This window comes from Acomys minous (assembly GCF_964271855.1).
Source record: "Acomys minous genome assembly, chromosome: 13".
NCBI lineage: Eukaryota > Metazoa > Chordata > Mammalia > Rodentia > Muridae > Acomys > Acomys minous.
In genome coordinates this window covers 9344483-9415814 of record NC_140495.1, presented here as the reverse complement: position 1 = coordinate 9415814, position 71332 = coordinate 9344483, and the positions used below count along the sequence as shown (strand labels likewise).

Here is a 71332-nt window from a genome sequence, read left to right as displayed (position 1 = left end):
AACATAAAAGCCTGCCCCGGGCCAGTTACATCAGTTCCTGAAGACACTGGGTTCTTCTTTATGTAGGGTTATCATACGTCATATACCACTTCCTTCTCTCTTGAAGTTGCAGGTAGCAAATCAAAGAAAGTAAATGTGATAATGTGTGTATTACCGGAAGTGTTCTAGTAACTAAAAATGTGCTTTGGGGCTTGGGGAACATAATCACAGTATATCTTAAGAAACCACAGTTACCAGAGACATGTGTCAAAATCTTTGCAAAGTCAAAAATCTCAAAGAGGAGCTGGGTAGTCGCCTTGAATCCCAGCCATCGGGAGGCAGAGGCAGGTGGATCTCTGAGTTGGAGGCCAGCCTGGTCTACATAGCCAGTTCCAGGACAGCCAGGGCTACACAGGGAAACCCTGTCTCAAAAAACAAACAAACAAACAAACAAACAAACAAATTCTTTAAGAGGATTGGAGAGATGGCTCTGTAGGTAAGAGTGCTTGGTGTGCAAGCAGGAGGACCTGAGGTTCAGTAAAAGGAGTGTGGCTGTGTGCACTCTGTACCGCTGGGAGGTGTTGTGGAGACGGGCGCACTGTTGGGGCTTGCTGGCTGCCCACCCAGCTCCAGGCTCAGGGCGAGACCTTGTCTCCAGGGAATGCTGTGGAGATGGATGGAGCAGGACACCTGATGCCTCCTCTGGTCTTTGTGTGAGAGCATACATCACATGCTGCACAAACATACGGAATCTTTTTTTTTTTTTTTCCTTTTTGGTGTTTTTGAGACAGGGTTTCTCTGTGTTAGCCTTGGTTGTCCTGGACTCACTTTGTAGACCAAGCTGGCCTCAAACTCACATCGATCCACCTGCTTCTGCCTCCCGAGGGCTGGGATTAAAGGTTGAAGCCATTTCCTAATGGAGATTCTTTGATAGTCATTATCTTCTTTGAGGTAGGCTGGGGGTGCTGCCAGGAGCTGACATGTCTTGTTGTTAAAGAATCCTTAAAATAATAAAAACATCTGTAAATGCCATATTCTGTAGGTCTCTGAGGTTTGTGAAGGCCATCTACCTATCTATTTATATTTGCATAGTGTTTAGTCATATCTATCTATCTATCTATCTATCTATCTATCTATGTGTAGTAAATCTGAAAAGGCAAATGTTGCTTCTTTTAGGTATTTACTGTCTACTTAACCTAGGATGCATATTTCTGTAATAAACTAGACTGGTACCTGACAAGACCATGAATCTGACTAAAGATTAACTTGTATTTTTTAAAACTATCCTAAACAGTTTGTATTAGCATCTTTTAAAAGTATGAGAAGTAAACCTTGGGTTTATAAATGAGGTGCATGGGTACAACACCTCGTATGCGTTGAAACATATAGATACACATGTGTATCACAAGTAACTTTACATTTGTATCAATGCACCAAGTCTTATGCCAATGAAAACCTTACATCTGTATCAATATACCATAGTCCAGAACAATGGAAACAAGAAGAACCTTATTGGAGAATAGTAACTAAAATTCCAAGTTGAAAAGTAGATTCAAAGCTGGGTGTGGTGGTGCACACCTGCAATCCCAACACTGGGCGGGGTGGTGGTGGTGAGGCAGCCAGTCTACAGAGTGAGTTCAGAGAAACCCTGTCTGGAAAAACAGAGAGAGAGAGAGAGAGACACAGAGAGAGGGTGGGAGAGAGAGAGAGAGAGAGAGAGAGAGAGAGAGAGAGAGAGAGAGAGAGAGAGAGAGAAAAGAAGAAGAAGAAGAAGAAGAAGAAGAAGAAGAAGAAGAAGAAGAAGAAGAAGAAAATGTAGATTCAGTAATCTACTTTTTTGTCTTATTATTCCTGTAAGAAATCCCTATATACCCCCCCAACTTTTTTTGGTTTTTTAAGATAAGGTTTCTCTGTGTAGCCTTAGCTGCCCTGGACTTGCTTTGTAGACCAGGTGCTGGAATTAAAGGCATGCACCACCACTGCCTGGCTTTCCTCTTTCTTTCTTTTTAGCCCATTTCTCCTTACCTAAGAAAGAAAGATAGAGAAAAGGAAAGAGAGAAATCCCCGAGTATAAGTTTTTTATACCTTGTTTTCTCTTTGAATAAAGCAATTATAACTTATAACCAACCCCTAAATGACAACAAACGTTCATCACCTATGGAAATACCAAAACCACAGGGAAACCAAAACAACCAAAAGACAGAGAGAGAGAGAGAGAGAGAGAGAGAGAGAGAGAAAGAAGAAGAAGAAGAAGAAGAAGAAGAAGAAGAAGAAGAAGAAGAAGAAGAAGAAAGCTAGCTGTAGCATTTGCTGCCCAGTCTCATCTTAGCTAGCTATTTTGAAGTTGATCTGGGTGCAGATAGTTGAGATAATACCTATTGAGGCAGTCTGTGAGGCTGAATCATCTGGGCTAAGACTGGATCATCTGGGCTACTTGTCTTCTTTGGTGTCTGGTCCTTTTTCTTCAGATGTTTCACTTGCCCACTGGTCTCTGGGTTCCTTAGTTGGATTTTTCTTTTTAAAGATTTATTTATTTATTGTGTATACAGTGCTTTGCCTGCATGTGCACCTGCAGGCCAGAAGAGGGCATTAGGTCACATAATAGATGCTTGTGAACCACCATGTGGTTGCTGGGAATTTAACTCAGGACCTCTGGAAGAGCAATCAGTGCTCTTTTTTTTTTTTTTTAAGATTTATTTATTTATTATTATGAATACAGTGCTCTGTCTGCATGTACACCTGTAGGCCAGAAGAGGGCATCAGATCATATTGAGGATGGTTGTGAGCCTCCATGTGGTTGCTGGGAATTGAACTCAGGACCTCTGGAGGAGCAGTCAGTGCTTTTAACCTCTGAGCCATCTCTCCAGCTCCCTAGTTCTGTGTTTTTATTTTCCTGGAAAGATAAAAGTAAAACCCTGTCCCAACTCTAATTTTGGGGGGTCCTTTTTTTGGCAGGTTATATCTTTTCTAGGGGAAAATGGGTTTGGGGCAATAGAAAAAGTACTGTCTCTCAATTGAAATTTTAAAAGTTCTTTTGAAAATTTGAAACTAAATATATCTTTATGTGTATTTATTTTTAGATCATAAAGGACATTCACTTTGAATTTCAGCCTGCCTTTTACAAGTGGCTTTTAAATTTAAATCATTGTAATTCTTTTGTGTCTGCCTCTCACTTGTTAGGATCAAAGGTGTATGCCTCCCAAGTTCTGGGATTAAAGGAGTGAACCACCACACATGGACCTAAGTTTTTCTCTGCTTGGAAATTGCTATGTATCAGGCTGGCCTTGAACTCATAGATCTGCATGCTTCTGACTCCTGTGTGTTGGGATTAAATGCATATGTCTCCCATGTGCTAGGATTAAAGGTGTGAACTATCACCACCCTGTTCACTGCAACTCTAGAATTCAGAAAACAAATACTTCATAGAGATTGCCTGTCTCTGCTGAGATTAAAGGCACTCTCAATTTTTTTTTCAATCTTAGCTCCAAATTACTCTAACTCTTAGAGATTTAGTAAACAAGATTGAACTGTAGTAACCCTTTGAGGTTACCTAAGATGTTTTAGATCAGGGGCGGGAGAGGTGGCTCAATGGTTAAGAGCACTGTTTGCTCTCCCAGAGGCCCTGAGTTCGATTCCCAGCAACTACATGGCTCACAACTATTTATACTGGGATCTGATGCCCTCTTCTGGTATGCAGGTGTACATGCAGATAGAGCATTTACATACATACATACATACATACATACATCTAAAAAAAATCAAATCTGTAAACTGTGTTTTCAATACTTGTTGAAATTATCTTTATAAAATTGTCTTTGTTTCTTGTAGCTTAGTTCTTAACCCGGCTATCACATACGCAATTGAAACTCTTTTATAGTACAAGGCTTCACAACACAATCTGAACAGTTTAAGTCTGTTCTTAACTGTTTAGGCTGTTTTGTCTTACTCCCAACAAACATCCCAGCAAACATCCCTTGCACTTTGCAGCTTTCCTCAGCTCCAGCTCTTTACTCCTCATCTTCCTTGGACCTCTCCTAGTGGCCTCCTCCTCCCACTTCTCCCCCTGACTCCTCCTCCCCCGGCTGGCAGGAAGTCCCGCCCTATTCTCTCCCCTGCTCATTGATTGGCTGTAAGCTGCTTTATTGACATAACAGGAGGATAATTGGGGAGCAGAGTTTACACAACATTTAGACAGAAAAATCATAATTTAAACAGCACAATAACTCTATGCCTACAAATACTAAACAATAAAATTATTCTTTTTATTTAAGAAGAAAACTCAAAAGCGGATGTCCAAGATGGTGTGGGCCATAAGGCAACATACAGTCTATCATTCTAACATGGAATTAAGACATGTTGTTTGGGCAGGGCGTGGTGGCGCACGCCATTAATCCCAGCACTTGGGAGGCAGAGGCTGGCGGATCGCTGTGAGTTTGAGGCCAGCCTGGTCTACAGAGTGAGCCAAGGCTGTCCTAGTCTCGGAAAAAAAAAAAAAGACATGTGGTTTAAGAAAGACCATTTTTCATTTCATGTCAGTAAGGCAAGTGTTCCTTTGGTACTCCCTACCGAAGCTGTTCTGTCCTGAGTACATCCAGAGCAATGTTGTTTTTGACGACAGGCGTTGAATCTTTTATTTGCTCTGGATGACTTTCTCCTATGCAGACAGGGAACAATTGAATGGAATTTGATGTTGGTGGCAGGAGGCCCCCTTGGGCATTTCCCGATGGCAAAGGGTCACCTCACCCGTCCCTTGTTGATCTGCACTATTAGTCCAACGCCAGCCTTTCCCACACCTTCTGCACATGCCAGAAGGCTAAGGTCTTCTTTTTGGATTATCTCTAGAAAAACCATTGCCTGCAATCCCTTTAAATGGCCTAGCTTACCACAGTTAAAACATCTGCCATTCTTAATTTTCCAGAACTTCTAGAAATCACTTCTCCTATCAGATTAGTATTATAAACATGAGATCCAGTATCAGCCGTACCTCTAATCCACTCATCTATTGGTGCTGATCTTGCCTCTAAAGGTCTAATCCCTCTTATGCATTCTAAATGAGCATTTTCAAAAGCCAAAAATTCAATTAGTATCTTTCTGACATCTGACTCTGATACTATTTTTTTGTTTGTTTGTTTGCTTTGAGACAGGCTTTCTCTGTGTTAGCCTCGGCTGTCCTGGACTTTGTAGACCAGGCTGGCCTTGAACTCACATAGATCTGCCTGTCTCTGCCTCCCAAGTGCTGGGATTAAAGGTGTGCGCCACCACCACCCAGCATGGCGTCTCTTCACAGTGACAGAACACTGACTTTAAGACCCCAAGCAATATGGTACAAGCCTTTGTCAGTTAGCAAATTGACCTTCACCTAGCAGCTGATTCTGGGAAATATCAATACCTCTGGCCTCATTTTGTTGTTCCATGCCATTCACTTCCTCTTTCCACCAGGATTGCCATTGTAACTGAGGACCAGGTTCCAATACTGCCGTTGCCAAATCTTTCCAGGCTCGGGGGATAATCCTGTTTTGAGCTGCCCATGAATTTAGAGTCTGCTTCACATAGGGTGAATGCATGCCATAGGAGATGATTGATTCCTAAATCTCCTCAAATCTAATATGTTTATAGGATGCCACTTAATGTCATTATAACCTTGGGGGTGCCTGTCGTCTCCTGGCAGGTATTGTATAGTAACAGGATAAACTAAGGTTGGTTTTCTAACAGTCTTGGGCTGCCCCCTTTCGGTTTCATCATGCAGTGGTGTGGTAGGCTCTTGTCTAAGATCCTTTGTGTCTGAGATTTTTTTTTCTTTTCTCATTTATGCATTTTTTTAAGGCTTGTCTAAATTCCTTCATCTGCATCTGAGTATTTTTCTTATTCTTGTTTTTAAGTCTCTCTAATTTTTCTTCTGTAGCTTGTATCTTATCAATCCCCTTTTTCCTTTAATTGAGTGCAGAAAGCCACTGTGGCTATTAAGAATAAAGTATAAAATTCCAAATGATAATAATCATAATCAGATATTGAGTCCAATTCAGTTAAGTTATTTAGCTTTTTATTTTCTGCTTCTAGTTTCAAGCCGTCTCTAGATGGCTCTAGCAGCACTAAACCGGATCCTAAAGCCATCTATTATGGTACTTCCTATCCTTAGCTCTGTCCTTGAGGACTTTCCAGATGACTGACCAAATCTGCTGGGTTCTGTTTGTCCAAAGCTGGAGTGATGTCTCTGTCTGTGAGGTCTTGCCACTCTTTGGAATGCCAAAATGTTGCTATAAAAAAAGAAAATCCCAACCAAAAAAAAAAGAAAAAGAAAAAAGAAAAAAGAAAATCCCAAATTTTTTGATTTTACCAATATAAACCTGCTAACTTAGAGAAGCAGGGAAAGCACCCGGTGACCTATCTACTCAGCTCACATCCTAAAGGAAAAAGGCAAAAACTAAAAGCCCAAGACTAAAAGCTTACTAGCCCACCCAGCCCAGGAGTAAAAGCCCAAAACCCAAAGCTAAAGCTAAAAACCAAAAGCTCAGAGCTAAAAGTTCCAAAAGCCAAAAGGCCAAAACCCAAAAGCCCAAGGCCAAAAGCTTGCTAGCTCAACTGACAACGCTAGAGGAAAATGCCAAAAGCTAAAAGCCAAAAAGTTCTTTATTCTTCATGCTGTCTTAAACAACCTTCAATTCAAAGTCCCTCCTTTCTACTTAATCCCTGTCAGCTGGTTTCTTGCTCTGCCTCTTGACCTAGGGTTAACTTTAATAAATCCTGTGTATAGAAAGCTCTTGGATTAAAAGTGTGTGTTAGGGCTAAGCCACACCACAACCGCCTGTTTACAATAAATAAAAAACTCTTGGATTAAATGTGTGTGTAAAGGCTGAATTATACCAAACAAGAAACAGGTTTTTACAGTTCACAATCTCTGGGCTCATAATAGGATCAAATATTCTGCAGCATGAACTTTTAGTTTTTTCAAGACAGGGTCTCTCTTTGTAGCCTTGGCTGTCCTGGACTCACTTTGTAGACCAGGCTGGCCTCGAACTCATAGAGATCTGCCTGCCTCTGCCTCCCGAGTGCTGGGATTAAAGGTGTGCGCTACCACTACTGCATGGCAACATGGACTTCTTTTATTTACCGAAAATATTTGTAACCCTGAGTACCACACTGTTGCTAATGCATATTGATATGCTGGACACACCCTTGGGATACTATTTCTAATATTCCTTTTTCATCTCCCTCTGTTCTCCATCCTTAAAGGTAAAGTAGAATAAAAGAAACAGCCTGGGTGATGGCGATGTAGTTCAGTTGGTAATGTGCTTATCTTGTGTGCATAAGCCTGAGCCCTGGCATCACTAACCCAGGCATAGTGGCATCTGCTTATAATCCTAGCACCTGGGAGGTGGAAATAGAAAGATCAGGAATTAAAAGTCATCCTCAGTTTCATAATGAGTTTGAGCAACCTGGGCTACTTGAAACCCTGTTTCAGAAAGAAGAGAAGGATGAGGAAAAACAAAAACTGGGCCGCATGGGTTTATAATAACAAAAATACAGAGAGTGATGTCACCATGGCTGATGACTGGTGCTTTCTCATGCTGTGCCCAGTTGTCCTCCCACCAGCAGTGTTGGGCTCTGCCCCGGCGTAGCAACCACAGAATCTCAGAAACCATCTTCCCGGCATTTTGATAGGCTTATGCTCCTTTGACCAAATCAGTCAAGAGGCCAAGATGCTCATATAAGCCAAGTAGGATGAGAGCTGTCCCATCCAATGCGCAGGGCCAAAACAAAGGGAGAAGCTTGCGGCTTGAATGAGAACGGTCCCCTAGGCTCATCTATATGATTGCTTAGACACCAGGGAACAGAACCGTTTGAAAGGATTAGAAGGATTAGCGAGTGTAGCATTGTTGGAGTAGGTGTGGCCTCGTTGCAGGGTTTGAGGTCCCAGAAGCCCACGCCCAGGCCCAGTTTCTCTTTTTCTGCTTGTGGACCAGGACGTAGTTCTTTGCTATTTCTCCGGCGCCCTGCCTGCCACCATGCTCCCTGCCATGTTGATAATAGAGTAGGGCCTCGGAAACTGGAGACCAGCCCTCAGTCAAATGCTTTTTTTTTCTAAGAGTTGCTGGTCATGGTTCTCTTTGTAGGAATAAAGCAGTGACTATGACAGAGGGCAAATAGATGCTGAGCAGTATGTATGTATGTATGTATGTATGTATGTATGTATGTATTTGAGACAAGATTTGACTAAGTAGCCCTGGCTGACTGTAAGTCATTATGTAGACCAGGCTGGCCTGAAACTCATGGAGATCTGCCTGCTTCTGCCTCCCAGGTGCTGGGATTAGAAGTGTTTATCAATATGCCCAGACATACTTGGCTTTCTTTTAATTTTTTTTTTTGGGGGGGTTGGTTTTTTTTGAGGCAGGGTTTCTCTGTATAGCCTTGGCTGTGCTGGAACTCACCCTGTAGATCTGACTGGCCTTAAACTCACAGAGATCTGCCTGCTTCTGCCTCCTGAGTGCTGGGATTAAAGGAGTGTGCCACCGCCGCTGCCGCCGCCACCACCACCACCACCACCACCACCGCCACCACCACCACCGCCGCCGCCGCCGCCGCCGCCACCACCGCCACCACCACCACCACCGGGCATAGTTGGGTTTTCAAAGCGGTTGATGAGATAAAGGTAGATGTGGTGACCGCCACTGCAGAGTTTCTGAAGATGGGGACACCGTAGTCTTACGCATTTGGAAATGAGAGTCTAGAAGTATAACGTGCCAGTGCCTGAGGATGACAGAACCTGCCTTCTTCCTTATTAATGACTGTGACGGCTGTCCTTCGTTGTCAACTTGACTGCATCTGGAATTAACTAAAACCCAAGTGGCTGGGCAAGTGGCAGGGTACACCTGTGAGGGATTTCCTTTTCTTTCTTTCTTTCTTTCTTTTTTCAAGACATGCTATCTCTGTGTTAGTCTTGGCTGTCCTAGACTTGTAGAGCCTGCTTTGTAGACCAGGCTAGCCTTGAACTCACAGCGATCTGCCTGCCTCTGTCTCCCCAGTGCTGGAATTAAAGGCGTGTGCCATGGGATTTTTTTTTTCTTAATTAAATCTTTTGAGGTGGGCAGACACACCTCTAATCTGGGCCGCACCCTCTCCTGGCACCGTGTAGAAGGACATGGAGGAAGAAGTGCTTGCTCTTTGCCTGCTTGCCCTCCTCTTGCTAGCACATCCATTCCTTCACTGGCGTCACAGCCTGCTTCTTCGGGATTCTGGTGTGTACTGAATTCATCCAGGCTCAGGGGCTGAACAACTCCTGGATTCTCAGACCCTCCATTGGTAGACAGACAGCCATTGTTGGACCAGCTGGACCACAGTCTATCAGCCATTCTAATACGTCCCCTTTCTCTCTATAGATTCACTCCATCAGTCTTGTTCCCCTAGGGAGCCCTGACTAATACAATGACCGTCAGTGTGCGCTGATGGCAAGTAATGGAAATCTACTGGCGGGAAGCAGAGGGGCTTTTGCCCACTGTGCTGCCTGCCTTCCTTTCTTTCTCTCTCCCTTTTCTCCCTTTTCTCTCTGGTTTAATAAGGTTGCATGTAACCCTGGCTAGACTCACACGTGCTCCTTGGCAGAGGCTGACCTTGAAGTCCTAATCCTCCTGCCTCCATCTCCCAAGCGCTAGGATCAGAAGCATGTACCACCACACTCAGCTATACTTTTTCAAGATACTGTTACTTTAAGAAAGTGTTCTTTAGCCGGGCGTGGTGGTGCACGCCTTTAATCCCAGCACTCGGGAGGCAGAGGCAGGCGGATTGCTGTGAGTTCGAGGCCAGCCTGGTCTACAAAGCGAGTCCAGGACAGCCAAGGCTACACAGAGAAACCCTGTCTCAAAAAACCAAAAAAAGAAAAAAAAAAAAAAAAAAAGAAAGTGTTCTTCAGCCAGGCAGTGGTGGCGCACGCCTTTAATCTCAGCACTCTGGAGGCAGAGGCAGGTGGATTGCTGTGAGTTCCAGGACAGCCTGGTCTACAAAGAGAGTCCAGGTCCAGGTCAGCCAAGGCTACACAGAGAAACCCTGTCCCCCCTCCAAAAAGAAAGTGTTCTTCAGCTTTAAACACAAGTTCCATTCGTAAAAAACGCCCCCACCCAAAGCCAGGTGTCTGGTAATCAACGTACTGGAAAGCCAGAGTCAGATGGGTCCCTGGAGGTGGCTGGTCAGTGTGCCCAGCTGGCTTGAGGCACTCCAGCCCAGCAAGAAATGTTTCTCTAAAAACAAGTTGAGCAATACCCAGGGTTGACCTCCAGCTTCCACATACACAGGTGCACTTACACGAGCCTGCGCACACATAAATATACACATATGCACTTACACGCACCTGCGCACACATAAATATACACATACACACTTACGCACCTGCACACACATGAATATACACATATGAAATGCATAAACTAAATGAAATAAAGAAGAGTTTTGGGGGGCTACTGAGAGATGAATGGAGCGAGGCATCAGCGCTGCTGTCCACCCCAGGAAGGAGCCCAGGCACTCCAACAGACTGTCATGGAGGCGTGGCTCCAGAGGGGCTGCCCGTTCTTCCTAAGCTCTGCTGCTGCCCTGATACATGAGCTCCCTCCTGCTCCCCAAGGGAGGAAGCCCTTGGATTACTTTCTAGACCAACTGGACAATGCAGCTGGCCAGGAGAGGTGGAAGTGCTAGGGATTTGTTTCAAGAAACAGGCCCAACAGGTTTAGCGGTAAATAGGATCCGTTTCTTTATGGAGTCTGTGTCCTAGGAAGGCATTCAGTGGCCATCTTGATGACGCTCAGTGGCCACAACCAGCCCTGTGTGTTTCTCGGAACAGCTCCGTCCAACACTTCTTCCTAATGTCAAATGGCAGCATTAAGCTTAAGAAACACTTGAGACCACCGGGATAAATTTAAGGTTTGAAGGTCATGTGCTGGTTCAAGGTCTCCCATGATCTGGATCCAGATGAATACTGCAGCCATCATTGTCATTGTCACCGTAAGCTGCGAGGAATAGGGTTTAAAGTAATTAGCCTAACGAGATGGCTCAGAAGGCAAAGATGCTTGCTGCCAGGCCTGGCCACATGCGCTCCGTCCCCGAGGCTCGCTGGAGAAAGGCCTCTCTTTAGTTGTCCTCTGACTTTTACATGTGTGCCGCGCAAACACACACACACACACACACACACACACACACACACACACACACACACACACACACAAACCATGTCCAGCTGTCTTTTTTTTTTTAAGAACAATACAATCATAAATGTATTCAATAATGGCAATTGTTATTCACATAGTGTTCACTCTACACTAAATGTTTTACAAATATGATCTCTCACTACACAAAAGTATTGTTACCCTTGAGACTTCTTTAATTTCCCTCACGACCATGAGAACAGTGTGTGCTTTTCTTCTCTTCATCATCAGTATTGATGATAGTCAATGTTTAATGATTAATTCTTAAGGGATTATTTTTTTTTGGTTTTTCGAGACACAGTTTCTCTGTGTAGGCTTGGCTGTCCTAGACTCGCTTAGTAGACCAAGCTGGCCTCGAACTCACAGAGCCTGCCTCTGCCTCCTGAGTGCTGGGATTAAAGGCATGCATCACCATGCCCGGCTTCTGTTTTTTAATGTTTAATAATGTGATAGGTATGTAGTGATTCCTCAGTGTGTGTGTGTGTGTGTGTGTGTGTGTGTGTGTGAGTGTGTGTGTGTGTGTGTAAGTACAAATATATGTATGTACATGTTTGTGCAAGAGCTAGAGAGATAACCTAGGCTGGCATTCCTCAGACACTGTCCATTGTCTTTGTTATGACAAGTTCTCTCATTGTGGAACTCGCCGAGTAGGCTAGGCTGGCTGCTCAGTGAGACCCGAGCATCTGTGTGCTTCTCCCTCCTAAATTCTACAGTTGTCGATATGTACTACCACAGCTGCTATAAAAGTCTGCTTTTCAGCTGGGTGTGGTGGCACATGCCTCTAATCCCAGCACTTGGGAGGCAGAGGCAGGAGGACCTCTGTGCATTCAAGGCCAGTCTGATCTAGAAAGAGAGTCCAGGACAGCCAGGGCTCTATGTAACAGAGAAACCCTGTCTTGAAAAACCAAAAACCAAATCAAACAAAAAACCCAAACCCCACCCTTCCCCCAAAAAACAAACAAACAAACAAACAAACAAAAAAACCCCTCTGCTTTTCTGGCCAGGCATGGTGGCACATACCTTTAATCCCAGTATTTGGGAGGCAGAGGAATCTCTGTGAATTTGAGACCAGCCTGTTCTACATAGCAAATTTCAGGCCAGCCAGAGCTACATAGAGAGACCCTGTCTTAAAACAAAGAAACAAGCCAGGCGGTGGTGGCACAGGCCTTTAATCCCAGCACTTGGGAGGCAGAGGCTGGTGGATCGCTGTGAGTTAGAGGCCAGCCTGATCTACAAAGAGAGTCCAGGACAGCCAAGGCAACACAGAGAAACCTGACTGGAAAAACAAAACAAAACAAACAAAAATCTGCTTTTGTGTAGTATCACTTGCTATCAGTACCTTTGACTTTTTCCATTCTTCACCTTTAGTCAATGCCTTGCTGCAGTTATATTTATACACGCAAACACACGTGTATGCCCCTTACAGCAATGCATGCACACTCACCCAGATCCCCTGTTGTACGGAAGGCGGCTTGACCTACCACAAGCACTCCTGAAGAGCTCTCACCCTTCAGGAAGGGGAATTGAGTTCTTGGAATACACAACTTAATTTCAGTCATGTAAAAAAAAAAAAAAAAGTCTGTGAAAAAGAAGTGTGCTCAAGGTCAACAAAGACTCTTATAAATCATTTTGTTGTAAACTTTACAGCCCTGGGAGAGTGAGGAATTTCTATTTTTGTGTCCTTTGTTGAGAGAATGAGGTAAGGACAGGAAAGCAAATCCTACTGTAATCAGATAACCAGACAATGAGGCTGTCTACCACAGACACAAAGCTCCTCCTTGGAAGAGTCAGGAATCTCTTCTCTACAAGGGGCAACTTCTGTTCCAGGCAGCAACACACAGAACAGACCTCAGAAACACAGGGGAAGCCTGTGATTTAGAGGTAGGGCTGGCATCCAGTGAAGTAGGTCAGTAAGAATAGGTCTTGCTGGATATGGCTGTAGCTCAATTGGTGGAGTGCTTCCCCAAAATGTATGAAGCCCTGGCTTTGGTCCCCAGCTCTGAATAAACCAGACATCATGGCAACAGAATAGGACAGGACAGGACAGGACAGGACAGGACAGGATAGGACAGGATAGGACAGGACAGGATAGGACAGGACAGGATAGGACAGGATAGGACAGGACAGGACAGGACAGGACAGGACAGGACAGGATAGAACAGGATAGGATAGGACAGGACAGGACAGGACAGGACAGGACAGGACAGGATAGGACAGGACAGGATAGGACAGGACAGGATAGGACAGGATAGGATAGGACAGGATAGGATAGGACAGGACAGGACAGGACAGGACAGGACAGGATAGGACAGGACAGGACAGGACAGGACAGGATAGGATAGGACAGGACAGGACAGGACAGGACAGGACAGGATAGGACAGGACAGGACAGGACAGGACAGGACAGGACAGGACAGGACAGGATAGGACAGGACAGGATAGGACAGGACAGGATAGGATAGGACAGGACAGGACAGGATAGGACAGGATAGGACAGGATAGGACAGGATAGGATAGGACAGGACAGGATAGGATAGGACAGGACAGGACAGGATAGGACAGGATAGGACAGGACAGGACAGGACAGGACAGGACAGGACAGGACAGGACAGGATAGGACAGGATAGGATAGGACAGGACAGGACAGGACAGGACAGGACAGGATAGGACAGGATAGGATAGGATAGGACAGGACAGGACAGGACAGGACAGGACAGGATAGGACAGGACAGGACAGGACAGGACAGGATAGGACAGGACAGGACAGGATAGGACAGGACAGGACAGGACAGGACAGGACAGGACAGGACAGGACAGGACAGGATAGGACAGGATAGGATAGGACAGGACAGGATAGGACAGGACAGGACAGGACAGGATAGGACAGGACAGGACAGGACAGGACAGGACAGGACAGGACAGGACAGGATAGGACAGGACAGGACAGGACAGGACAGGACAGGATAGGATAGGACAGGACAGGGTAGGACAGGACAGGACAGGATAGGACAGGACAGGACAGGACAGGACAGGACAGGACAGGATAGGATAGGACAGGACAGGACAGGATAGGACAGGACAGGACAGGACAGGATAGGACAGGATAGGATAGGACAGGACAGGACAGGACAGGACAGGACAGGACAGGACAGGACAGGATAGGACAGGATAGGATAGGACAGGACAGGATAGGACAGGACAGGACAGGACAGGATAGGACAGGACAGGACAGGACAGGACAGGACAGGACAGGACAGGACAGGACAGGACAGGATAGGACAGGACAGGACAGGACAGGACAGGACAGGACAGGATAGGACAGGACAGGACAGGACAGGACAGGACAGGATAGGATAGGACAGGACAGGACAGGACAGGACAGGATAGGATAGGACAGGACAGGGTAGGACAGGACAGGACAGGATAGGACAGGACAGGACAGGACAGGACAGGATAGGACAGGATAGAACAGAATAGAATTTAATTGAACAGACTAGCCCTTGGTAGTGCTGTGGGGCGAAGGTGTGTAACTGTGTGCGAGTTACATACATCTGGACAAGAATCATGTATGTGTGTGTATTCTCATTGGCCCATACCTCCTGCCCAGTATGTTTGTAGCAGTTGTGTTGGCCAGGGAAAATTCGGAATCCAAATATTGTTTGTCATCATATTTGTTAGCAGCTTAACATTTATCTATCATTTCTTTCTTTTTTTCTATCTATCTATCTATCTATCCTGAGACAGGTTTCTCTGTGTAGCCTTGGCTGTCCTGGAACTCACTCTGTTTATCAGGCTGGCCTTGAACTCACAGAGATCCACCTGCCTCTGCCTCTGAGTGCTGGGATCAAAGGCGTCTCCATCACTGGCCAAACATTTATCTTGTTGCTTGAACAAAAAGCCCTTTATGCCTCCCAGAAGGTTTATGGGCCGCACACAGGGCTGTCAAGGAGGTAGACTTGGTTCATCAGCTTGGAGAGCAGGTGGTCAGGAAATACTGAGAGTCTTTCTACTGTGCATCAGCTGGTTGCTGACAAGTTCACAGAGCTTGGGGACGTGGTGCTGATCCTGGCTGGATGCTACTCTTGATGCAAAGTCCTCTTGAAAAACATAGGTGATGGTGATGGCTGCCCTTGAAACAGTCCACTGGTGGCTGGGATTGATGGCTATCCTATGAAGTGACTGTTGCCTTTGCCAAGAGAAAAAATCACCAAGAGGTCAAAGGTCAACTCTTTTGTGAACCTTGTACCTATTATCACCTCATGGACCTTGGGCAAAACTTTCCAAGACTCAGCTCTGACGTGCAAGGGCAGATGTGAGACTGTCTTAGTTACTGTTCCATTGCGGGGGAGACACCATGACCAAGGTGACTTTCATGTTTAAAAATGATTTAAAACTGGGGGCTTGCTTACAGCTTCAGAGATTAAGACCACAATCGTCATGGTGGCATACATGGAACAGTAGCTGAGATCTGCTGGCTTACAAAGGGAGAGGTGACATTGTGCTGGCTTGGGCTTGAAACTCCACAGCCCACCTCCAGGCCCAGTGTGGTGGTTCACACCTTTAATCCCAGCACTTTGGAGGCAGAGGCAGGAGGATTGATTGTGAGTTTGGGGCCAGCCTGGTCTACAAAGTGAGTCCAGGACAGCCAAGGCTACACAAGAAACCCTGTCTCAAAAAAAAGCCTCCCCCTCCCAAAAGAAACCAAAGCCCACCTCCAGTGACAGTCCTCCTCCAACAAGGCCACACCTCCTAATCCCTCTCAAGTAGTGCCACTCCCTAATGACCAAGCATTCAAATATATGAGCCTATGGGGGCCATTCTTAGTTAAACCACCCCAGAGGCCAAGGTCAAGTTTGAGGTGCAACTCCAGACAGAAAAGAACAAGTGACTCTTTTAGCTGGCTTGTTTATTTCTATCATTAAAAAGAAGGAAAAACGAGACGTGATGAGGAGGGAGGAAAATGCTGAGAGATATTAAACATGTGTCTGGTGGCCCAGAACTCCCCATTACATATGTGCCTCAGAGAAACATTCCTAGACCCGTGAGCACATATGAGGAAGAACATTGACTATAGCATCCTACGTTAAAGAGAGCTTGGGAACAACCTAGGTGCCGATGCCTGATGCTAGGGGACTAGAAAAGTACATTGTTAAACACAGACCATGGAGTCCTGCAGCCGCCAGAAGCAGTGGATTAAAGGTATATAGTAATCTGGACAGATCATGTTATTTATTGGGTCACATGACCAGAGCCCATAGCAACTTCAAGAAACCAAAGTGCTTCCCCTGCAGCTAGTGTCGGGTGCCAGTTGCATGCATCTTGTCTACATTCATACATTAAACAGTTCTCTAGCTTTTGTAAGGTGAGTTTATATTCAAGGAACCCTTGTATTACAGTGAGCACTGATGGGGAGAGGCATGGAATGGGGAGAGAAAAAGAGGAGGTTGACCCAATAGAACAGAATAATAATCTAGCTGGGTGGTGGTGATGCACACCTGCAATCCCAGCACTCAGGAGTTTGAGCCAGCCTGGGGTTGTAGAGAGAACATGTCTCAAAAGAAAACCAAGAGGGACTAGGGAAATGATTCAGTACCCACATAAAAAGTGGGGTGAGGCTGTACATACCCAAACCCCAGTATTGGAGGGGAAGGGAAGACCCAAGCATCCCTGGGGCTTGCTGTCTGGGATGCTAGCCCCAGTTCAGAGAATGTTCAGTGAGACGGGATTCTGTCTCAGGAGGATAAGGTGGAGAGCCACAGAGCAGGATACGGCATGTCTCCCGCTAGCCTCTATACCTCCACCTCTAGGCATGGGTGCTGTTTTATTCCATTCATTGGAACTGTCCAGAATATGCAAATCCATAGTCGCAAAGTCTCTGATTGACTGGAAGCAGTGTGTGTGTGTGTGTGTGTGTGTGTGTGTGTGTGTGTATGCCCACACACATTTCTGCAGAGTAACTAGTACCCTGGGTTTGCCTAGACCAGTGAATTAGCCGTGGGGACTGTGGAACTTTGAGGCCAAACAGGTGAGTGGGTTGACTCGTCCACATCTGTGGATGAATGTGGCATGTCAGATTCTTGCCAGGGTCTCTTCTGACTGACAGATTCATTGAGGGCTGTGGAAAAGACAAACAACGGTGCACACTCAAAACCAAGAACAAGAAAAGCCTGTTTTCTTTTCCTGCCTGGTAACTGATACTCCCTGGGCAAGCAGGCTGCCCACACCTGCTGGCCATTCCCAGGGTGTCACAGCCAGCAAGCAGCGGGTGACCCTGTCTGGGAGAGGGAAGATGGGTACAAGTTGTTTAAAGCAAAAGTCCTGCTCACTCCCAAACCCTAAGCCACTGGCTTTGGAGAGCTCCTGTGTGAGCACTTCCAAAACAAACAGAAACCTGCTCGGTGACCCAGATGTGTGGGCAGGTGTGAGAGCTGCGGCTGCCCCTCTCCCCTGGCCTTCCAGTGTGTGCCAGCCCCTCCGCCTGAGAAAAAGGAGCCACTCCAGGGGAAGCTTCAGATCTGCTGGGTAGGTCATGGTGGGTTCCAGGCTGAGGGAAGAAAAGGATGGAGAAGGACTGAACAGACAGAACCAAGCTGATTTGCAGGCCGCCATTCTGCCCTGTTTACACCCTGGCTTCCTAATTCTAGGCTCAGGGTTTTTGTTTTGTTTTGTTCTTAAGACATGGTCTCCTGTAGCCCAGGCTGTGTTCAAACTTGCTCTGACCTTAAACTCCTGCTCTTCCTGTTTCCACATCCTGAGAGCTGGAGTTGTTGTTATTATTATTGAAATAGGATCTTTTGGGCTGGAGAGATAGCCCAGCAATTAAGAGCACTGACTGCTCTTCCAGAGGTCATGAGTTCAATTCCCAGCAACCACATGGTAGCCATCTATAAGGAGATCTGCTGTTTGCAGGTGTACACGTAGGCAGAGTGCTGTGTACATAATAATAAATACATCTTAAAAATAATAAATAAATCTTTAAAAAAAAGAAATAGGATCTTTCTATATATCTATCCCTACCTGTCCTAGAACTTGCTATTAAGACCAGGCTGGCCTTGAACTCACAGAGATCCACCTGCCTCTGACTCTTAAGTGCTGGGATTAAAGGGGTGTGTGTGTGTGTGTGTGTGTGTGTATGAAAAAGGGGGGCCAGAGAGATGTCCCAGCAATCAATAGCCTGGCTGTTCTTCCAGAAGACCCAGGTTCAAATCCTAGCACCTATGTAGCAACTCACTACAGTCTGTAATTTCAGTCCTACAGAATCCAGTGCCCTCTTTTGGCCTCCATGGGCATTGCATTCATATGATGCAAAGATACATTCATATACATAAGACAAACTAAACCGATTAGTAAAATCTCAATTAATAAAATAAAGAGAAGAAACTGGGCATGGTCTTTAATCCTTGCATTCAGGAGGATGAGGCAGGTGGGTCTCTGTGAGTTCGAGGTCAGCCTTATCTATATGGGACTTCTAGGACTGAGGGGACTGTGTAGAGACCCTGTCTCAGATAGATAGATAGATAGATGATAGATAGATAGATAGATAGATAGATAGATAGATAGATGATAGATAGATGATAGATAGATAGATAGATACATAGATAGATACATAGATAGATGATAGATAGATGATAGATAGATGATAGATAGATGATAGATAGATGATAGCTAGCTAGATAAGTGAAGAAGCCTGGCGTGGTAGCATATACTTTCAGTCCCAGCACTTAGGAGGTGGGGGCAGGCAGATTCCTGAGTTCATGGTTAGTCTGGTCTATAGAGCATGTTCCAGGACAGCCAGGGCTATACAGAGAAATCCTTTATCAAAACAAAACAAAACATTAAACAAACGAACAAATAGAAGAAAAGAAAGTGACTGTAGCATACAGAGTCCACTGATGAGTAGGACCTGCTGGTAACTTTTACCCGCCAGGGGCCTGTGTAACATCTTCTGGCACTGTGAAAGCTCACCAGTGGGCAGGGAGCCATCTCTAAGGCAGATGTGCCTTGATTTCTCTATGCCTTGCAGGCAAAGCATATGGTATCGTCTTACAACTTGCTTCTGGTAGGCGACCAAGAACAATGGCAGTAGCCTGTGTTATTTAGGGGAGTCCTCTGGAACCTCACTGACCAACAACTCATAGGGAGGTATCACACACTTGGCACTGAGATTTTTGTCTAATAACCCATGGCTCCTGGGAACAGTACTATACTACTATCCACCCATGTGGAGTTCCTCTCTTTAACACCTCTAAAAGAGTGTATGTAGTTTGTTTGTTTCCTTGAGTCAGGGTCTCTCTGTGTAGTCCTGGCTAGCCTCGAACACACAGGGATCTGTCCCCTCTGGTGTTTTCATTTTTGTTTGAGGAAAAGTAGACATTTTCCACAGTGCTGTGTGGCATTTATGTTCTACCAGCAATGTACAGCTGTTTGTTTTGTTTTGTCTGTTTATTTTTCGAAACAGGGTTTCTCTGTGTAGTCTTGGCTGGCCTCAAACTCACAGGGATCTGCCTGCCTCTGCCTCTTAGAGTGCTGGGATTACAGGTGTGCACCACCATGCCCTCTTTGTACAACAGTTAAAAAAAAAATAATTTATTTTATTTTCATTAGTATTTTGCCTGCATGTATATCTGTGACAGAGTGTCAAATCCTCTGGAACTGGAATTACAGACAGCCAGGAGGAGCAGCCAGTGCTTTTAACTGCTGAGCCATCTCTCCAGGCCCTGTACAGAAGTTTGTTTGTTTGCTTGGTTTGGTTTTTCGAGACAGAGTTTCTCTGTGTAACAGCTCTAGCTGTCCTGGAATTCTCTCTCTGTGGACCAGGCTGGCTTCCAACTCACAGCGATCCGCCTGCCTCTGCTTCCCAAGTGCTGGGATTACAGGTGTGCGCCACCACCTCCTGGCTAGAAGTTTTAACTTCTTCATATCACCAACATTTGTTATTATCGTTTAAATATTTGTTTTCATTAATTTTATTTTGAGCTGTATGCGTATGTGTGTGTAGGTGCATGCATGCCCTAGCACACATGTGAAGGGCCAAAGGACAATTTGTGGGAGTCCGATTTCTCCTTCTATTCTGTAGTTTCTGGGGATTGAAGTCAGATTATTAAACTTGGCAGCAAGTACCTTTGCTCACTGAGCCATTTCATTGGCTCCATCTTGAATGTTTGAAACAGGTTCTCACACTGCCACTCTGGTCTGGGACTCACTATGTAGCCCAGGATGGCCTCAAACTTATGCCTTGCCTTGTGCCTCGGCCTCACTAGTGCTATGATTACAAACATGAGCCAGCTTGCCCATTCATACGGGTTTTAGAGAAAAAAGACAAACCAGTTCTGATGGGTGTGATGTGGTATGTTATTGTAGGTTTTTGTTTGTTTGTTTGTTTCTGCTTTTCCTTTTGTGGTTGTGGGAGTTTTGTTTTGTTTTGTTTTTTTGAGACAGGGTTTCTCTGTGTAGCTTTGGCTATCTTGTAACTCACTCTGTAGACCAGGCTGGCCTCGAACTCAGAGATCTGTCTTCCTCTGCCTCTGCCTCTGGAGCGCGGAACTAAAGGCATGTGCCACCATCACCTGGCCCTTATTATAGTTTTGGTTCATGTTTCTCTAATGATTCCTTGTGTGTGCATGTTCTCATGTGTTTACTGGTCGTTCATACAACTTTAGAGAATCATGGTTCAAGTCTGCGGTCATTTATAACTTGGGCTGTTTTGGTTTTGGTTGTTATCAGATTGTAGGAGCTCTTTATACATACTGGGTATAATCTTATAACTGTTACATGTTTTGAAAATATTTTTTACTAGTGTGGTATCATATATTTAATTCCAGGACTAAAAAGCCTGAGGCAGGAGAATTGCTATGAGTTTGAGGCCAGCCTGGGGTACATAGGTTCTAGGCCAGCCTGATCAATTGAGTGAGATCTTGTCTTTAAAACTGAAAAACAGGCTGAGTGTGGTGGCGTACACCTTTAATCTCAGCACTCTGGGAGGCAGAGGCAGGCAGATCTGTGTGAATTTGAGGCCAGCCTGGTCTACAAAGCAAGTCTAGGACAGCCAAGGCTACACAGAGAAATCCTGTCTCGAAAACCCAAAAAACAAACAAATAAGCAAACTGAAAAACAGAGTGATGGAAACAGAGGGGCTGGAGAGATGGCTCAGAGGGTAAGAGCATTAGCTGCTCTTCCAGAGGTCCTGAGTTCAATTCCCAGCAACCATGTGGTGGCTCATAACCATCTGTAACTCCAGTCTCAGGGGATCCAGTGCCCTCTTCTGGCCTACACATGGTACACAGACATACATGAGACAAAACACCCATGCACATAAAAAAGTAAATGAATTAAAAATACCTATGAAGCCAAGCAGAACAAAAGACAACACATACAAAAGAAATCAGCCAGGCGTGGTGGCGCACACCTTTAATCCCAGCGCTTGAGAGGCAGAGGCAGGCGGATCGCTGTGAGTTCGAGGCCAGCCTGGTCTACAGAGAAAGTCCAGGACAGCCAAGGCTACAGAGAAACCCTGTCTCAAAACAAAACAAAACAAATAGCAAACAAACAAAAAAAGAAATCAACATTATGTCTACATAGCAGTCTTAAGCTATACCATCTTCTGCCTCTTCTGAGTTCTACACACGAGGAAAACATGACACTCTGGGCCTCTTTTCTAGCAGAGGCAGGCAATCTCTGAGTCCAAGGCCAGCCTGGTCTACAAAGAGAGTTCGAGGACAGCCAGGGCTGTTACACAGAGAAACCCTTCAAGCTGGGCGGTGGTGGTGCATGCCTTTAATCCCAGCACTTGGGAGGCAGAAGCAGGAGGATCTCTGAGTCTACAAAGTGAATCCAGGATAGCAAAGGCTACACAGAGATACCCTGTCTCCAAAAAAACCAAAAACAAACTTTACCCTTTATGGGGCTGGAGAGATGGCTCAGGAGATAAGAGCAGTTGTTGCTCTTGCTGAGCACCGGGGTTCAGTTCCCAGCACCCCCATGGTGTTTTGCAATTCTTTATAACTTCGGTGCCAGGGAATCAACACCTCTCCTGACCCCCTTCAGCGTTAGGCACACGCACAGTGCACACATGTGCTTGCAGGCAAAATGCTTATAAGCATAAAGTAAAACAAATGGATCTAAGAACAAAGTTGAAAAATATACTTTGCCAGTGTGGTGGCCCACATCCTTGACTGCAGCACTCATGAGGCAGCGGGAGGTGGCTCACTGGGAGTTTGAGGCCAGCCTGGTCTATAGGGTAAGTTTCAGGAGAATGCCATTATAAACATCTCTCTCTCTCTCTCTCTCTCTCTCTCTCTCTCTCTCTCTCTTACACACACACACACACACACACACACACACACACACACACACACACTCTTTAAGCTGGATGTGGTATTTCATCCTGTAATTCCAGCATCCTTGCATATATAGAGGTTTCAAGGCCAGCCTGCACTACAGGGAACTCTGGTTTTGTTGTTGTTTTTAAAAGAAGGAGCAAGAAGAATAAGAAAGGGGTGTTGAGTTGAGATGGTATAGCAGATGGGAGAGAGGGGAGAGAGACAGATAGACAGGCTGATACAGAAACCTAGCTAGGACGGTCAAATGAGCTAAAGGCGAAGGAGGCCGCCCGCCCGCCCGCACATACGCAAAGTCTGTTGTCTAAGAAAGTGCTATGGTAGGAACTGTCGCAGGAGTCTCATTCTCTTTGGCAGGTGTGTTTGCTGTGCTTGAAGAACACCACGTCTACATCCAGTCAGCCGAGTCCACTCAGGAACACACAGAGTTTGTAGAAAACATCAGATTCTCCCAGAAGCTGAGTTCAGTTGTTCTAAAAGAAAACAAACTTACTGTAGAAGGAAGGCTTCTTCTTCTTCTTCTTCTTCTTTTTAATTTTAAAAATTTATTCATTTATTATGTATACAGTGTTCGGCTTCTGTGGAAACATAGCAGACTGCGGTGTGTGGATTCCTACCTCCGGGAGGCAGTGACATCAGGCCAGGGAACTGAATTATTCATTAGAGGTTTACTTTGGAAGAATGGACTGGTTTAAAACCATTAAAAGGGAGGACAGAGGAGCAGGCAAGGACCCGTGACAGAGGCTGACAGGCTGTTATTTGTACGAGGCATGAGCAAGCACACATGGGTCAGACCTGCAATGTGACCAGAAAGCAGAGGACCAACAAATTAAGCAAAAACATTTATTAGGTTGGCTTTGAGACAGGATCTCCTGTGGCTCCTCCCTCTCAATGGCTGAGATGTTTATGTTGTCTTGGGGGTGGAAGCCAGGGGTTGGTGCATACTAGGTACACCCCAGCCTCAGCCCCAGCAGGAGTCTTAGACAGAAATTAAAGCAGGGGCTGTGTCGATGGTTGGTGGGGTAAAGTGCTTTCTGGGCAAGCCCTTCCCTGAGCCCAGAGCCCCACCAACCTCTAGAAAGCTGGGTGTGGTAGTTGCGCCTTCATCCCTAGCACTGAGAGGCAGGTGCCCATTGGTCAGCCAGTCTAGCTGATTACTTCAATGAGAAGTCCGGGTCTCAAAAAAAAAATAAAGCCAGGGAGATGGCTTAACAGGTACAAGCAGTTGCCACACAAACCTGACAGTTTGAGTTTAAACCCTAGAGCGCACCACAGAGGAGAGGACCAGCTCCTAAACGGTGTCCTCTGATCACATGCAAACACATCATATATAGTGCAACAATAATAACAATAATAAGTGAAATGAGAAATAGGTACAGAGAAGTACCTTTGCCCTCTCACGCACACGGACAGGCATACATATGCAGGGACACAGGTATATGGCTGAGCCGTGATGTCTACCAATGAGAAAGGCTGGCTGGCTGCCACAGGTCAGAGCTTGTCACCCTGGGGAGAGCTGTGAGCTTCCAGACAACCAGGGGTCTTTGCTCTCACAAGGAGTCACCTAGCTTGGATTGCACGGGTTTGAGAACCCGTGTTAGGTAACGGGGCCAGGCCCCAGATTCAGGACTTAGCAGGTGCCAGAACATGAGGGAATTAATACTGTTGTCTGGAAAATAAAGCTGCTCCTTAGCCCCATAAGAGATCAGTAAAAAAACAAAAAACAAAAAACAAAACAAAACAAAAAGAGATCAGTCAAGTGAGCGGGCCAGTCAGCAGGCACTGCTGGCAGCAACCTGAGAGGTTATCGGACACCTCCGAGCACCCTCTCTCCTGTGGATTTCAGTGACCTCTGGGCCTTTGATTCTTGGCTGTCACTGGTTCCTGAAGTCAGAGAGACAGAGCTCCAGTGGTGCCTTAGGATACCAAAGCCAGAGAGTGTGGCCTTAGCCAGTCACGGTGGCATGCAGAAAAACAAATATGCTCCCCTCCAATTTATTTTATTAATTTATTTCTTGTTTTTTTTAATTTTTAAATGATTTTACGTGTATGACTGTTTTGTCTGAATGTGTGTCTGTGTACTACTCGCATGTAGTGTGCACAGAAGCCAGGAGAAGGCCTTGAAGTCCCTGGAATTGGAGTTAGGACAGTTGTGAACCATCGTGTGGGTTCTGGAACGAAGCTCAGGTCCTCTGGAAGAGCAGCCAGGGCTTTAACCAGTGAGCCATCTCTCCCTGCATGTGCGTATTTTATAATTCAACTCAATATTTTTGAGGCAAGGTCTCATTAAGTAGCCTTGGCTGGCTCAGATCACACTATATAGGCCAGGCTAGCCACAACTCCCAGGAATCCACTTGCTTCTGCCTCCTGAGTGCTGGGATGAAAGGTGTATGGCCATCATGGTGTATTTTTAAATGTATTAAATCACTTTTATTTTATTTTATATGCACGTGCACTTGTGAGTGAGTATATCAAAGTTGGTATACTCCTATTCAGAGATCAGTACAAAGCTAGGTTTCTCTGTGTGCCTGTTTTTTGTTTTTGTTTTTGTTTTTGTCTTTTGAGGGTTGTTTTTATTTATTTATTTATTTATCTTGGTTTTTTGAGCCAGGGTTTCTCTGTGTAGCCTTCGATGTCCTGGACTTGTTATGTAGACCAGGTTGGCCTAGAACTAATAGACATCCACCTGCCTCTGCCTTCCCCCAGTGCTGGGATTAAAGGCGTTCGCCACCACGCCTGGCTTTGTTTTTAGATTTTAAGCTTTCTCTTATGTATCTGCTGTCTGCTGAGCACATCCCCACTCTCGTTTCCCTGCTCTTCCTTGCCTTACCTTTCTTCCCTCATTAGTTCCACACTGTCCTCTTAGGCCAAGGGTTCTCAACCTATGGGCCGCAACCCCCTTCACAGGGGTCCCCTAAACTCATCAGGAAACATAGATATATACATTATGATTCATAACAGTAGCAAAATCGCAGCTATAATGTAGTAACAAAAATGACTTTATGGTTGGGGTCACCACAATATGAGCAAGGGATAGCCACTAAAGGTCAAAGGACACACATACACACACACACACACACACACACACACACACACACACACACGTAGACAGTTCATAGGGGTGGGGAGAATCTTCAGACGGGGTGCAGAGATGGCCCAGTGGTTCAGAGCACTGGCTGCTCTCCTAGAGGGTCCAGGTTCAATTCCCAGCAGCTCACAGCCATCTGTAACTTCAGTTACAGGGATCTGAAGCCCTTTTCTTGACTCCAAGGGTACCAGGCATGTATGTAGCTCACAGACATATATACAGACAAAACATCCATACATGTAAATGATAAAATAAGTTGGGGGCGGTGTTTAGAGAGTTGGTGTTACATAATGCTATCGTCCAAGCTGAACCAACTGACATCTTGAGTTCAGCTATGCCTGCTTGAAAAACATCATCATAGCCGGGCGGTGGTGGCGCATGCCTTTAATCCCAGCACTCGGGAGGCAGAGGCAGGAGGATCTCTGTAAGTTCGCAGTCTACAAAGTGAGTCCAGGATACACAGAGAAACCCTGTCTCAAAAAAACCAAAAACCAACAAAACAAAACAAAACATCATCACAGCTGGGTTTCCCTCATGTAAAGAAGCAACATGGGATGGCACTTGAGTATTCAGACGTCCTCCCAACCCTGCTGCCCATGGCCTCGGGATCTCAGGGAGGGCTAAAGTAGCTAGGCTGCGGAGAGTTAGGGGAAGGGGGAAGGGGCTCCGCCTGCACAGCTGAGGGGCAGCCATCACCCACTCTGGGCGCAGACCTAGTTAGGCTGCTCGTCCTCATCCTGGCATCCAGCCATCACCCACTGTTCTGAAAGTAAGCCAAGAAAAGGAAGGCTTTGCTCTGTGTCACACACATACCCCAGCCCTAGAGGAAATTCTGGCAACACATGGGGAGGGAGGGGAATAGGTTGGCAGCAGAGCCTGTGGCTGCAGTCCTTTCCTTAGTGGAGGTAAGAGCAATCTGGGGTTTATTTAAAGAAACAAGCTGGGGTGTCTACCTAAGATGTTTGCACTTCTTGTGTGTGATCTAGTGGCAGGAGCAAGGAAGGTACCCTGGGTAAACACTGCTGAATGTAGTAGCCATGACCCATAAAACACATTTGTGAGCTGGAAGTACTGGAAATGAACAAAAAAATGGCCACCTTTGTCAACAGAACTCCCAGCCCCCATTTGCCTACAGAGGTCAGGGTGGGGAGGTAAAAAGTGACCATCATGCCCTGGTTCCTTATTAAAGGACATGTGGGCTCTTCTCCAAGAGCCATTTCATCAGGTGCTCATTTTACTCTGTGTCTGAGATAGACTCACAGCACCGTCTGGCCCTGAACCTGTTGTATACCTGTGGGTAAACTTTTACACATATGTTCTCTTCATGTTTATGGAGGTCAGAGCACAACTCTGAGGACTAGGTGGGTTCTGGGAATTCACTCAGGCCAACGCGTGCCCTTACCCACTGAACAACCTTTCACCTTGACCTTGACTTTCTGTCCCTCTAGATGGGATTCCAGGTGAACCACCTTGCCTGGTTTATGCGGTTCTGGTGATTAAACCCATGGCGCTATGCTTGCCAAGAACACACTCTATCAAATGAGCTACATCCTTAGCTCTTGCTTTAGTTTTTGAGACAGTATCTGGCTCTATAGCCTAGGTTGCCCTCAAATCTGCATTGCTCCTCCTGCCTCAGTTTCCCAAATGCTAAGATTACAGGATCACACCACACCCTGCCTGGATAGTTAGTTTTGACAAACAAATTCCAGGCCTAGTGACTAACACACCAACATAAACATTCTTTTTGTTTTTATTTTTTGAGACGGGTTTCCTCTCAGGTAGCCTTGGCTGTCCTGCAACTCCCTTTGTAGACCAGGCTGCCATCAAACTCACAGAGATCTGCCTGCCTTTGCCTCCCTGAGTGCTGGGACTAAAGGCATGTGCCACCGCTGTCCAGCATGACACTTAGTTATAATTGTCAACTTAGCACAATCTAGAATCACTGAAGAAGGGAGTCTCAGTGAGGAGTTGTTCAGGTTGGCCTGTGGGCATGTCTGTAGATTATTTTAGTTGTGTTAGTTGAAGCGGGAAGACTTGCCCATTCCCTAGGGAGGAGATCTTGACCTGTGCTAAGAGAAGAGAAGAAGAGCTGAGCGCATGCATTGACTCACTGCTCTCTGCTCTTTTTCTGTTTTTCTTTTTGATTTTTTGAGGCAGGGTTTCTCTGGGTAACAGCCATGGCTGTCCTGGAACTTGTGCCACAGACCAGGCTGGCCTCGAACTCAGAGATCCACCTGCCTCTGCCTCCCAAGTGCTGGGATTAAAGGTGTGTCTTTGTAGACCAGGCTAGCTTCAAACTCAGCAATTTGCCTGCCTCTGCCTCCCAAACTCTGGGATTAAAGGAGGGGTGCCACCATGCCCAGCGAGGTTCTGTAAAGTCCTATGTAAAGGCATAGACTATGGAAAGACAAGGGACTGGGGCCATGACAGACACCTGCTGTTTCACCATCACCCTGCCTCTTTCTGGGCTGGAGTGGCGTGCCTTTGGATGTCATCTCTGGGTAGATACAAAGGACACTGCGAGGGGAAAGCAGAGCCTCTGCTCAGAGAGATCCACTCCATCTGGGAGGTCAGGGACAAGTGCGAACAAAATAAAGAGAACAGCAGTAGAAGAGACTCCCCCCACCAGCTGGAGGAGAGGGTCAGATGTGGTGGGTGGTTCTAGGAAGGAGGTGGCTTGTGGAGGTAGAGTGTGACCTTGTCAGGAAAGTCAACAGAAACTAGGAGTGGGATTTTAGTCCTCATCTCCCCTCACTCACGCATTCCTTGCCTTCCAGACTCTGCTCTTCCTAGCCTTGCCACACTTCGTTCCCTTTCCTTGCAGCATTTCTTTCTCCCCTGCTCAGCTGTCTCTCCGAATTAGCTACTTTTCTTGTTGACACCACAAAAAGCAACTTTCAGGAGAAAGATTTTATTTCAGCTTACAGTCTAAGGGGATGCTAGAAATCCCTTGCAGATATGTTCAAAATTGTTGTTGTTGTTGTTGTTATTATTATTATTATTATATTTTCTTGAGACAGGGTTTCTCTGTGTAGCCTTGGCTGTCCTAGACTCACTTTGTAGACCAGGCTGGCCTCGAACTCACAGTGATCTGCCGGCCTCTGCCTCCCGAGTGCTGGGATTAAAGATGTGCGCCACCATGCCCAGCCCTCAAAATTGTTTTTTAAATGTTTATTTAATCACACACATGTGTGTGTATATATATATATGGAGTCGGGGAGACTGTGCACATGGGTGCAGGTGCTCTTAGAGTCCAGTAGAGGGCGCTGGATCCATTTGAGTTGTAGTTACACATAGTTGAGAACTGCCTGACTGGTGCTAGAAACTAAGCTCTAAGGGTAGCAGGTGTTCAACTGCTGCTCTCTTCAAAGGTTTGTCTTCACATGAGTCTAGATCATACAGAGTTGGTTACTATAAATCATCATATTTTTATGCTGCTGTGCAGTTCAGGGGGTCACTTCTTCATCTTTGAATCTGGTGAAGTAATGGTCCCCCCCCCCTCTCTAATTTTTAGAAATGCAACACAATGCAGATTTTTGTTTTGTTTTGTTTTTGTTTTTTGAGACAAGGTTTCTTTGTATAGCCTTGGCTGTCCTGGACTCACTTTGTAGACCAGGCTGGCCTCAAACTCACAGTGATCCCCCTGCTTCTACCTCCGAGTACTGGGACTAACGGGGTGCACACCACGCCCGGCTCCCAATTCAGATTTTTAAGAGAAGGCTGACCTATGGAAAACTATTAACTAAATGGAATATATAAAAGGGAGAGGAAGAAGTAGGGATGAAGGAAGGAAAATAGGGGGTTATGGAGGTGCTCAGTGGATCAAAGTGTTTGCTATACAAGCCCCGACAACCAGAGTTCAATCCCCAGCTCATGAGCGAAGGAGAGTTCCTTCTATAAGTTGGCCTTTGAGTTCCACATTCATTGTGTCACATGTGTGCCCATACCACACACACACATCATATAAACCACACACACACACACACACACACACACACACACACACACACACACTCACACTGAAAAGGAGGAAGAAGAAAATAGACACTCTCATGTACACACACATACATGAAGGCAAAACACCTATACACATAAAATACAATAATAAAATAACTTATAAACACAAAAAAGGAAAAGAAAAATAGGCTGCAGGGTATGGGTTTGAGAGGTTGTGTTTATTAAACCAAGCCTTTAAATTACACATCCACCTTCAGTCTGTAAACAAATACAGTACACACGGAAGCAAGAGGCAGAGAAACCCTTCTCACCACAGCACCCTCCTGAGGCCAGCTGTTAAAACACCAGCAGGCAGGCTCAGGTCCAGCCCTTCTCACCACAGCGCCCTCCTGAGGCCAGCTGTTAAAACACCAGCAGGCAGGCTCAGGTCCAGCCCTTCTCACCACAGCGCCCTCCTGAGGCCAGCTGCTGTTAAACACCAGCAGGCAGGCTCAGGTCCAGCCCTTCTCACCACAGCGCCCTCCTGAGGCCAGCTGTTAAAACACCAGCAGGCAGGCTCAGGTCCAGCCCACCGGTGGATTCCAGACACAGATGCATCCCAAACTGTGGTGGGGAAGGGAGTAGCAAGGCAAGAGTTTAGTTTTACATTCACAGATGGAGTGTCTAATCTAGGTGCCTCTGATCCTATTGCCACAGCTCGTAGGAAACATCAACCAGCAGGTGGTTACAAAAAATAGATAACTCACAGAGGAAAGCCTCTGGCTCTCAGAGCGCCTTTCCATCATGTGTGGATTACGATGAGCACGTCAGCTCAGGGAAGGAATGAGGGACCCAGAAGTGCAAGTCCAGAGAGGGTGGGCGTCAATGAGGATGCAAAACACAGGTGTTAGCTCCTCACCGTCCTACTTTGTAGACGCCACAGTAGCTTACAGCCCTTTGGATACCTTAAAAAGTAACTCTTCGTTACATATGTACAAATTTTTAAAAAGATTTATCAGAAGACAAGGAGAAAAAAAAAACCTGACATCATTACGAAACTGAAGTTTTTAGCTGGCTGTGCGTTTCCATAGGCTTTTAGGCTTTACAGCGCTCCCAAAGTCTTTTGGGGTAGTTTTTAAAAATTCCCATAAAAATTTATTTTACAATCATTTTCAGTTGTATAAGGGGTGTAGAGAGGGGCGGTGTATACCAAACCGAGCATGAGGGAGAGGAAGTGGAAAATCTCACAAGCTAAAAGCACATGACTGTATGACATTCATGCACTCTTCCCACTCTCGTGGGATGCTCGACTGTTAAATAAAGGTATCATTCCCATTGTAACCCTAGAATCCGAAGCATTCACTCCATATAGTGTGCGCATCAGTGAGGTTGACATCTGCTTGTCTGTACGTGACACCTGACGCTTCCTCAAAGATTCAGAAAGTTCGGAAACTGCAATCCCAGTTGGGTATGGCAGTCCCAGCTACTCAGGAGACAGGCAAGAAGTAGGCGACAAGTTCAAGGCCAACCCAGGCTGCATAGAACAGACTCTCACAGGTAGTTAGGGACGCTGATTTCTTGTGGAGAATGAGGGTGATTTCATTCTACAGCAGGATTCTCTAGAAATTTTGTCTAATAGTCTGTTTTTTTTTTTTGTTTGTTTGTTTTTAAAGTCTCTCATAGTCTAATGTATTTGGGACTTGTCAGCTTAGGAGTTCCAGTGAAGTTCTGAGCATCCAGGATACCCCTTTAAGGGAAGTGTGCGGAGGCACCTTTCCCAAACTCACCTGGCCATGTGAGGGTCCACCTGGCATAGGCAGAAGACCACAGGCCTCTTGTCCCCTATACAACATTGTTCAACAAAGGCTATGCTAAAGCAAGTGCTCTCATGCCACTGTAGTGAGCATCAGAAACTCATAGAAGGCATGTTGAAACACAGGGGACATTCTCAAGGCTTAGGAACCCTGCTGGATTGGGGACATCACTTGGAGTGGTGACTTTCCTGGAGACTCTTTGACACACAAATCCCCAAGGCAGGAAGCCCTCCTGTGGCCCCAGGAAAGGCTGCACATATCACTCCTACAAACAGTGAGCTGGAGGTCAGAGAGGCCTGGTGACATCCTAGCCGGACTCATGCTGGAGGGATGGAGGGATGTGAGCTAGGCTCCTGTCCACATCCCTGGGTGACCAGTACAGCTACGGCTTCTTACATGGGGAGTGACAGTGGCCCCTTTAAGAGACACTGGGCAAAAAAGTCCCATCTAGCAAAGGGCAAGTCGAAGTGTCTGTCCCCTGAAGGAAGCCACTGCAGGGATGTCTCCTTCCTCTGCCATTGCTGAGTCTCTATAAAAACCCATCCTAGCAGCTACTGAAGAGGAAAGAGGCAGGAAATGTGGGGTCTTTATCAAGAAGAAAACGTGTAAGTGGATTATCTAGTTAAAACACCGATTGATTGGTAAGCGATCAGCCCAAGGAGAAGCTCGTCCCACTGGCTCGGGAGATGCTGTTTAAAAGCAAAGTGTGGTGGTCAATTGTGCTGGACAATTGTTTCATAGGGGGAAAAAACCTTTTTTCCCTTCACTTGCATATAGAGGAGTCACATCCATAAAGTTCAGCTGAGTTAGTTCTAATCTCATAAGCTGCCCTGCAGGGGAATTTAATATGTGATCATTAAAATAGACACCTGATTTGGGTTCAGAGAAACAGCCACAGAACGATAAAGGTACACACCTGTATATATACACACACACAGACACACACTCACTCACACTCACTCATGTGTATGTGCGTAGCTGTTATCCAACACATCTTATCCAGGGAAGCGCCTCTCCCGGCACAGAAACCAAGCCGTAACAATCTGTATGTGTTGGGGATCGGAGCGCAGTTCAGCAAGGATCATTTTCACCGCCAAGCCCTGGTTTTCTGGCTGATCCCCGATGGCTGCCGGATTCCCTTCAGATGTGCTCTGGGTGGCTTTGCAGGCAGGACAGCATCTGTGTGACAGGCTTGCCTTCATAGCAGATCTGATACACCGCTGTGAAGAGAGGAAACCTAGAGGCGTGGGAAGGGGAAGAACACGTTAGGCTGCGCACTTTACCTCTGGGAGTGTGTGTGTGTGTGTGTGTGTGTGTGTGTGTGTGTGTGTGTGTGTGGTAACAGGTCCCCAGACCACAGGACAACTATGCCAGGATGGAAGTGCCATTCAGGCCTTCTAACCAGGATACAGGCAGCATCACCGGCCAACCAGAACAAAGGCCTAATCCTTCAAAGTCCATAGTTCTGGGAAAGTCCTCAAGTGCACTAACCTTGCCTTTTTGCTTCTGTAGTTGCATTTCTGGCTAATTGTTCTTGCTAACTGAGGTGTGTCAACCCAGGATGTAGTTTTTGTGGTTAAAGGCTCACCCTGAGAAAGGCTCAGGGCGGCACTAGGATCCTGACACCCAGTGCAGTTGATGGCTGGCTCATAAGGACTTCCTACTTGCTCACACGCATGTCTGAGCAGTGCCACATGTACCTGCGGGTACTGTGTACATGTGCGTGCAGAGGCCAGAAGGCAGCCTCAGGTGTTGGAACCTTCCCACCCTTCAGTCTGCTTAGCTATTTCAGACAGGGTCTCATTATTGTAGCCATGGCTGTCCTGAAGCTCACTACTTACAGAGACTCCTGCTCCTGACTTCCGCAATATTGGCATTAAAGGTGTGAGCCACCATGCCTGGTCTGCTTTTTGTGTGAAAAAGGGTCTCATGGCCCCTGCATGCGGCTTCCTGAGTGGAGGGGCCAGCACCTGTACTAGAGTAATCATGGCTGGGAAAGCCACTGTAGCCATCTGCCTCTCTCCAGTCTCTGGCAGCTAGGTCCCCCCCTCTCTTTATGGTGTATTTTTAAAAGATTTCTTTCTTTATTATTATGTATACAGTGCTCTGTCTGCATATGTACACCTGCAGGCCAGAAGAGGGCATCAGATCACTTTACAGATGGTTGTGAGCCACCATGTGGTTGCTGGGAATTGAACTTAGGACCTCTGGAAGAGGTCCAGCCCTAGGTTCCCCCTCTAGAATTAGGGGGTGGCTAAGGGTACATGCCACTGTGCTCTGGGCTTAAGTGTACCCCACCATGTTCTAAGGGATTGATCCTTGCTTTTTAGCACTACTGGAAGGTGCTGGAACCTTGAGGACATAGGACCTGGGGAGAAGAAGTGAGGCCTTTGGGAGTCTGGTCCATTGAATGAGATGCTGGGAGCCTTCTTGGCTCTCTGATTCCTGAGCACCATAAACAGACCTCCTCTGCTATGCGCTGTGGTGAAGCACAGCATCTGCAGTGATGTACTGCAGCATCCCAAGCCCAAAGCAACGGCGCCAAAAACTGTGGGCCGAAGAGACCTTTCTCTCCTCTTAGGCTAGCTTCAGATGCTGACAGTGGATTCCTGGTCCTCCTGCCTTGGCCTGTCTCAGTGCTAAGGTTATAGGCATGCACCACCACGCCTATCTCACTCCCCCCACCCTTTTAAAACACATGGTCTGTAGCTAAGGCTGACTGGGAACTCTCTTTGTAGCCTAAGCTAGCCTCAATTTCCCCAATGCTGGGAATTTCAGGCATGAGCCACCACACTCAGCTCATGATAATATCGCTTCATAAAACCTAAAGGTAGCTGGGTGTGGTGGCACAGAGTTTAAGTCCCAGCAGTTGGGAGGGAAAAGCAGGCAGATTTCTGTAAGCTCAAGGACAGCCTTGAGTGTCAGGCCAACCAGGGCTGTGTTGCGAGACCCTGTTTCAAAACCAAACCAACCCCAAAGGTCACTCCTGTAGAACAAACTACAACCTAGTAGGTGTGTCTACAGCCCCTTAGCATGGCTATGAATGTAGCCCTACACAAGAAATTATAAACTGGGGGCTGGAGAGATGGCTCAGTGGTTAAGAGCACTTGCTACTCTTCCAGAGGTCCTGAGTTCAATTCCGGGCACCCACACAGTATCTCACAACTGTCTGTAACTACAACTCCAGTTCCAGAGGATGCAACACCCTCTCACAGACACATGCAGGCAAAACACCAATGCAAATAAATAAATAATTTTTAAAAATTATAAACCGACTTAAAATATTAAGACTTTTTGTAGGTTTTTTTTTTTTTTGCTACTTAACTACATGGTTCTCAAGTGTGAACCTTGTAGATGACAATGTCATGTCTCAATGTGAAAAGGCCGCGCATACTTGACTACATTTCACACTCCATACCATACTTTATCTATAGAATTAAGCCCTTCTCAATGAAATTGAAATTGGTTTTGTGTACATAGAGATTTCCCACCCGATATATTCACATCACATAAAGATCTAAGCAGATCTGGTCACATCCTAGGTAAACTGGCTGGCCGCCCTCATCCGCCCACGCTCTCTGAGGACGGGCATCCCGCACACACGGCAGTCCGCCCACGCTCTCCGTGGACGGGCATCCCGCACGCACGGCAGTCCGCCCACGCTCTCCGAGGACGGGCATCCCGCACGCACGGCAGTCCGCCCACGCTCTCCGAGGACGGGCATCCCGCACGCACGGCAGTCCGCCCACGCTCTCCGAGGACGGGCATCCCGCACGCACGGCAGTCCGCCCACGCTCTCCGAGGACGGGCATCCCGCACGCACGGCAGTCCGCCCACGCTCTCTGAGGACGGGCATCCCGCACGCACGGCAGTCTGCCCACGCTCTCTGAGGATGGGCATCCCACACGGGAGGGGACTCACTTGTCCAGCAGCCCCTTCTGGTTGAGGATGCGGTACACCTCAGCAGAGGTCTGAGGTCCCTGAAGCTTCTGCCCATTGAGCAGCTCCTTCTCCAGCTCTTCGATGGTCTGAGAAGCAAAGGGTAGAGAAAGCATCCGCTTAGAATTGTTCCTCTCAAGAGAGGCAGAGCAGAGAGCTGAGCTGCCATGTCTCTAGTCAGGGGAAGACAAGGACATTTCATAAGGAAAGATGAAACCAGGAAATTCGCAGACAAATGGGAACAGAAAGTGTTACATTAAAATGAGGTCACCCGGGCTCAGAAAGACAAACAGTGCATAAGTTGTCCTAAGTGTGTGTGTGTGTGTGTGTGTGTGTGTGTGTGCGTGTGTGCATAGGCCATAAGTTGATGTTGTGTGTCTTCTCAGCTACTTCCCACCTTCCTCTCTGAACCTGGAGCTCATCAACTTAGCCGGGCTTGCCGAGCAGGAAGCCCCAGGGCACCTCCAGCACTGACTTTACAGGTTCACATGGCTGCACCCAGCTTTTTGTTTTGTTTTTGAGACAGGGTTTCTTTGTGTAACAGCCCTGGTTGTCCTAGACACGCTTTGTAGACTAGGCTGGCCTCGAACCTGCAGAGATCCGTCTGTCTCTGCCTCCCAAGAGCTGGAATTAAAGGCGTGCGCCACCACTGACTGACTGGCAATATGCAGCCGGCTTTTTATGTGGGTGCTGGTGATCCAGTCTGAGGTCTTCATGTTTGTGTGGCTGAGCCTCCTACTGTCTAGTTTTTATATCTGTGTATCTGTGTTGAAGTGGGGCGGGCAGAGGCTAGAGACTAGAAAGGGGAAAAGGGGGAGAGCACAGATAGGAGGGGGGATTCCAGCGGTAGAAGGGCACAGTGGGGGGGGGAGTGGGGGGGGTGGGAGAGGGGAGTTGAGAGGCAGAGGGATCGAGGGAGGAGCAACCTAAATGAAACATTATAGAAATGCTGTCACAAGCCTGTTACTTTGTATGCCCATAGGAAGGAAGAAAGGAAGGAAGGAAGAAAGAAGGAAGGAAGGAAGGAAGGAAGGAAGGAAGGAAGAAGGAAGGAAGGAAGGAAGGAAAGAAAGAAAGAAAGAAAGAAAGAAAGAAAGAAAGAAAAGATAATGGCATTTAAGGGCCAGAGCAGTCAGGTGAGCCCAGTCAGGGCATACAGAACAGGTGCCAATGTTACAGGAAATCTCTGCGGGAACAGGCCTCTTTTCCTGTGGCTGGGGGCGGGGGTGGGGTGGGGGTGGGGGGTCTCAGGACTAGGTGGAGCAGGTTGGGTTTCAGGGTACCTTCCCCGTCCTGGCGAAGGCCTCTGCCACCTTGCGGTTCCGCCCTCCATAGCAGGTGGTGATGAGGTCAGCTACCCCGCAGCTCTCCAGGAAGGTGGCCGTGGACACCTGACCCTTACAAAAGATCTTGGCGAAGGCGATCATTTCCATGAGGCCGAGGCGGATGACAGCTGCCTTGGTGTTGTCCCCACAGCGGAGGCCATCGCAGAAGCCGGCTCCCACGGCAACAATGTTCTGCAGAGAACACAAAGCAGGGGCCACTATGGTCAAAGGACCAGATGTGGATCAGTGTGGGACGTGGGGGTGAGTGTGTGGAGCACCAGCTGACAGCAGTCCTCAGGTGTATTCGCTCTGGACAAACTAGTTTGTCTTTTAAGGTTTATGTTTTATTTTGTTTTTTAAACCAAAGCTGAGTGCTAGGCTGGGCTTGGTGCCCCACCACTTTAGTCACAGAATTCAGGAGGCAGAGGCAGGTGGATTGCTGCAATTCTGAGGCCAGCCCACTTTACACAGTGAGTTCCAGTCCAGTCAGAGCTACATACCCTGCCTCAAACAAGCACTCCACCAGCACAGTGCTTGCTTTACAAACAAACACAGGGATATGAGTTTGATCTAAAAGAATCCATGCTTTTGAGAAAGCCCCAAGCCAGGTGTGGTGGTGCACACCTATAGTACCAGCACTCAAGGAGGCAGAAGCAGGTGGATCTCTGTGAGTTCGAGGCCAGCCTGGTCTACAAAGTGAGTCCAGGACAGCCAAGGCTACACAGAGAAACCCTGTCTCGAATTCCCCCTGCTCCCCAAAAAAGCCTTCAAACTGAAACCCACCGCAATGCAAACTGACAGGAAAAAGGGTAAACGGGAATATAGATAGCAGCTAATGTGTCACTGTGAGCACCTGGTTCCTGTCCGTTGGTGACCACATGTGGCCAGTTCTCTTGGGTATGCTCTAGGAGCTCGCTTGCTGGGCCACATGCAACTACAGTTCCAGCCATTTAGTTTATTTAAATATCTCCAAATGAATATTCATGGGATAGCCACTCTTTGTATTGTATTGCATCTGCTCACTGTGCACAGGCAAATTAGATATGGGGCTCCCCTTCCACAGGGGCTAATCTGGCATAGAGGATACCAACCCAGGGCCTGTTTGTCAGCATGCTCTAAGGGAGCCTGTCCACACCACCACCTGATGGCAGACGGAAGGATGAGACAATCTCCGTGGACTAGAGACCTAAAGCACTTTCTATCTAGTCCTTGCAGAAAATGCTTGCCAGTCAAAACTGGGACAATAAAATGTGTGTGCAAATGACAGCCCCCTTCTTTCTGGAGGTCCAGCAGCCCACCTGATTCTTCTGGAGGCTATGTCTTGATGGACTTGACCTCCCAGGATGCTGCCTGAACTGTGGGCTCACCAAGACAAGGTGCCACATTCTGCATGCAGCTTGGCCTGTGTCAGGGAACTTGACTAAAGAGTCTAGGAAGGCCAAGGTTAGACCCACGCTCAGGGCACTAAGCTGAGCCGCCTTGGTGTGTGCCGTATCTGTTCCATCCAGTGCAGTGGCCCCTCGTGGCTACTAAGCTACTGCAAGGTCCAGCTTGGATGAGCAGGCTAACAGCTCTCTGAGACTTAGTGGGGACTGTTTGAACCTCTCGGCTGTTTCCTGGACTGTGTCTGTGTCAGTCATTCTAAATGGTGACATGATAAACCAATCCTAGGAAGTATGTGTGACGGAATTGTACAAGGAACTTTTATTCTCTGGCTCAGCTGTTGTCTGGGAGGTTTAGTGCCTCCATCTGCTAACCTAGGCCTAGTCCTGGAAGCTTCTAGCCTCCATGAAATCTAACCTAGGCCTAGAATGTTTTCAGCCTCTGAGACTTACTGCTTATTGAGCTCACCCTTACTTGTTCTTTCTGAGCTCTGGGCTGGCTGGTTCAGCTCAGCTGTTCTGGCTCAAACTCTTCTCCCAGCTGACTTACTTAATCTGTCTTCTCTCTGTGCCTGGAGTTGCTCTACTTGGTCCCAAACTAACTCAACAATCTGCTCTAATCTTCTGGCTTCTCATTGTCTGGCTCGTTCCATCTTTACCTGAGTTCTCTCTCTGCAGCCCGTCTCTCTATCACTGTCCTGCTATAACCACCTCCTCTCTCTGCAAATTGCCCCTAAAGTAGCTTCCCTTTCCTCTCACTTCTCATGAGTTGGGCGTATCCTGTTCTGTCAAATCTATAATTCGTCACCTTCTCTGCCACTCAATTAGACATCACTTTCAAACATGGGTGCTTCCTTCTACAAACTAACTTCACCTTCGTTTGGGATTAAAGGCATGTATCACGATGCCTGGAGCTAAGCTTCTCTTTACCTGATACTTGCTCTATACCAGGCTGGCCTTGAACTCAGATCTGTTTGCCTCTGACTCCTGGATTAAAGGCCTGTTGGTATTCCAACTGGATCACATAGACCTAGAAAGTCTTTGGATGTGACCTCTTGCCTGAACAGCCATGTTCTGAATTAACATTCCTCTACACTGAGTGGGGGTGGAGGCAGGCTCTTTCCTGCTGCAGAGGTTCCTGCAGATGAAGGTGGGGCCACACCAGGTCCTCTGCAGTCACAAATCTGTGCCTTGGTCTTATATTCCTATGCCCTGGCTGAGAGGAGACTCACCCCTGAGGGCCCACCCTCAGACATGATGTATGCCCCATGGGTCACTTATTCCAAAGCCTAGGACACTTGTCCTCTTTCCTTTTAGGTTGGAGAGGCTTCCTCACTCCCCTGCAATTCCGTGTCATAGGAACATGCCTCCATGGCTTCTCAGAGAGTCAAAGGGCAGGTGGGGGCGGGGCAACACCAATAGCAACAGCTCACCTTAGCTACAGTGCAAGTACAAGGCCCTGTTGCAAAAACTAAGAATAAAATACATTTGCTCCTCACAAGATTCTCACACGGTGGCACCTTTATTATGCTCAGTGAAGGGTGAGGAAGCCAGGCACACAGCAAGCCGCTTGCCAGGAGACACACCATGCCTGCAGGCCCAGCGAGCCAAAGACACAGAGAGGCCCCCTCAGAGTCCAAGCAAGAGCTTTCTCACTGGAAGAGCTGGCACGCTCAACTGCAAAGACTTGGCAGGAGTTCTCTGTCAACTGGCTAAGCAGGGCAGCCTGAGCAGACCTCACGCTCTGGCCCAGCTCTTCCCCGGCGGCGGCAGCGGGGCCTTGGGGTCTGGACTGCCTCAAAGCTTCCAGGAGTCACTGACTTCCCCACCAGGGGCGCTTGTGCAGGCCACTTCTAACAGGACCCTGGACCCCACCCAGCTGGCACTTGTTTGACCGTACTTCAACAGACTGCTCAACTACCAAAGTTTTCATTATCCCCTCTGCTCACGCAAATCTGCTCTATGCTAAACATACCATGGTTTTCAGAAGACAGGTGTGTTAAAACCTTCCCCAGGTCCCAGGTTGGAGCAGGGCCCAGGAGCAGCCCTCCACCCGAGTGGCAGTTTCTTCAGTGGTGCCTTAGGCCAGGTGGACAGGGCTCATTTCTGCTCTTACTCTCCCACAGATGACAGAGCTGGAGCTGGGGCGTAGACCTGCTCATAGGATACTTGCCTAGCATGTGTAAAGCCCTGTGGTTCAACCCCATCATGACCCAGGCATGGTCTGCATACCTCCAATCCCAGTGGAGTCAGGAGGTCAAAGTTCAAGGTGAGGGAGGGAGGCTCAGTGGTTAGGAGCATTCATTGGCTGTCCTTCCAGAAGGCCTGGGTTCAGTTTCCAGCACCCATATGGTGGCTCACAACTGTCTATAACTCCACTGCACATGTGGTGTACAGACAAGGCTATGGGTAAGCAACCAAACACCTAAAAATGAAAAGAGGGTAGTGCTGGGTGTGGTGGCAGCTGCCTTTAATCCCTACACTGGGAAGGTCCATATGGAGTTCCAGCCAGTCAAGGTTACACAGCCAGTCAAGACAGTGTCTTAAAAGTGACTAAATAGGCCGGGTGTGGTGGCGCACACCTTTAATCCCAGCACTTGGAAGGCAGAGGCAGGTGTATCTCCGTGAGTTCGAGGCCAGCCTGGTCTACAAAGCAGAGTCCAGGGAAACCAGGGCTACATAGAGACACCCTGTCTCAAAAACAAAACAAAACAAAGTGAATAAATAAAGATGCTTGGAAGTGGCCTGTGGACACTTTTGGTGGTGCAGTCTCAGCATAGTCATCTTCACCTGTGCTTATGGCTACATTTGGCAGTATAAACTAATCCTATTTGGTTTTTTTTGTTTTTTGTTTTTTTCCAAGACAGGGTTTCTCTGCATAGCCTTGGTTGTCCTAGACTCACTTTGTAGACCAGGCTGGCCTCAAACTCACAGAGATCCGCCTGCCTCTGCCTCCCGAGTGCTAGGCTTACAGTGCTCCTATTTGTATTTTTAGGTGGTGTGTGTGTGGTTTGTGTGTGTGTGTGTGTGTGTGTGTGTGTGTAACATGTTAAAAAGAAGTACGAGAGTCCTGGGGCGATGGCTCAGTGGCTAAAGTGCCTGCAGCGCGAACACAAACAACACTCAGGAAAAAGCAGATATTTGGGGATGGGATAAGTGGACCGACCCCTGGAGCTCCTAGGCCAGCCAGGCTAGGCAGACTGAGGCTCCGTGAGGGACGCTTCCCAGAAGGCTTGGAGAAGACACCTGATAGCGACCTTAGGACTCCATGTGTCCATATGTGCTCAGGCGCGCACGCCTGTAAACACATCGCAAACGTGTTCGTTCACAGGAGATACACAAATTAGATTCCAACTGAAATCTTCAAACACTAACGTAAGTTCTTGAGTGTTAATGGAATAAAAAGAAAGCCAACACCTCTGCCGAAGGCCTCTGTTGTTTTTCTTACTCTGTTCTGTGTCTAGAGCCCCAGCTGTCCTGTAATGAGGTCACAGCCAAGCCACATGGGCTGGTGTCACCAGTGGCAAGCTGGCCCAGCAGCGTCAGAGTATCACTAGTTTTCTAGTATGAGAGTCTGGGCCTTGGCCCTTCTGTCAAAGGGGAAGAGCACCCACGCAGGACTGTGAGGCAGAGGTGGGGACAGAGAAAGGACACTCAGATCATTTACTTTGGACTCTTATCTCCTTATGTGTGGGACGGGATGCTATAGCCTGACTCAACTAACAGTGAAAAGTCCCTGTTTCTCAGTTTCTGACATCTCCAGTCTAGGGCACAGTATGGACAGCCCCAGGGAAGGATAGCAAGGGACCCGGGTCCCCTTCCACCTCCACTCACCTCTCTCACTTCCTGTCCTGAAACACACACAAATGCAACCACAGGTGCCCTGCCAGGAGCACACTCTCTCATTAACAGATGCTTTCTAGAACCATCCATCTAGAATCCTCTCACCCAGCACCTTTTGTTCTGAGTGAGATTTCACATCATCTCCCCACTGGTTACCCAAAATATCCAGTCACTTAAAAACAGCGTTGTGTAGCATATGGCTAACGCTGAGCAACTAGGCGGTCCTGGTGTCCCCAGCTGTTGAGTGGTCATTAGTTTAATAGACGACTATACAGCCATAAACATCTCACCAAACTCAAGCCAGGAAAGGCAGTGCCTCCATGAGCGTGGAAAAGAGGCCTGCCGGCACATAACTGGAAAAGCGCTCCCCCCAAACACGCACACAAGCGGATGCACATTGCCTGGCCGACCAAGTCTTTAGCTGGTTCCAAGTCTCTAAACGTGCATTGTATTGTGTGACTGCGCAGTGTTCATTTTTTAAAAAAGTAGTTTTAAATCCTGACTAGAAAAAAGGATGTAGACTTCCTGAGAGGGGGGTAGACGTTCTTCTTCCAGCTTCCACGCTCACCTTGGCAAGTCTCCCTGGAAACCGGCAGCTGGATGCCAGCCGCCTGGTGCGCTTCCAGCTGTTCCAACTGCACAAGCGGTTTTGGTTTAAACAGGTATTTACGTAGAGAGGTCAAGGGGGAAGGGAGGCTGGCTTCCAACTCCCTACTAGCCAAGGATGCCCTTGAACTTACGATCCTCCTGTGCCACCTGCCCAGGCCTGACTTACAGGTGGCCTCCATCTTGTCTGGTATATGTGGTGCTGGGATCGAATCCAGGACTTCCTGCGTGCTGAGCAAGCCTTTCAATAACCTGATTCAGTTTTTTCTCCATTGCTCTGTTTCCTTGTTTTTCACTGCACAGAATCCTCAGACCTGCTCTGCTGACAGGACAGAGTTCTCCTTGGCAGATGCAAGTTGCCTCCTGCACACTTGGGGTTAGAGGCCGATTGACCAAGTAATTAAATTTGTTGTGATTTTTTTTGTCTCCTGACAATCCCTGGTCACCGGCCAGTCGAAACTGCTTCTTTTCACTCTAGGGAACAAAGATAAACTATTCTTTGAAAAAAAAAAACCCTCTTGTCAGCAGGAGACAACTCTTCCAAGTGAAAAACAATAAGAAACCAGTAGAAGGGAGTGAGAGGAAACAAATTCTCACTCAAGATAACATCTGGGTGAGGAGGGAAAATGGTCAGACACAGAGAAGCCAAACACAAGGGCTGCCAGGCCTGCACCTCCGAGAACAAGGGGTTGGGGCTGGAGACACAGGCAGGGTTCAGAGCACTGGCTGCTTCTGCAGAGGACCTGGGGTCCAGTCCCAGCCCACAGGAAGCAGCTCACAGCCTTCTGTACTCCAATTCCAAGGCAACCAATGTCCTCTTCTGGCCACGAGGGCACTATATGTGTGTGGTACACAGACAAACACACACACACACACACACACACACACACACACACACACACACAGGTAAAATGGGGACTGGAGAGGTTGCTCAGTGGTTAAGAGCACTTGCTGTTCTTCCAAAGGACCGGAGTTCGATTCCCAGCACCCATGTCAGGTGGCTCACAACCACCTGGAACTCTAGCTCTGAGGGATCCAGTGCCTTCATCTGGCTTCTGTGAGCATCTGCACACATGAGCCCTGTACTCATACTGACACACACACAAGTGAGAATGAAACCTTATAAATAAATAGCAAATTTTCAGGGGAAAAAAAAACGCCTACACTTTGGGGCTAAAGAGATGATGGCTCAGCGCTTTAGAGCAGCGGTTACTCTATCTAGCACAGGGCCTGGCTTCAGTTCCCAGCGCCCACATGACAACTCACAAGCACCTAACTCCAGGTCCAGGAGGGCCGACACCCTCCTCTGACCTCTCTAGGCAAGCAAAACATGCACGTGCACACACACAAATAATCTAAAGCAGTTTAAAAAAATTACAACTCACTGATACTTATAAAAATAAAAGTACGAGCTGGGCGTGGTGGCGCACGCCTTTAATCCCAGCACTCGGGAGGCAGAGGCGGGCGGATCGCTGTGAGTTCGAGGCCAGCCTGGTCTACAAAGTGAGTCCAGGACAGCCAAGGCTACAGAGAGACCCTGTCTCGAAAAACCAAAAAAAAAAAATAAATAAATAAATAAATAAAAATAAAAGTACTAAGACTAGGCTCCCCCCTCCCCCCATGTACGAATGAGGAAAACGAGGAAGCTTAGGACAAGGCTTGCTCTTTTTCACAGGAACCTGTGGCTAGAGCACGGAGCATGGCTGGGGAGATAGACGGCTCAGGGGAGAGGCATTTGTCAGGCAAACCTGACCACCTGAATTTAAACCTCAGAACCCAGGTAAAACCAGACACAGCTGTAAACTGGCAGGGTGAAGAATGCAGAACCCCTGGAAGGCTGTGGGCCAGCTAGCTTGGTACCCACAGGCGAACACCAATCAAAACACAGAGCCCGCCCTTCACCTTAGACGGCTAACACTGACTGGCCCAGCCCGAGCACCTCTGCCCCTGCGTGGGATCCCAAGGCTGACTTTACCTTAAGAGCACCGCAGAGCTCCACAGTGTCGGCATCGTCTACCACGGTGATTCGGAAGTTGGGCGTCTGCAGCAGTTCTTTGAAGAGAAGGCCGTTCTGCATTACTTTGCTGCCTGTAGGAGGGTTAGGAGAGCGGGTTTAGTGACGTCCCCTGTGTGAGGAGGGTTAGGAGAGCGGGTTTAGTGACGTCCCCTGTGTGAGGAGGGTTAGGAGAGCGGGTTTAGTGACGTCCCCTGTGTGAGGAGGGTTAGGAGAGCGGGTTTAGTGACGTCCCCTGTGTGAGGAGGGTTAGGAGAGCGGGTTTAGTGACGTCCCCTGTGTGAGGAGGGTTAGGAGAGCGGGTTTAGTGACCTCTCCTTGTGTGAGGAGGGTTAGGAGAGCGGGTTTAGTGACCTCTCCTTGTGTGAGGAGGGTTAGAAGGGTGGATATTAGTGACGTCCCCAGTGTCTGCTTTTATTACAATAGTAACATGGACTCTGCACACACACACACACACACACACACACACACACACACACACACACACCTACACACACAGGGTTGGGGGTTGAGGGGCACCTAGCAGCCCTGGACACAAAACCACAGCTCTCACTGTGAAGTGAATGAGTTTCAGATGAGAGGAACACAGATCCGGCTACCCCAGATACCGTGCCCCACCACGCTGTAGTCTCCTGAGCCTTTTATAGTTCCAGAAGGTCAGGACTCAAAGCAGAGAACAGATGCACTGGTTGCTCACAACAGTGGGAAAAGCTGTTACAGGTCTTGAGTGCCCTGTGGTGACATCCTTAGCTTCTGGGCTGGTAGATGCCAGTGGTCTGTGAAGTTGATGCATCTCAAAAGACTTTACTTGGTAGTCACAGGGTGTTAGGGCAGACACACAGGTGGTTAACACATGACTATAAAGGGGCTAAAGATAGACCAAGAGAATTTGGGTTTGTAAAACCCCTACCCTCCACACTAAGTCTAATCGGATAAATTCATCTTGCAGAACCTGACACAGGTGTGGCTTTTAGGGTAAACCTCAGTTCGGATAGCAGAAAGAGGAAGTAAAGATGGACCTTGCCTAGCACTTGGGAGGTTCAGGCAGAGAGTTCCAGGAGCTCAAGGCCTGGCTACAGCACATGACACCCTGTCTCAGAAATCAGAAACAACCAAGGGCTGGCGAGGTGGTGAGGTGGGTAGAGGCGACTGTTGTAAAAGTCAGGGGACTTAAGCCAGGCGGCGGTGGTGCACATCTTTAATCCCAGAGGCAGGCGGATGTCTGTGAGTTTGAGGCCAGCCTGGTCTACAGAGTGAGTTTCAGGACAGCCAGGGCTAGAACAGAGAAACTGTATCTTGGAAAACAAAAACAAAAAGCCAGGTGACTTGAGTTCCATCTGCAGAACCCACGTAAAGGTGGAAGGAGAGCTGGGTGTGGTGGCGCACGCCTTTAATCCCAGCACTCAGGAGGCAGAGGCGGGCAGATCGCTGTGAGTTCAAGGTCAGCCTGGTCTACAAAGCGAGTCCAGGACAGCCAAGGCTACACAGAGAGACCCTGTCTTGAAACCTGCCTCCCCCCCCAAAAAAAAATTGGAAGGAGAGAACCAGCTACAGAGCTGACCTCTGACCTCCCTGTGTATGCTTGATGCAAGTACCCACCCTACACAATAATAATTAATTTTGAAAAAAAAGAAAATTCAATCATTTCATAATACCAGAAACATCTTTAACTTAGTAAACATGAAAAGTTCTTCTCAAAATGGAATGTAAGCTCTACTGTGCTTTAGAGTCGGTTGTCATAAGTGCTGTGGGACAGGCATGCAGTTGGAGGACTTGTCTTGGCCGTGGCCGTGTCACCTCCTCTGCAGAAGGCTGGGCTGTGCTCCTTGGCTTTCATAAACTCAACTATGTCTATTCTTTTTTGTGTGTTTTAGACACTTTGATTAAACAGTAGAATCAGTCTGTGCTGACGTGCCTTGACTCCCTGTAGTCTGGAGGCCGAGGTGGATGGACTTGTGTGAGTTTGAGGGCGGTCAACACTATACAGTGAGACATTGCCACAAAAAATGAAATAAGCCAAAGCATCAGAAATCAATCCTGGTGGTGTATATGTTGCATGTAACCCTAGGCTCTGTGAGGCAAGAGCCACGAGCTCCAGGTTAGCCTGGGCTACATGGGGAAACTGATTTCAGAAATACCAAACACAACAATAGCAACAAAGAGAAAACAAACCAAAGCCAAACCTTACCCATAATGCCTGGTGTGAAATCTGCTCTGGCTGGTGGGATGCAGGCGAGTTAGGCAAATCTCTCCCCACGTTCTAAACTCAGGACTTTAAGGCTTTCTAGGTAAATCCTGGCCACAAGGCAGCAGCAAGCCCCAGAAAGCCCCAGAAAGCCCCAGAGGACTCTAGCCCCAGGCTCTGCCTGTCTCCAGGTGGGAGGCCAGCTGTTGCCAGGCTTGTCAGCACATGCCACCACCCCCGGGAGCTTTAAAAACACCACTAACCAGGCCAAGGCCCAGATCTAGTAAAGCACAGCCCTGGAGTGCAGCTGGGTTTTGAGGTTCCCTAGGTGATTTGGATAGAGACCAAGTTTGTAGATCTCTGATTTAACCTCCCCCAGCTTCCTCCTGAGAAAAAAAATACTGGGCCCTCCAGGATGGCTGCAAAGTTAAGTAAGAATCAGAAAGAAAACAGCCTTGGTGGCACACACAGCACTCAGGAGGCAGAGGCAGGTGGATCCCTGTGAGTTCGAGGCTAGCCTGGTCTACAGAGCGAGTCCAGAACAGGGATACACACAGAGAAACCATGCCTCAAAAAACCAGAATGTGTGAATGTGAATGTGAGTGTGATTGTATGTGTTTTGTCTGTGCAAGGTGTTTACCTGTGTGTGTGGAGGTGGCCACTCTCTTGTGCCCCCGCCCCCATCCCATATTATTTTTCAGATCACCTATATGTCAGGAACAACATTAGGTATCTAGGGTGTGTGGCCCTTGCAGGGTTTTGTAAACACTGGTTTTGTAAAATCAGGAGCACGAAAGGCATGTTCACCACAAGGGGGCAGCAGCACACATCCTGACAACATTTCCATCGCTGCTCTAATTATGCAGATTTTCCCCTCCATAGAGTTCACTCCTGACTTTATGTGGGGTGGTCCTTAGTGTCAGCAATCCAGAGACCTGCAAGCGGGGACGCAGCCCAGTGGCTGAACACTTACTGAGGCCCTGAATTTAACTCCCAGCACCCACATCAGGTGGTTTACAACTGCCCCTCAATCCAGCTCCAGGGGCCTCCTTCACCTCTGGCTTCTAGGGGCAGCTGCATTACGTGCATGCCACATATATAGAGATACAATTCATCTTTAAAGGAGTGGAGACCAGAAGTCAGTATTGGGCATCTTCCTCAGTAATTCTCCACATTATTATTGTTGTTGTTGTTGTTATTTATTTATTTGGTTCTTCGAGACAAGGTTTCTTTGTGTAGCCCTGGCTGTCCTGGGCTCACTTTGTAGACCAGCCTGGCCTCATAGTGATCCACCTGCCTCTGCCTCCCAAGTGCTGGGATTAAAGGCGCGTGCCAGCTCACAGTATTATGTTTTTAAGATGTATTTGCTTTACTTAAAATTTTTATTTTTATTTTTTATTTATGTGCATTGGTGCTTAGCCTGCCTGTATGTCTGTGTGAGGGTGTCAGCTCTCGGAGTTATAGACGGTTGTGAGCTGTCATGTGGGTGCTGGGAATTGAACTCGGGTCTTCTTGGAAAAGCAGTCATTGCCCTTAACCACCGAGCGCTCTCTCTAGTGCCTATTTGCTTTATTTATAAACGTGTATGGGTGTTTTGCCTACATGTCTGTATGTGTGCCATGTATGTACCTCGTGCGCACAGAGGCCAGAATAGGGCACTGGATTCCCTGGAACTGAACTTACAGGCATTTCTGAACCTCCATGTAGATGTTGGGAATTAAACTTGACTCTTCTAACCAGAGCACCGGTGCTGAGCCATCTCCAGCCGCTCCAGCTCACTGATTGGCTAGGCTGGTTGGTCAGCAAGCCCTGACTTCCAGCTTTCTATGTAGCCAAGGCTGGCCTTGAACTCCTAATTCTCCTGCCTCCTCTACCTGTTAGGATACTGAGATCACAGGCCTGAGTTCATAGGTAGAGCGCGTGTGTGGCACATGTGAGGCCCTGAGCACCGGAACAGGGAAGAGCCACGTGGGGGCTGGGGAACACGCAGGAGTGGTACCGGCTCAGCAGCCAGCACTGGCCGGGCCCTCCGCAGCCTCACCGATGGTTGTCTCACAGAACTTCTCCGCAGCCACCTCACTGGCAATGTTGGCCCCCATCAGCACACTGATGTCGATTCCCATCTTCTCTCTGATGATGTCGGAGATGAGCTTCAGGCCCTCAGGGCCCTCGTCTATGCCCTGGAAGGGTTCAGAGGAGTCAGGAGGGACCAGCAAATCAGAGGCACGGTGACTCACACCTGTGACTCACACCTGTGATCCAGCCGAGCCAGGAGGAGGGCACTGAGTTCAAGGCCAGCCTTGGCCACATAGAAAGCTGGAAGTCAGCCTGGGCTACACAGTGAGACTGTCCCTACCAAACACACACAAAAGAATGGAATGAAACCCTGTTTCAAAAAAAAAAAAAAAACTAAACTAAAAACAGCCAGGCAGTGGTGGTGCACACCTTTAATCCCAGCACTCTGGAGGCAGAGGCAGGTGGATCTCTGAGAGTTGGAGGCCAGCCTGGTCTACAAGCTTGAAAAATAACAACAATAAAACACAACAACAACAACAACAACAAAAAGGGGACAAGGGGGCTGGAACTATATCTCAGTGCTAGAGTACTTGCCAGGCACGCACAAGGCGATGGACTCAGCACCAAAACACAAGACAAAATAAAGATGCAGCAAGCCGACGGATGCGGGCACTCCAGTCTCTGCTCCGTGATCTGCTGAGATGTCCGCTAGCAGCTCCATTATGCTGCTGCCTCTATGCAGCTGCCCACAGCCCTGGAGTAACCAGGGTCCTGGACCTGCCCTTTAGTCTGCTCTGCAGGAACCATGGTCCTGGACCTGCTTTTAGTCTGCTCTGCAGGAACCAGGGTCCTGGACCTGCCCTTTAGTCTGCTCTGCAGGAACCAGGGTCCTGGACCTGCCTTTAGTCGGCTCTGCAGGAACCAGGGTCCTGGACCTGCCTTTACTCTGCCCCACTCGTATAGTTACCTTGATGAGGGTGATGCCCAGGGCCTTCTTGGGCACCCTGCCCGTGATCTCATCACAGATCTTGTGAATGAACTGGTGAGGGATGACGAACACCAGCAGGTCTGCATCCTGCACAGCCTCGCTGAGACTCGGGACAGCGACCTGCAACAAAGCAGGGACACAGACAAACGCTGCAGGAATCCCATCAGTCCACACCCCGGCCCCTCAGAACACACACTGCCATGAGGTACTGCAGAAATCTACCCAGTCCACACCCCGCCCTTCAGAATGCACACTGCCATGAGGTACCGCCACCCCACCCCCATTCTTTCTAGGAAAAGGATCCTGACATGGCCTTTTAGTTAATTATTGTTAATTTGTAAAAATTATATCTTCATTTTATTTATTTATTATGGTGTGTGTGTGTGTGTGTGTCTGTGCTGGGGCATGCATGTGGAGGTCAGAGGTCAGCTCGCTCTCTCCTCTGTGTTGGTCCTGGAGATGGAACTCAGGTCATGAGGCTTGGGTACAGAGGCATGAAGCCACTGAGCCATCTCACCAGCCCTGTTGTTCTTATTACTGCTCTTTGAACCAGGATTTCCCTTCATTACCCAGGCTGCCCCGAAAGTCACTATGTAGCCCAGCCTCTCCTTCCGCCTCCCTCTGGCAGCCTCTCTTTAATCCAGGACACCAAGATGCTTAGGCAGAAGGCTCAGGAATCCAAGGCTATCTTGGCCACACAGCACGCTGGAGGACAGCCTGGCCTACACAGCACGCTGGAGGACAGCCTGGCCTACACAGCACGCTGGAGGACAGCCTGGCCTACACAGCACGCTGGAGGACAGCCTGGCCTACACAGCACGCTGGAGGACAGCCTGGCCTACACAGCACGCTGGAGGAAAGCCTGGCCTACACAAGGCTTTCTCAAGAGGCCAAAAAACCAAACCAAAAGCCCACTCACGTGCAGACGTGCAGATTTTGACCTTAAGGAGAACGATGTTTTAAAAAGCCTGGCAGAGCTCAGCAGGCAAAGATGAGGGAGACAATGAGAAGTAATCAAAGAAGTAATCAGTGAGTGGCTCCCGTGTCACATTGGGGCCAGCTGAACCCAGAGTGCCACAGAAGAGCCCTCACCCCAAATGTGAGCTCCTGGTGAAGAGCAAGAAAGCCAGACTGGCCGGTGGTGGTGGTGGTGTCGGCGGCGGCGGTGCACACCTTTAATCCCAGCACTCAGAGGCAGAGGCAGGCGGATCACTGTGAGTTCGAGGCCAGCCTGGTCTACAAAATGAGTCCAGGACAGCCAAGACTACACAGAGAGACCCTGTCTTGAAAAAACAAACAAACAAACAAAAGAAAGCCAGATTGACCACTGCTCTTGCAAGGACAGGAAGTAATCAGTGTCCTCTACTTTCAGGTCAAGGGAAACCACACACTCAAACCTGCCGGCTTTTCGTGAGCCAGAGGTGGATACAGTAGTCAGAAATGGTGGTCACTGCCACAGGAGGCTCCTGAGTGGGGGCCTCGGGCAGGGGTGGTGGCAGCGGTTTAGGACCCATGCAGAGTAGACACAGCCGCACTGACAGACATGCACGGCCATGCTGGCCTGGGAATGAGTCTCAGTTCATAGAGAGCCTTCTCAGCATGCATGAAACCCTGAGTTAGAACCCCAGAACCACAAATGGGGGGTGGAGGGGGGGTGGGTGGCTGGATGGGGAGGTGGAGGCAGGAAGATCAGGAGTTCCGTCATCCTTAGCTATGTACCAAATACAGGCCACCCTGGAACGGGACATGGGATGGCGTCAAAGGGTGCTCGAGAGATGGTTCAGCAGCTAAAAGTTTCTGCTGCTCTTGCAGAGGACCAGGGTTCGATTCCCAGCACCCACACAGTGGCTCACGACTATAACTAAAGTTCCAGGGGCTCATGGCCCTCCTCAGACCTCCCCTGGCCCAGGCATGCATGTGGTGCAGACACAGGCGAAACAGCCACACATAAAATCTTATTTAACGATTTTAATTAAGGGCTGGGTGTGGTGGCGCACTCCTTTAATGCTAGCACTCGGGAAGTAGAGGCAGGTGGATCTCTGTGAGTTTGAGGCCAGCCTGGTCTACGAATTGAGTCTAGGACAGCCAGGGCTGTTACACAGAGAAGCCCTGTCTTGAAAAACAAACAAACAAACAAACAAACAAACAAGCAAACCCTATCTAAAAAACCAAAACTAAAACCAAACCAAAACCTCAAACTTTCAATTAAAAGGAAATTTAGTTAAAATAAGCAGTAAAAAATAAATAGCAGTCAATCCTGTGTCTGCATCTCCTTCTTTAGGTAATTATAGAAGCTCGGGGAGGGAGGGCCGTCCATGTGTTGTGACCTTGGGGTTCCCCTAGGTATAGATGGCCCCCCGGGACACTCTCCAGAACGGAGGTCACATAAGTGACCACTCCAGAGGGCAAATGTGCAAGGCCTGAGGCATCCACAGAGCCCTGAGTGCCTGTGGGCTTCTCCTCCTGTCTGCGTGCAGCCTGGGAGGAGGTGGTCAGTGGGGAGGCCCAGCTGACATGATGGTGGCAGGTGCTTCCCCTGGCGGGCACAGGCTCTTGCTTCTTAGAGCCACCTGGCAGATTCATATTCCCCGACATTAAGCTGCCTGGCCCCAGGGCACAGATTTATAACCTCAGCTCCTCAAGGGCCTGAGGGAGGAGGATCACAAGTTCAAGGCCTGCCTGGGCAACTGAGGGAGATAATGGCTCAAAAAGGGAAAGCACCACAGTAGGTACTCTGGGTACCCAGACAGTCAGAAGCAGAAAGCCCGAGTTACAGGCATGGGGCAGATGGAGGGAGCAAGTCCCTGTGACCAGCACAAAGAAAGGAGCATGGCAGTGAGGCATGTGGCCCTCAGAGGGGACGGAGGCAGCCTGGGTCTCACAGACCCTATCTTAGCCTCCTAACTCCCCTGCCCCAGGAAGCAGGTGTGAGGTCCTGGGTTCGAGTCTCACACTGCATGGCCTAAACGCTGTAGTGAAAGCAGGAGAGCTGGAAGTTCAGCGTCATGTGTGCTTGAGGCCAGCCTGGGCTACATGCATGCAGCTCTGTCTTGGGGGAAGAGGGAAGACCTAAAGACTCAAAAGAATATCAAATTAACCAACAAAACAGTCAGTGGGGAGGGCTCTAATCCAATATGGTTGTTGTCCTTGTAAGAGACAGTAGTAGTGAGGGTGGGAGGGGTGGCTAGGTGGTTAAGAGAGCTTGCCGCTCTCCCAAGAGGGCCAGAGTTCGGTTCCTAGCATCGACACTGGGCAGATCACAACTTCCTGTAATTCCAGCTCCGAGAAATCCATTCTCTGTCTCTGTCTCCATCTCTCTCTCTCACACACATTTTTAAGAGATAGTAACAATAGTTTCCATAGAAGAAACACAGACCATGCCTCAGAGAACAAACCAACCTGAATCTAAGAGAACCAGAGCCAATCAGCAACAATAGAGACACGTGGGAAAGTGGCGGTCACTTTGCCACATCCAGGCCACCCAGAGAATCACAGCCTGGAGAATGAACCAAATTTCACCCCCCACCCCAGACCCCAGCAAGTCTTACGACATTTTCTGGCAGCTTGTGTCCGGGGAGATATTTCACGTTTTCGTGGTCGTTGTTGATGATGTCTGTCAGCTTCCTCCCATTCACCGTCTCTTCGAAGACCCACATCTTAACTGTGGAGGCAAACTTCTGCAGGTTCTTCACGTTATTGCCAATGATTTTTGCAACAGCTGATCCCCTGTAATGAGAACACAGGAGGAGGGAAAATTAAGCTCGCTTGAGAAGAGAAAAACCATTTGACTAACATGCAGAAGTCTTGTGTTTTGATTTTGAGACTGCACGAGTCAGCTCAGGTGACAGGCACGTCAGACTCCAGCCTCTGAAAACTCAGTTCTCACAGGAAATGCCCCCTCAGCCCTCAGGAAAATGACAGCATTTTGTACAAATGTTTAAAAATAAATCAGGATGGGGCTGGAGAGATGGCTCAGAGGTTAAGAGCACTGCCTGCTCTTCTAAAGGTCCTGAGTTCAATTCCCAGCAACCACATGGTGGCTCACAACCATCTACAATGACATCTGGTTCCCTCTTCTGGCCTGCAGGTGTTACATGCGGGCAGATCACTGTATACATAATAAATAAATCTGCACAAACCAAGCATGGTGGCACAGGCTGTGATCTCCTCACTTAGAACATAGAGTTAGGACAGCCAGATGTGGTGGCGCACGCCTGTAATCCTAGCGCTCTGAGAAGCAGATGTAGGTACATCTCTGTGAGTTCGAGGCCAGCCTGGTCTACAAGGTGAGTCCAGGACAGCCAAAGCTACACAGAGAAACCCTGTCACAAAACAAAACAAAACAGAAAGAGCTAGGAAGACCAGAATTTCAGGCTCATTTTTAGCTACACAGAGAGCTGAGGGCAGCCTGGGAGATAGGAGACCCTGTCTCAAAAACAAGACACTCTTTGGATCTAGAAAAATCAGCCTTCCTGGCACAGTGTCGTAAGAGGAATAGAAATCCCAGAAAAATACAGAAAGCACTAGAGGGGTTAGAGCTTGTAAGGAGGTCTCGCTGTATCTCAGGCCACTGGGAGATTAACCGCGGCAGGGCCACGGCAGCCTGAGAATGCAGCCGCCTCCACTAGAGGAAACAGGGCATAGGGTAGGTCCCCATCACTCCGCACCCACACCTGATCCAGGATGCCCTCCTCTGCTTTGCTATTCAGCGGTCAAGTTCTGAAAATGGATCCTAATAGTTGGCACGGGCCTCAGGTGGCCCAGGCTGTGGCAGAGCTGCTGGTCCTGGCTCTGAAGCCTCATTGTAGCAGGCTGTGGTGGGCACCTGGTCTCAGCTGAGCCAAGGGCTTCTGTGGAGTCTGACCAGAGAAACTGCTGCTTAGAGAACATCCTTGGTGCGTGCTCAGGTGTAAGAATGGGGTAAAGAAAGTAGGTGTGGTAGTCTCGCTCTGAACCCCAGCATTTAGAAAACGGAGTCAGAGGATGTATGTCTCAAAAAACAAAAAACAAAAAACAAAAAAACAAAAAACAAACAAACAAACAAAAAAAAAACAAACAAACCCCAAGAACAACAAAACAAGCAAAAGTGAACAACACTCAGAAGCCCAAGGAGTCCACCATTTCAAAAATGTGTGTGCAAGCAGTGCTGTTGCTGAGAGACAGGCAGTAGGTGGGCAGAGGTCCGACTCAGCTACTCGGAACTTACCTGGGAAGGGGCTGAGCAGCTTCCCAGGAAAGTTCTGGAACCAAAGCCACTCCAGAGTGTTTGTTTAGAGGGGTGGGATTCAATTCCCCATGCAGGAGTTAACTTAAACCTTAGGTCTCAAAACATACACCAACAGTTCAACCAACTCTGCAATGCTGTGCAAATGAAATCTGATTCCAGCACTCAGAGCTGGAGCTAGGGGGAAATCAGGCACTGAGGTCATCCTCAGCCACATAGGGAGTTGGAGGCTAGCCTGGGCTACAAGAGATGAGTTCTTCTCCTCCTCCTCCTCCTCCTCCTCCTCCTCTTCTTCCTCCTCTTCCTCCTCCTCTTCATTTTTCTCTCTCTTTTTTTTTGGGGGGGGGCAAGAAGGTTTCTCTATGTAATAGCCTTGGCTGTCCTGGACTCACTTTGTAGACCAGGCTAGCCTCAAACTCACAGAGATCCTTCTGCCTCTGCCTCCCAGACTTCTTTTAAAAAACAAAAAACAAAGCCTGTTTGTGGTGGTGCACATCTGTAATCCCAGCACTTGGGAGGCAGAGGCAGGTGGATCGCTGTGAGTTTGAGGCCAGCCTGGTCTACAAAGTAAATGCAGAATGGCCAAGGCTACACAGAGAAACCCTGTCTAGAAAAAACAAAAAACAAATGGGAGACAGAGGCAGGAGGGTGTCTGTGAGGTCTAGACTAGCCAGGGATACACAGCAAGACCCTTTCTGCTTTCTTTGTTTCTTTCTTCTTTCTTTTAGGTTTTTCAAGACATGGTTTCTCTGTGTGTCCCTGGCTATCCTAAAGCTTTCTTTATAGATCAGGCTGGCCTCAAAATCAGAGATCCACCTGCCTCTGCTTCCTGAATGTTGGGATTAAAGGTATATGCCGCCACCACCAGGCTGTGAGGCCCCTTTTTTCTCCCCCCTCCCACTCAGACAGGGTTTCTCCATGCAGCCCTGGCTGTCCTTGAACGTTCTTTGTAGACAAGGCTGGCCTCAAACTCACAGAGATCCACCTGCCTGCACCCCCCCAAAACCCCAATACATCCAATCCAATACTAAAAAAAAAACCTCAGCCAATCAAATAAATAAGTGGGTGCTGGAGAAATAGCCCAGTAGTTAGAGCACTGGCTGCTCTTGCAGAGGACCCAGGTTCACTTCCTAGCACTCATATGGTGACTCACAATCATGCGTAGCTGCAGTTGCAGGGAAATCTGTGATGCTCTCTTCTGAATCTGAGGGTACTTGGCACACATGTGGTGCAGGTATGCATGCAGGGAAAATACCCATATGTAAGATAAAAATTACAAAAAAAATTAGGGAGATGGGTGGGTTTTTTATATATAGCCTCAATCTTTATACCAGTCCATAGGAGAGACACATTGTCCCCACTTCACAGATGAAAAAATGGAAGCTACGAGAGTACAGTGTGACCCATAGTGACCCTGAGAGCACCAAGAGGCAGGAGTTCAAGCCCAGCTCTGTTTCCCCCAGAGCCCTTTCCTGTTAATCCTATTTGCCCTGGTCTTAAGTGGAACTGCTTCCCACAATACAGGCGTGGGCCCCAGCTGTGTGCAGGGAGTGCAAGGGAGGGGAGGGCACAGGTCTGCGCCCTCCCGGAGCCTGGACACTGGGAAATGGACAAGGGTGATGTCCCAGTGCGGTGGTTGTTGCGGGAGCCTTTCCCTGAGGAGATCCAGTCAGCTGCTCCCCGCCCACAGGACCCCAGTGACAAACCAAAGCAGGTTCCAAAGCCTGGGACCAAGGAGCTTCTCAGGCTCCTTCACAGAGCATGAGTGATGGGCTAAATATGGAGCATGGGCAGCCCAAAAGCAGTTGCCTCAAAGTCTCACCCCTGTGTGGATGACAGACTCCCCCACTGCTGACAGACGAACCTCCCACTTGGTAAACCTTCCAGCCTCTAATACTGTCTCCCTGAGACCAGGGCAAATGGGATTGGGCGGGGAAAAGGCTCTTGGGGAACAGATCTGAGCTAGAACTCTGACCTCTTGGTACGCACAGGGTGTGGGGTGGGGCTGGGGGATGGCTCAGCAGGTACAAGTGCTCGCCGTGCAAGCCTGATGGTGTGAGTTTGAGCTCCAGAACCCATAATGCAAAGAGAAACCCAACTCCTGAAAGCTGTCTTTTAACCTCTACATGGATGTCATGACATCCGCTCTGGCATGCTCACCTGTGCAAGCCCTGACTAACACATAAACGTGGTAATAAATACATTTTTACATGTGCAAAGCTCTGTGCTGGATGGCACTGAAATAGGGAAAATAAGAAAAAAGGTGGCAGGATCTGTAGTCCAGCTGGTGGACAGCTTACCTAGAATGTGTGAAGTCCTGGCCGTCACCCTCAGTACCACTAAACTAGGTACGGTGGCGCACACTTGTAATGCTAGCACTTGGGAGGAGGTGGAGGCGGAGACATTGGGAGTTCAAGGTCATTTTATTAACTTACCAGCCAGCCTCATGCCCCGTCTCAAAGAAGCAGGAAGAGAGAGTGGACTGCAGGGCATGGAGGGAAGGCAGCATGGACCTGGGTGTGCCAGCCTGAGGAGGGACAGGCCAGCATGGCTCTGGTGCCCACCAGGCACCATGCACTTCCCAGTACCTCATCAACACTGCCTGTTTCCAGTCAGCCACTGAAGGAGCCGCTGGAGTCTACCAAGTTGGAGGGACAGACTCCACCCACATGTGAATCTGATCTTTGGCTTTAGTTTCTGATTAGAGGGTGGGCCAGATGGCTCAGTGCGAAAGGACACTTGTCATCAAGCCTGAGGACCTGAGCTCTAGCTCCAGGACTGACAAGGTGGAAAGAGAAAGCTGACGCCCGAGGGTCCTTCTCTGACCTTCACTGGGGGATGTGCGCCACTCCTTAAGTGAGGAAATGTGAGGGTGGAGTGGCCGAGAGCCCTGGCTGCTCTTCCAGAGGACCAGCGTTCGATTCCCAGTCCTCACATGGGGCTCACAGCTGGCTGGCTGTTATCTCCAGCCCCCGGGATGGGCTGCCTTCTTCTGGCCTCCATGGACAATGTATGTTTATGGCACACAGGCATATACGCAGGCACAACACCCATACACATAAAATAAAAATAAAGGTACAGATAAAGATCTTTAATGCAATTTCAACTTTTGTAAAGTAAATATATAAAGGGAGTTAGTTACATCATGTCTGGATTTACTAACGGGAGCTGAGGCTATAACTCAGGTCCTCATACTTGCAGGGTAAGCACTTTTACCAACTGAGCCATCCCCCAGCCTCTGCTCTCTCCTTTAACCAAGAAGGAAAGAGGTGCAGGGGGAATGAGCATGAGACCATGCTTTCCTCAACCCGAGTCCCCGCCCCTCCCAGGGCTGCTCTGAGCTGACCCCGTCCCTCCCAGGGCTGCTCTAAGCTGAGGTTCAGCGGGCAACCTGCGATGTTGGTGACTGTTCTGTAGAACGCCGCCGCCCGCCTAGTCTTCAGTCCTAAGCATTATGAATACTCGCATGCGGCCACCCAGGCAGAGCCACGGTTAACACAGTGTGTGATTCTCTGTAGTTAAAGGGCTTTTAAAGTACAATCACATGCCAGAGAATCAGACACAAACGTGAAAAGGTTTTTCAGCATAAATTCAACTTGGCGCAGTGTTTATTGGATCTCTGTGTGGAGACGCTTTCCAAGTGTAAAACCAAAAGAGGAAACCACAGAGATGGGGGAATCAATGTGAGCCCTTCACTTAAAGGGAAGGAAGAAGATGACAGGGCCTCTGGAGACTGCAGGAGCCCGCAGTGGGAGGGTGCTGTCCACAAAAGGCAGCACGTGGCTGGGAACGTAGCTCAGCTGGTAGAACTGTAGCACCAAGCTCTGCTCCATCTCTCACACCATATAAGCTGGTTTTCTAGACAGAAAGTTCCTTGACCTACTAAGCACCCCCCCATCTGTGACCCCCCCCCCCATCCCCACCCTCAACCCTGCCTTTGCAACAGAGGATCATGTGCCCAGGCTGGTCTCTAACTCCATTTGTAGCTGAGGACCCAAGGATGAGTTTGAACTTCTGGTTCTTCTGTTTCCACTCCCCCAGTGCTGGGATCACAGGTTTGTGCCCGGGTTTCCTGCACAGTACACAAGCCCTCTACACAGAGTGTCATCTCCACAGAGACTCTCAGAAGACGCTCATAGTGGTGAGAGCACAATGGGACCCAGCTCGTGGGGGAAGAATGTGAGGATTGGAGTTCAAATCCCTAGAACCCGCGTAAAGCCAGGAAGGTGAAGTGACCATTTGACATACCAGTTCATGAGAGACAGAGACAGAATTCAGGGCAAGCTGGGTAGCTGGACAGTCCAGAGTGGGTGAGCTCTAGGCTTAGGCATGGAGACCCTAAGATGGGGAACAGCACCTGACAGCAGCTTCAGGCTTCCACATGCACGAGTGCGCACGCGCACACGCACACACACACAAATACACAGAAAAGGAGAAAGACCCCATGAGTTACAGAGGTTCCCTCTAATCTTAGAGGAAGGAGGACAGAGCTCAGGCCATTTCTGTACACATAGCCAGAGTTCAGGCTGTTAGGTCAGTTCTTGAAGAAACTCGTTCTTTGGTTTTGTAGCTTTTAGCCCATGAAAACCGCTTCCTTTTTCTAGCACTGGGGAAAAAACCAGGTAGAAGCAACCAGAGGATGAGAAGGAGAAGCTGCTCCACTGCCTCGGACAGTGTTTCTCAAGCTTGGGGGAGGCGGGTGCTTAAACAGGGGAAATGGGGGCCCAGTTCCTCACCCCACTGACGCCAGCTGCAAGACATTTGTTTCCATTTGTATATTAAGCTCCTGGGCCTGATGCCACTGGATGCCAGGTAGTTATAAATCAAGGGTTTGCGACCAGGCTAGGTTGGTGGAATGCATGGTTTGCATGAATCTAGGAAAGGCTGGGCCCATAATCCCACACAGTGCAGCATGTCTGTAATCCCAGGACTCAGAAGAAAAGGCTAGAGGATCAGAGCCGGTCTCTGCCATAGCAAGACCACCATGGAAACACAAAGAGCAACAACAAAAACAAAGCAGTCAGGGGTAACAGCTCAGTCTGGTAAAGTGCTTACCTTGTGAACATAAAAACCTGAGTTTGAGCCTGGTGTGGTGGTACATGCCTTAAATCCCAGCACTCAGGAAACAGAGGCAGGCGATTGCTGTGAGTTTGAGGGCAGCCTGGTCTACAAAGTGAGGCCAGGACAGCCAAGGCTACACAGAGAAACCCTGTCTCAAAAAACAAAAACAAAAACAAAAAACAAAAAACAAACAAACAAAAAAAGAAACAAGCAAGCAAACACACACACACACACAAAACAAAACAAAACCCCTGAGTTTGAACTCCAGAATTCATATAAAGAAAAGCTGGGCATAGTGGGGCATACTTGTAATCTCAGTGCTGGGGAAGTGGAGGCAGGCACTTGCTGGCCAGGCAGCCTAGGCCTATTTGGTGAGCTCTGAGCCAAGGACAGAGCAACAAACACAAGGGGAGAAACAGGAGTCAAGGAAATGCTTTAGTACATGAAGTGACTTGCTGCCAAGCCTCACTCTGAGTGCGATGCCAAGAATCCACAAGGTGGAAGGAAAGAATCAGCTCCCAAAAGCTGTCCTCTGATGGACAACATCCATGCACTATGGTGAACACACACATGCCCACATACTAAATACAAACAAGGTCACACATATAGGGCCTGCACAATACCACCACCAGCTGATGTCTATAAATGGATGGGGCCCCCACCTGGGCAATTAGTGGCCGCTGAGAGAGGGAAGACCAGTCCTCTCCAGGCACACACAAGAGCAACACTAAATGGACTCAGCCAGTGGTATTTATATATGAGTGCATGTGTATTTGCAACAGATTAAAGAATGACATCATGATGTTGAGAGTGCGTAGGGAGAACAGGGGAGGAGTTAGAGAGGGGAAAGGGTGGGTAGACATGATGTAAAGACAATGCTAATGTATGAAATTCTCAAATATACTAAAGTATAAAAACAATGTTTTTTTAGTTGGGTGGGGGGTGACACATGCCTTTAATCCCAGCACCCAGGAGGCAGAGGCAGGCAGATCTCTGTGGGTTTGAGGCTAGCCTGGTCTACAAAGCAAGTCTAGGACAGCCAAGGCTACATAGAGAAATCCTGTCTCAAAAAACCAAGAGACAAGGTTTCTCTGTGTAACAAGAGAGCCCTGGCTGTCCTTGGACTCACTTTGTAGACCAGGCTGGCCTTGAACCCACAGAGATCCTCCTGCCTCTGCCTATGAGTGTGGGGATTAAAGGTATGTGCCACCATGCCCAGCTGTATAAAATTTTTAAAAACTAAAATGCAACAATAAAGTTGAACATTGGCTGGGCATGGTGGCGCACGCCTGTAATCCCAGCACTCAGGAGGCAGAGGCAGGAGGATCGCTGTGAGTTCGAGGCCAGCCTGGTCTACAAAGTGAGTCCAGGACAGCCAAGGCTACACAGAGAAACCCTGTCTTGAGAAACAAAAACAAAATAAAGTTGAACATTGTTTTGAGGAAGACAACCAGGGACAGACACACACACACACACACACACACACACACACACACACACACACACACACACGCTAACTAAATAAGCAAATGTAGTTAAAAATATTAAGAACCATGGCCAACAAAAGCCAGCTTCCCAGGTCTCCCCAGCACCCTGAGAAGATCACCCAGGATTAGTATAAAATACAGACCTCAGGTCACTGCAGAAGGGACTATGAGTCTCAAAGCACACTGCATCCTCCCATGTAGGGAGGGAGGGCAGTAGTCTAAGGAACAGCTTGGGAGCCAGCTCCCTGTCTCTGTCTCAGCCCCTTGCTTTGCAGCAGGCCTTGGGCAACCTGCACCTATAAATCCTTACACCAAAGGTATTCTGAGGTATGCGTGAAACTACGGTTGTGACTGAAGAGACTGGTGAGAGAGATGGTGTCCCAGTGCTCTGTGTCATCTGCTGGGCTCTTTGCTCAGCCCACCACACTTCACCAGGGCCACCCTGAAGTCCCTCGACTGACACCAGCAGCTAGGTGATGTTTAAGTCGGGAGTAGTGACTCATGCTTGTAATCCCAGCAACCGGGGAGGCAGAGCCGGGAAGACCAACAAGGATCGGAGGCTAGACTGGTCTACGCAGCGCATTCTAGGACTGACGTGTCTGAAAATAGAGATAGTGGCTCACCATGCAGCCCCCGGTGGCCTTGAACTCAAATCTGCTTCCCAGTTGCTTGGACAAAAGGCCATGTACCAGGCATGTTTAGTCCTGTTTGTGTTGTTCGATTTGTTTTTGTTTTGTTTTGTTTTGTTTTGTTTTGTTTGAAACAATGCTCTGTACTCCAGGCTTGCCAAGTAACCACTTTGTAGCCCAGGTTGACTTTGAAGTCTTGGAAAACTACCTACTTACATCTCTCAAGCGCTGGGATTCCAGATGAGTATGCTTTGTGTGTGTGTGTGTGTGTGTGTGTGTGTGTGTGTGTGTGTGTGTGTGTGTTGAGAGAGAAAGGGAGGGGGAAGACCATGGTGCATATGTGGAGTTTGGAGAACAACTTGTGAGCCTTGGTTCTCTCCTCGTACCAGGTGGGACCTAGAAAGCCAGCTCAGGTCATCAGGCTTGCAGCAAGCATCTTCACCGGCTGAGCCATCTTCCCTACCCATGATCCTCTAGGTTTTTCACTGGGCTATGGCAAGATTGACAGTTGAACAGTACCCCAGCACCAGGCAGCTCCCACGGATGTTCAGGGCTCCTCTGGCCTCTCTGTCACCAGTCTACTTAACAGACACCCCCACCCTGCATCCAGGACACGAGTACCTTACCAAGGCCACCTTGCTGTCCTACACATCGTTCACGGCCCTTGGTGTCAGGTGGCATGAGGGCGGCACTTGGGCCTGAGGGTTATGGCTATACCTTAGCTATAAGTGGCTCTAAGACTATTTACATAAAAACTCATATCACTAGTTGTAAAGATTGCTTAAGCAACATTTACATTCCTGTGGTCAGGACCAGATATGGAAGGAAGGCTCGACTCCTGTTTGAAAATGAGCAAAAGGCTAAAGTCCTTTCAGGGGAAAATCTGCCCTTTTCAGCTGCAGAGGCGCCTGGGGTAAGGAGGCCTTTGGACCATGTGTTGCTCATAGCAGCACTGGGGATGCAGAGGCAGGTGGATCGCTGTGAGTTCAAGTCCAGCCTGGTCTTCATATTGAGTCCTTGTCTTATAAAAACAAACCAACAAACAACAAAAACCCACACACAGTGTGGTTTGCCTGTAATCTTAGCACAGGGAAGTAGAGGCAGAAGGATCAAAAGTTCAAATTCAGGACTGGAGAGATGACTCAGAGGTTAAGCACATTGCTGCTCTTCCAGAGGACCTGGGTTCGATTCCCAGCACCGACATGGTGGCTCACACTGTCTGTACCTCCAATTCTAGAGGATTTGATGATTACTTTGGCCTCCAAGGATACCAGGAACACATGTGGCACACAGATACTCATGCAAGCAAAACAGCTCCACAAAAATCGATGTCTTTTTTAAAAAGTTATATAGCCAGGCAGTGGTGGTGCACGCTTTTAATCCCAGGACTTGGGAGGCAGAGGGAGGCGAATCGCTGTGAGTTAGAGGCCAGCCTGGTCTACAAAGCGAGTCCAGGACAGTCTCGTTTACAGAGAGAGACCCTGTCTCAAAAACCAAAACCAAAACCAAAACCAGTTATATAAATAAAAGCCTACAGTACATATTAAAAAGTAGTTCAAAGGGCCAGGCTTGATGGTACAAGCCTTTAATCCCAGCCCAGAGGCAGGTGGATCACTGTTAGTTCAAGGCCAGCCTGGTCTACAAAGTGAGTCCAGGACAGCGAGGGATACACAGAGAGACCCTGTCTTGAAAAACAAAAAGGTTTTCTTGAAAAAGTCTTGAAAAAAAAAAGTCATCCTTTGTGCCGAGTTCAAGGCCAGGCTGGGCTATAAAAGACCCTTCTAAAAAGAAAAAAAGAAAAGAAAAAAAGAGGGGAAAAAAAAAAAAAAAAGAACACTGTGTTTAAAATGCTAACATGTAAGCTATGCCAGACTCCAGTCCACAGTTTATATCTTTGAATCTTATCTTCTAAGCCCTTATTCATCTCACACCTGAGTGTCCTGTTTCTGAAAAGGGCACGATTCCCTAAAGAGTATAGTACCCTAAAGAAAGAACACTGTAGAGGAATGTTAATTCAGAACATGGCTGCTTTGGTGAGAGATCATGTCCAAAGACCTTCTAGGTCTGTGTGATTAGGCTGGAATACAGACATGCCTGTAATTTCAGGATACAGAGGCAAACAGATCTCTGGTTCAAGGTCAGCCTGGTTTAAGGCAAGTTTCAGGTAAAGAAAAACTTAGGTCTAGGGGAGGTGGTACACACCTTTAATCCCAGCACTCAGGAGACAGAGGCACACAGATCTCTTGGGTTCTAGTCAGTTCTGTTCAAGCAGTTTGGTTGGGTCAGTGAGTTGAGAGGCAGTGCAGTGGAGTTGAGTTTGTGGAATTCAGAGGCAGTTTTTACTGGGAGAGTTTTACAGAGACAGATTGAAGAGAGAACATACTAGATGCAGGTAAAGAGAGAACAATCCAGAGAAGATGACTGCTAGAGTTAGTTTGAGGCCAACCAGAGCAATTCAGTGAGAAGCTGAGAGAAGCCAGACTGAATCAGTCAGCTTGGAGAGGAATTTGAGCCAGAACAGCTGAGTTGAACCAGCCAACCAGAGTTCAAAAAGAGCTAGAAAGGGTGAGCTTGGGGCTGGAGAGACGGCTCAGAGGTTAAGAGCATTGTCTGTTCTTCCAAAGGTCCTGAGTTCAGGTCTCAGCAACCACATGGTGGCTCACAACTATCTATAATGAGATCTGGTGTCCTCTTCTGTCATGCAGGCACACATGCAGTCAGAATACTGTATAAATAGTAAATAAATAAATCTAAAAAAAGAAAGAAAGAGAGAGAGAGAGAGACAGAAAAAGGGTGAGCTTATTCAGCAATAATTCTCAGAGGCTGAAAATATTCAGGCCTAGAAGATTGTACTAACACTAGAAGATTCCAGGACTAGGCCTAGGTTAGCAGATGGAGGCAATAAGCCTCGGAGACAACAATTATATCAAGAGAATAAAAGCTACTTTTATAGAGTACAGTACCCTAAAGAGCATGGTACCAAAGAAAACAGTACCCTAAAGAGCACAGTACCTACTAGGGGCAAACACTGGAGTGTATACAACGCAGAACTGAACGTTCCATCTCCACCCACCATAGTTTTTGAGGCAGGATTTCACTTTTATTCTGGCTGGTCTAGAACTTACTATAATAGCCCAGGCTAGCCTTTACTTGTGGCCTTCCTGCCTTCGCTTCTCATGTGCAGCAGGTACAGACGTGAGGCATTCTGCCCTTTTCTGGCCCCTCTCTGTTGTTTTCAGTTCCTGTAATGGGGCAGCTCTCGGGGAGTGGGGATCCTCTCTCTAGGACTGGAGTGTCTCTGTAGCCATAGTGACGGCGGGGAGCCAACAGCTGTTTCTGTCTGATCCCGTATTTAATGGAGGCAGGCAGCCAGCCCAAACCTTTCCGAACATTTCTCAATTGCTGTGTCACAGGCACAGTTCCACCCACCCCCGGTGCTGGAGAGGACCAAGAACACAGCCCACAACATCAGAGGGAAGATGCTTCGGGCTGGCAGCCAAGCCTCCATGAAAGGCCAGAGAGTTCACTTGACAGACCTTGTTCCAGTTCAGTCTAGCATGGCAGAGCCGGGCCACTTCTGCCTGTGCCTGACAAACTGGGGAAAGGGCTGTCCTCTGTGGAGTGGTACAGGAGAAGGAAGGGTGCCTGTGAGTCTACCACCAGGGGGTGGAGGCAGGGGCAGGAGTTCAAAGCCATCCTCATCTAGGACAAGGCCAACCTGGGTTAAATGAGGCCCTGTCTCAAAACAACAACAGACTGTGCTTGGTGGGTGCTTGCCCAGTGGCAGAGCCAGCAAGGCAGCTGACATTTGTCTGACGTGACCTTGGTATCATAAATGGTAAAGTCAAGTTGAAGGTCTATGTGAAGCTTTGAAGAGGACAGACAGGAATCCCATTTTAGGTGGCACAGAGCAATCTGCTGTCGCCCCAAGTGGCACACCAAAAAGCACATAGTGGGGTATCAGGTAAAAGTGCACAAGCCTGGTGTCTAAGTTGGATCCCCAGAGCCTACAGACAAGAACTCTCAAAAGTTGTCCTCTGACTTCTGTAGGAACTGCCACCCCTACACACACACACACACACACACACACACACACACACACACACACACAAATCCAGTAGAAAATAAAGACAGGTATGGTGGCACACACCTTTAATCCCAGCACTCGGAGGAGGAGGCAGGCAGACTTTTGTTTTGTTTTGTTCTGTTTTGTTTTATTTTTTTTGAGACAGGGTCTCTCTGTGTATCTTTACCTGTCCTGGTCTCGCTTTGTAGACCAGGCTGACCTCGAACTCACAGCGACCCACCTGCCTCTGCCTCTCGAGTGCAGGGATTAAAGGCGTGCACCACTACACCGGGCTGCAGGCAGAATTTTGTAAATTCAAGGCCAGCCTTGTCTACTATAGTGAGTAGAAGGCCAGCCAGGGGTAACTAGTATAAAAGTAACTTATTCTCCTCATGTAATGGTCATCTCAGAGGCTTACTGCCTCCATCTGCTAACGTAGGCCTAGTTCTGGGAGCTTCTAGCCTCCGTATACTCTAACCTAGGCCTAGACTGTTTTCAGCCTCTGAGACTCACTGCTGAATAAGCTTGCCCTTTCTAGCTCTGGCTGCCTGGTTCAACTCAACTGTTCTTGCTCAAATTCCTCTTCAAGCTGACTGACTCAATCTGGTTTCCTCTCAGTTTCTCACTGAATTGCTCTGCTTGGCCTCAAATTAACTCCAGCAGTCTGTTCTAATCTTCTGGCTCCTTCTCATTCTCTGGCTTTTTCTCTCTTCAGCATCTCTCTGTAAAACTCTTCCAGTAAAAACTGCCTCTGAATCCCACAAACTCAACTCCACTGCCACTGCCTCTCAACTCACTGACCCAACCAAACTGCCTGAACAGAACTGACTAGAACTCAAGAGATCTGCGTGCCTCTGTCTCCTGAATGCTGAGATTAAGGACCTAAACTTTTCTTTACCTGAAACTTGCCCTAAACCAGGCTGGCCTTGAACTCAGAGATCTTCTTGTCTCTGTCTCCCGTGTTTGTATTCCTGCTGGACCACACAGACATAGAAGGATGTGATTTTTTGCCAGAGTTGCCATGTTCTGAATTAAAATTCCTCTACAACAAAGGGAGACTCTGTCTCAAAAAACTAACTAATGATTGAATGAAATTAAACAATCAGGTGTAGTGACACAGGCCTTTAAGCCTAGCACTGGGGAAGCAGAGGTTGGCAGATCTCTATGGGTTCAAGGCCAACCTGGCCTATATAGCAAATAACATATTAACGGTAACATAGTACCTGGGCATGGCTAGGGAGGCAGAGGCAGGTGGATTGTTGTGAGTTTGAAACATGCCTGGTCTATAAAGTGAATCCAGGACAGCCAAGGCTACACAAAGAAACCCTGTCACAAAAACCCAAAAAACAAAAACAAACTAAGACAAAAAACATATTAAGAACCAATCTTTAAAAAGAAATAAGTAGGGGCCCAAGAGATGGCTCAGTGGTTAAGAGCACTTGCTGCTCTTAAAGGGGACCTGAGTTCTGTCCCCAGCAACAGCATGGTGGCTCACAACCATATGTAACTCAGTTCCAGGAAATTCTGTGCCTTCTTCTGAACTCCGAGGGCATCAGGCACACATGAGTGCACTTACATGCATGCCCGCAAAACACTCATACACATAAAAATAAAAGTTAAGCAAATTATGATAAAAGTGAAAAGTATGGCTGGGCAGTGGTGGCGCACACCTTTAGTAATACCAGCACTCAGGAGGCAGAGGCAGGCAGATTGCTGTGAGTTCAACGCCAGCCTGGTCTACAAATCGAGTCCAGGACAGCCAAAGCTCCACAGAGAAACAAACAAATAAACAAACAAAAAAGAAGAAGAAGAAGAAGAAGAAGAAAGAAAAGAAAAGAAAGAAAAAAATATGACCTTGAATTCCCAGTTCCCCTGGAATTCCAGGCTCTTGGCTTTTAAAACACTTTGGAGTCTGGCTGGGAGTGGGGCTGCTTCTGAGGATAGGCAAGGCCTTGGGGTTTGATCCCCAGCAGCACAGAGAGTGAATGCATTAACTTAGCAACAGAATGGTTTTAAGCTAATTGAGCGTGGCTTGGGGAGTTTCCTGGCTGGTAGAGCTTTCACTGCTACTCAAAAGGCTCTGGGTTCAATCTCTATCAACACACACACACACACACACACACACACACACACACACACACACACACTCCATCATGTAGCGCTTGCACTACCTTTAATGCCAGTACTCAGATCTCTGTGAGTTGAGGCTAGCTTGGTCTGTGCAGCAAATACCAGGCCAGAGCTGAAATAAGACCTGTCTCAGAAAAAAAAAAAAAAAGTTCGCTTTCAGACATTCGTTATTCACTTAGCATAAGCCAGGCAACAGGTAAAGAATTGGGCATGCCGGGAGAGCTCTCCGGAGACAGACAACTAAAAGGTGAGGCCAACACAAGGGTAGAGGTCAGCAATACGAGCCTGGGGAGAGGCCACCCGTCCAGTGGCAATGGAAAAAAACAGCCAGTTAAGGTTTCCTCCAAAAGTACTTTCAGAGCCAAGTCTTCAAAGGTACGACTAAAACCAGTCAGATGGTGCCCATGACTCCTGTTCTGTACGGCTTCTAGAAGCTTGAGCTGTGGTGTGAGTCAGACCAAAGGAAAACACGAGGGGACAGGAGCCAGGAAATGCAGGATGGCCCGCAACTGTTCACCCAACTCCCTGGGCCGCGGGAAAAGTCTGGAACACAAGCACTATGTTCGCCTCCTACTCACTGAGACCCCAACTTCTCCAGTGTTAAGTATCACCAGGGTATCGAAACCTCTGGAAGGACTTGAAAACCCTCCAAGCACCAAGAGCTTTACAAGTGAAGTCAAATACAGCTCTATGGTGACACAACGCTCCGTAAACACCTTCTCCCAGGACCCTCAAGTCCCGCCAGCGAGGCCTGTGGGGAATTGATCCCCCTTTCAGACACTATGTTAGCACGATTGGGAAACAGTCACTAGAGGAGGTGAGAATTTCCTCCCAAAGGACAACTTCTGTCCCAGCTAGCAAGGACCCTCTTTTCCTTCCCTGCCTTGGTTTCCCAATATCAAAACTGCAGTAAGAAAGACTGAGCCTTCCCAATTCCCCACGCGGGGGTGATTGGCCAGGGAGAATGGAGAATGCCCTTAGGGTGTCTTGCTAAGTCCCTGAGTGTGGCGACCAGTGGCCGGTGCCCACACGGTTACCAATGCGCAGACAGGTGCCCGCGGGCGCGGTGCGCGCTGCTACCCAGGCCACCCGGGCGGGGCACCTCGCGCGCCGGTGCCCCGGCATGTCCTCTGTGCGTGCAGTGCCCAACCGGGACCTGCGATCGCAGGCCCGCCTCTCTGCCTGCCGGCAGTACCCTGGTGACCACACCGCAGCAGCCGGCGAACAGCCTTGGCTCTCTCCCGGAACCGGGGCTTCCTGGAGGCGGAGCCCGCGCCGCCCACCCGCCGCTGCTCACCAGTTCCCTGAGCCCACGATGCACACTTTCAGAGGCGTCGCTGCCATGGCCAAGCCGGATCGCCGCTGCACACACTCTTCCTCCCGGGGCCGGGTTGGATCGCCGCTGCAAGCCGAAGCGCTGCTGCACACACCGTGCCTTCCAGGCAAGCTGCTCACCTCCGCAGGAACGGCCTAGTGTAGCCGCTCCGGGCGACCCCGCCCCGCCCTCCCCTCCGCCAATGGCCACCGCCACTCCGCCTGGGCGCCTAGGGCCACAGCTGACAGCCGGGAGGACCCGCCCCGCCACTCCCAAGAACCACTGCGCACGCCTGGTCTGGGCTGATGGCCTGGTCAGCCTCTGGTGTCGCCCCACCCCTACCCTAGGAATGTTGGGATGTGTAGTTCACCTCCTGCGGGCTCCTAGACTGTAGTTCCAGGCACGCCACGTGCAAGCCAATGTCATTGCGCAAAGACTGGAGCCCCGAGCTCCTGCTGCTGTGTGGCACTCTCCCGGACACAGCAGGCCCGACGTAGCCTATTTTCTTTCTGCGCAGGGACAGCTGTCACCTAAGGGTGGAGAACAGAGACGCTAAGCGGTTGATTCTGAATTCACCCAAACTTGGGTTTGGTGCCCGCACCTGCTTTAACAGCGTCTGCCATATTCATATACACAGGACAGATCCAGGCACCCATGAATTTCTTAGCGAGCCTGGAGCTTTAACCTAAGGCCTGCTGCCCTGGCAGTATCTGTTCTACAGGGCTGGGGTCATAGCCCAGTTGGTAGCGGGCTAGCCTGAACACAGGAAGTGATGAGTTCATGGGAGACGAGGGAGGAGATTTCCAGGTTATCCTTGGCCGCATAAACTAGGGGAGGCCACATTGTCACCTTGTCTCAAACAAACATCCTGGCATTTCAGCACGGAAAACTTGTCTACACAGGCTTAAAACTGAAACTCGAACTGTCCCCTGGCCCACTAACCTGGTCTGTGGTACGTTTGTAGTTTGGAGGCCATACTTCTCTCCCCAAAAGAGCATCTATCCAAGGTGACACAGGTCTCGAAACTCGGATTGAAGCTGTACATAGAGAAACGCATGCCGAGGCCACAGAAAACAGAGATGGTGGAGTGCGTTCTAATCACAGCACCAGGGTGGGGGAGGAAGGGGATTGGCAGTTCAAAGTCATCCTTAGCTACACACTGAGTCTGAGGCCAACCTGGGTCACATGAGACCCTGTCAAAAAACAAAAACAAAAACCAGGGTGGTGACCTAGCTTAGGAAGGAAGGGTGTAACCCTGACCACAGGAATCCATGGAGGGGGGAGAGGACCAGCTCCCAGCAGCTGCCCTCTGACCTTCCCTGCGCTGTTCCATACATGTGCCCACTCTCCCACACAACACAATAATAGTAAACGAAATCATTCTAATTAATTCATCTGCTGAGACAGGGTTTCACAGTGTAGCCCTGGCTGGTCTGAAATACGATGAAGACCAGGCTGGCCTAGTACTCACTTTATATATCAGGCTGGGCTTAAACTCACAGAGATCTGCCTGCTCTGCACCCCACCCCCACCCCCACCCCCCAGGGCTGGGATTAAAGGCAAGTGGCTGTATTAAATTAAACTAATGCTTGGATTAAAATAAATGTAATTTTAAGATAAAATAGGTTTAGCTCCAGCAATCTGCAGTCAGAGGCAAATTAGTCGTTATGAGTGGAGGCTAGCCTGGTCTCCATAGCAAGTTCCAGGTCAGCCAAGGTAAAATAGTGAGAGAATTCCAAGAAAAACAAAGTCAAACTGTGAATGGTGATACGGGTAGCCTTTA

At 48.3% G+C, this 71332-nt stretch overlaps 1 protein-coding gene and 1 long non-coding RNA gene across 2 annotated transcripts in view; one reads left to right on the top strand and one right to left on the bottom strand.

Annotated features, from left to right (window-relative positions):
* Positions 1–8469, top strand: part of LOC311581964 — a 25431-nt gene extending 16962 nt beyond the window's left edge. Inside the window, exon 3 of the long non-coding RNA XR_014773965.1 lies at positions 8437–8469. This is a non-coding gene — a long non-coding RNA (uncharacterized lncRNA). The remainder of the gene's footprint in view (positions 1–8436) is intronic.
* Positions 8470–29745: 21276 nt separating this feature from the next.
* On the bottom strand, positions 29746–69762 carry GPD1L (glycerol-3-phosphate dehydrogenase 1 like). Its single transcript, XM_084754549.1, has 8 exons — positions 69532–69762; positions 53186–53363; positions 49617–49757; positions 48675–48813; positions 44410–44522; positions 36562–36795; positions 35261–35367; positions 29746–32576 (listed from the first exon to the last, which is right to left on the bottom strand). The coding sequence occupies exons 1-8, from the start codon at positions 69576–69578 to the stop codon at positions 32480–32482; spliced, it is 1056 nt and encodes a 351-aa protein (XP_084610675.1). The 5' UTR covers positions 69579–69762; the 3' UTR covers positions 29746–32479.
* Between the last annotated feature and the right edge of the window lie 1570 nt (positions 69763–71332).

Bases quoted from the DNA above. Each gene is read 5' to 3' on its own strand.
- GPD1L (XM_084754549.1), bottom strand. From the start codon at position 69,578: ATGGCAGCGACGCCTCTGAAAGTGTGCATCGTGGGCTCAGGGAACTG. The intron at 36,796-44,409 runs GTAAAGTCAGCC...TGTTCTCTGCAG, and splicing joins AGCTCTGCGGTGCTCTTAAG to AACATTGTTGCCGTGGGAGC. The intron at 32,577-35,260 runs GTGAGTCCCCTC...CCACGCCTCTAG, and splicing joins CAGAAGGGGCTGCTGGACAA to GTTTCCTCTCTTCACAGCGG.